The following is a 70563-nucleotide window of genomic DNA, read 5'->3' as shown; positions in this document are numbered from 1 at the left end:
GAGCTGCTTCCCACCCCGCCCATGTCGCCCTCAAGGACGCTGGATGGAGACTGGCTGCTGCCGCTACCGTGGGCGCCGCCAAAGGTTTTAACATCTGATGAGGCGTACGAGGGGCTGCACAATTTCGACCCACTGGACGTTTTTGGGAATTTGGGGTCTATCGTTATCAAAGACTGCATGTGGAGCGGCTTTTCCACGAGTCACCGGCTGGAAAAAGTGTCTCATGGCGAGCGAGCACCGGTGACTGCTCAGATTCAGACCTCGACCGCACAGAAAGCTGCTCGTTCCGCATCGGGCACGCCCGTGACTGGGACCCAGGAGGCACAGTGTGTGAACCCCGCCGCAGTCCTGGAACTCCCTGTCCCGCATAACAAGAAAGTGCCTGCAGGCTCTTCCGGTTCCGAGTGTCGGTCGGATTCGTCCGGTAAATGACTACATGTTATTACCTTCTAGCATTGATTGCATGAGTCGAGATGTACTTCAGAGTAATCCTGAGACAATTAGGTGATATTCTGCTATATAGGATGTTTTGAATATAATTGTTAACCAAGTAATTAATATCTAACTTGCGATACAGATCAAATTTGACAGCTGGTTAGTGTACATCTCCAAAGAAACTTATTCCACAAGAAGCCAAACCATCAGGCTTTGCCTGTGACCAAGCCACTTGCCGACTAAAAGCTGATGTGGAGTCTGATTTAGTGGAGCGGATTCCATTTTCCTCATCAAAATGCTGTATTCCCTTACATTTCCACTCCTAGTTTTTTCCTACTCCCATCACAGTAGTGAGAGCAAACTGTTCCTATCACCAGAGACACTTAACGTTTTGCTGCAGGCAAGGTCATGCAACATTTCCATTCAAAGAAAACTTTGCCTGACTTATTTTTAGTATTTATGAAACATTTCATTTTTTGAAATAATTTTTAGTTGGTTGCTAATTTAAGTTTATATTATATTTTTAACTATTTCAGTTACGAAAGCAATTTTTAATAGCTTTAGGTTACAACAACAGCACTGCCCACACATCCGATCTGGGACATTTTTCTTTATTATAAATGGGTTTGAAACTGAAGTAATTTGGTAGTTTTACATTTATTTGCCATTGAAATGAACGTAGAAGCTGACAATGTGTTAAAAACCAGCTCATGTAGCTGTAGAGATGGAGTGCAACTTCCTTGCCAAAAACTGTGAAACATTCAAAAGATTGACTTAATAGTGAGGTGACGTGTGTAAACGATCACACATTGGTTAATAGTTATACAGTGGATGCACCGATGGCTTTTGCTAAATGTGCCAAACCTTTTGTTGTCTTAGATGATGATGAGGATGATGATGAGATTGACGTGGTGACAGTGGACAACCGACCAAAGCGTGGCCGCCCTCCAAGTCGCCGTACGCCGGTAACCATTACAGTAAGCGCTGATCCATTTGGACCATGTCCCAAGCGCTTCCACGTGTCTTTGCATCGGCAGCAGCACAATTACGCTGCCCCCTCCCCTGACACAGATCCGGAGGATGACTTTGATGAGATAGAGTCTGTGAGCAAACGGCCACGTCTGGAGCCCTCATCCTCTCCCTCTTCTCCACTTTCTTCACCTGCCACATCGGACTCTGAGGACTCCAGCGAGCAGCGTCGGAACTTCTTGGAGAGAAAGAGGAGAGATGACCTTCGCTCGAGGTTCCAGGCGCTCCGGGAGGAGATTCCAGATCTGTCTGCATCCTCAAAGACCTCGAAGGTGGCGATTCTGACACAGGCAACGGAATATTTGCTGCAGCTGCATGCGTGCCAACGGCGTCAAGCTCAGGAGAAGAGAAAACTCAAAGCCAAACAGCAACAGCTTCTCCGCAGGATCAGCATATTACAGAACTCCTAATAAACGTCTGCTTTAACATGGCACAAAATTTTCCAAGCTCATTATGGACGAGAACTCATTGTCATTCGCTAAAATGACACTTAAAACACTGCAGGGAGATCTTTAAAGCCACATTGAATTATGCCCTCCTTGAAGGGATCTGTACATGTCTGTGCTCAGCGTTAGACTTTAACTGAGATGTGGAGAACTTTGTGTGAGCAGACAATGACAAATGTGCACATGCAATGCCTTTATAAACCTCAGCAGATGGAGATGCCAGAGGAAGTTATATTGGTGAAATTACCTCCATAGCAAGAAGGGTGGGTGGTGTTTGTATGCATGTGGGTGGTGTGTAGGGTATTATGTGAGGGGAGCATGGTGTTCAAACACGTTGTGTAGAAAATTTGAAGTGTCTTGTTCATAACTTGATCTGTACAAAATCTGCTGTAAATACTGTATTCAGAGGATGTTCTCCTCCTGTATCTACTCACAAAACTGCACAGAGATTCTATTTTGTTAAAGAATAAAGCATTTAAAATGACACATGGTCCCCCCCACCCTTTTTTATGAAATTTGGGCCTCTGAGCACATTTTCTCAAGTACACAATCTTTTCTGAAATGCCAGAGCTTGGGTCTAAAACTAGCACTTGCCAAATAACTGTAAATTGCTGACTTTCTCTTTCTAGTTCCTGATGTAACATAAGTGGCATAATTCCACTAAAACAATGTAGTAACAAAATCCAACTAAAAAAGTAGTTTAAGCTTATCAAGTTCTTAATTCACCTGATGAAAAGTAGATTTTTTTTTTTTTTGGGAATCCTTGCCAGAAATTAGATGTTTGTCTTAAACTATTTCTTCAGTCTTGTGCAGCGAAATAATTAAGGTTAAAGTAAAAGCTAAATTTTTCAGATCCTTCCCTCTATGTTCCTGCTGTTAAAGCAGAAAGAGGAAGTAGTTTGGACTGAAAAACAGGTAGTTTAAAATCACCTTTACCCCTTTTATCCTGAACAACAGGTTAAACTGTGACACGGTAGAGACGTGAAAACTGACTTGTGCTTATGGGAGTATCGTTTTACTTGCAATTTGAATAAAAACAAAATTTGTCAGTCACATACAGAAGCTTATTCATTCCCTCAAACACATTTTAAATGTAGTCACAAATGTCTCATTTGTTCATGAATTTTTTGAGCTGCAAAAGTGGGAGAAGTGCACTTTAGGATGCAGGAAGCCAAAAGAGGAAGTGATGCAAGCAGCCCAATGCCTTTTCCTGTATGTTTGAATTTCTTCACCACATTGGGATTAGTTTAGTGTATTGTAAGAAAAGTTTCAATTTAAAAAAAAATGCTGTTCTTTTGAACTTCGTATTCATCAAAACATCCAGGAAAAAGTATCACGATTGCCACAAAAGTATTAAGCAGCACAATTGTTTTCAACATTGATAAGAAACGTTTCTTGAACACCAAATCAGCAGAATGAAATCCAAAAAAGCCATTAAATTCCATGCACACCTAAAAGCAGTCATACTGAGACCCTCCACCACAAAGCCTTAAAAGAACTGAAACCAGAGAAAATCCCCCTCAGCCAGCTGGTCTCAGAAGTCAGAACTGACTTTACAATCCAAAACCCCAGCTAGACTAAATCAAATCATTAAAACACAGAGCGAGAAATCTCTGAAACACTGGACAGAAGCAACAGCTCAGCAAAGTAAATTAGAATGCTATCTGTCTCTAAACAGATTATAAATTGGCAGAATACCTAAACACAGTGGCAGACCCTAAAGTAAGAAAAGTCCTGACCATGTACAGACCCAGTGACCATAACCTCACTATAGAGACAGGCAGACACAGACAGACCTGGCTGCCAAAAGAAGACAGATTGTGTCCACACTGCACACATCATGAAGTGGAAACAGAACTGCACTTTTTAACAACATGCCCTAATTATACACAAATTAGGGAAACATTCTTCCCCCAATTCACAAACCAGCTCAAAGACTTCAACCAGATACAACAAAAGGATAAACTGCCGTACATTCTGGGAGAAACCTCAACAAGCTCTAACCTGGCTGCAAGATACGTCAAGTCCTGCCATGATAAAAGGACAAGCAGTAGAACAGAACCACAAGTCACAGCAGGAAGAAAACACTGTACAACACACATTAATGGCAATGTTAAGATACGTTTTTACCATGCCAATAAAGCTACTTGAATCTTGAATATATATGTGTGTGTGTGTGTGTGTGTGTGTGTGTGTGTGTGTGTGTGTGTGTGTGTGTGTGTGTGTGTGTGTGTGTGTGTGTGTGTGTGTTATTGGTGTTTGTGTGTAAAAAAAAAAAAAATTTTTTTGGTTAGTGTTAGATATGTCATATCAATCCCTTTTCCTAAGAATCCACACATAAACAGTGTCTCCCTGTTTCAGACATACAGCCAATACTGGCACCACCGCTGCCAACCACTGACCCAGATTCCATTCCCATAGAATCACAGGAAGTCAGACAGCTCCAAACAAACGGTGACCCACTGATCCTAATGAAGCTAATCTATGCTACACACACTCACTTATTTCATTCCCACTTCCTAATTGTGTCTGTGATTCTTTCTCTCTTCAATCTCTTTCATTTCTCTTTTTCTCTTCGTCAGAGAGTTATGTAACTGAGAACAAGTTAGAGAACAAGCAGTGTTTATGTCTCTCCCTCTCTCTCTCTCAGTCTGTCTCTCACCTCACTGTCTGTGAACGTCTTGGTCTGGGTGTGGCACAGAAGCAAGTTTATTGCATTTACTCGCTCTGAAACTCAGAATCTATTTGTTCACATTGTTTTTTTGTTTTGTTTTGTTTTTAAGTAAATCAGCAACAGCCTTTATTGGGTGTGCTTTTGGCTCAAATCCCAGATCTGAAATAAGCTTAATCTCATTGGTTTAAAAACTACAGACATCTGGTCGCAATACACACATCTTCACTTTGCCACCCAAATATAAAAACACACTATTAGGCACTGTGTAAGTCATCACAAAATCAAAATGGGACCCTGTGTATATTTTAATGCATGTTACTGGTCTTTTTGTGAATGATTCATCTATGCATTAATTTTTTAGAACATTTTTTTACATAATTTTTAATCAGAACTTGCTCTGTGATATGCTCACTTCTCTCTGCTGACACATACAAGGCGCAATACCTAATGCCTATATTTCAGTATGCAAAATTCAAGTTTCAGTTTTTTTTTTTTTGATAGCCATTTCATTTAGAAATGCATACAATATGATAGTAAAGTCATTCACACTTACATTTCATGCACTTTAAATGCATGCCAAAAAGATCTGTATAAGATAGTAACCTTTTTAATAATTATCAAAACTCTCACTGATCCTGAGTCATTGGGCCATCCTTATTGTTGAGTGTTGGAAGACTTTTAATTAAATCAAGATGATCTTGTATTACATCTAATTAACTACAACTAAATAAAAATGCTGTCTTAAATGCAGGAAATACATGCCTGTACTTGAAATTTTTTTTTTTTTTTTTTACTGCACATAAAGTTAAAAGTTAACAGAAAAAAACTATTTTCACAGAAATTGCTAGTAAATTTCAACACATTGAAGTAAACATTTTGAAGTAGAAAAACTAAGATAGTATTTTCTTGTAAAATATACTCCAATTTTTGTTTTATTTACAACTTCATTTGTAAGATTTTGTGTATGCGTGTGTATTAGATTCCTAAGTGGTTTTTACATAGGCTTTCAGGGGATTGTCTCTATATGTACATGTTGGTAAGAAATAGCTGATGCATCCTCTGGATGCACTCTCAGAAGAATAGAGAAAGCCTTCAACTTAACCTAGACCCAGTGGCATCATTTGAAACCGCCCCTCTGTACTTTGATTGGCTGAAGAGGTTGTATCTAGCATGGGGTGGGGGGGTGGGGGTATTGGCATTAGATTGGTGGGGGGTCTTTGTCTATTTGGGCTTTTGTCTTCCATGAGATTTTAGACTGCCAGCCATCAGACCAAAGCTTCAATTACCGGCAGCACCAGGACTGCACTATAATTTCAATGCATGATCACTAAAGCCGTTTACAGTTTGCCTGAATGCTATATTAAATTACAGGAATTCTGTGTGCAAGCTGGATATAATACATAAAGAGATGCATCATTTCTAAAAGGCAATACAACAATAATTCCTAAATATGTGAGGGTGTGAGACGGCTGGGCAAATAAAGAAAATGGAAAAAAGAGAGAAGGGTGCAACTAAATTAGTTATGGATCTGCATGAATTTTCTGTCTATATGAGGTCTATGCAGCATGTACAAAACCAATAATTGTACTTTTGCGGTGTACATTTACATTTTATTGTAATTTTGTACTATGCAAGCACTAGAAACTCAGACTCAATGCATATTTGTATTATAACTTAAATGAACAATAATAAATTTATAATAATGATAAGTACAGTCATGTGGAAAAGAAGAGCCCTGTAGCCTGTGAAACTGTGTTCTGTGATTAAGCATGTATGTTTAGTGTATATGACTTGACTGATGTAAGCTGAATAAAGGTCAGTAATGTGGGGAAGGGAGTGTACTAGCTGATCTCAGCACAAACATACTATTGTTATGTAACTCTCTTCTCTTCCCTGCCCTCCCTCATTCTCTCACTCTTCCTTTTTTATTTTAAGATTCATACTCATATTGTTCAAGCTTTTTGGTATGATAAAGTGAGCTTTAATCTGCAACGCTTTAATAAATATTTTATATACATACATGCATAGTCTATATATAAACATCCACATTAACATATAAACACGGTCTGTTTTATCTCACCAACCCATGGATGATCTCAAAAAGCCATGCAGTGTGGTATTAGTTGATCCGATGCTGCCCTCTTGTGGAAAAAGACGCATAAATTATTGTCTCGGTTGTAACCAGTCTATGGTTGTAACATGCAGTGTCACAGATCTCTTCATCGTTTTATTGTTTGTGCTGTTGTGAGCTGTTTTATCATTTTATTGCCTACAGATCACGTGTAATTATTTTTATTTCAATCCACAATAAGCATCTATTTTCAGCGATTTTCATTCATGGGATAGTTAATCCAAAAATGAAAATTCTGTCAGATACAATATATATAATGAAAGTAAATTGTGACATTGTAACATCTAAATAATAATAATAATAATTAATAAATAAATAAAAACTTTAACTCTACCAAATGTGTAGAGCGAAATACTCTATGACGAAAACAAAACAGACATTTATATTTAATATCGAAAATGCAAGAGCAATACTTGTTTACACGGACAAAATTATACTTATTTTACTCTACTGGTAAAAAGGTTAAACGAGGACATATTTATTTGTCTTCATATGTTGTCTGCGTCAGAGAGTTTTCTCCATTGGATGATTTCGATGTCAATCAAATGAACATCCGCTAGAACGACGCAGTTCGACGCGCATTGCTATTGGTCAATTCATATGATCGCCCCGCCTTACTTAATCTTGCGTTTAATTGGCTGAGACTGCGCCGTTTAAATTTGAACCGTTTCAAACAGGGAAAGTTATAAACGCACAGGAATCTGGCTGTGTGTCGCGCTGTCTTTTTCTGAGAAGAAAACGATTTATATGTTAGATTTGAGCAGTCTGAGTAAGGTACGTATTTCAGGAAACCGTGTACCCACTTTTAAGTGAGCAATACTGAACAGTGAAAGTAACGTTAGTTGCTATTGACTAATTTGCTAAGTTAGCTCTAGGTTACTAGGACGTTGATAACTGCGCATATGATGCTGTCATTTTTAAATAAATATAATGTATCTAACAGTTTTTTTAAATGCAGAGATGTTTGCCCTTACTGTGTTTTAAAAAGTAACTATTTAAATAATTGATTGTTTTATAAATGAATTGTTTGATAATTGTTAGAGACATTGTATTTCAAATTTCAAATTTAGTGTTTTGCCTGTCCTGAATTTTATGGTCGTTTCATGTTTTAGTTTTTAATCAGCCCTGTCATCCGTGTGGGCACATGTTAGTCTTAGGGTGACACTAGTTTGAAACTTCAAGAGAATTTAATTAGTAGAATATGAAATCGTTTCAGTTTCCCACTCAGTCCACTGGCTGTTCTTGTTTAGTTTCTTTATTTTCTTGCTTTCCTTTGCACTGGAGTGAGGGCTTTGTCTGAGATCTGACTGTGTCCAGGTTATAACTTGATCATCTCATTTATGATGGTGAGCTGTTTATCACCTGTCCAGGTAGGCTGTAGAGGAGAGAGGCTGTAGAGGAGAGAAGCTGTCAGAAGTGCCTGTCATTACAAAGCTGACAATCTTATTGACAGTCCTACATAGTTGAGCAGAATCCAGGGAAGGACAGATGAGGCCAAAATTGGTAACAATTCTTTGAAGATTTTATCAGTCTTTTCCTTGTTCCTCCTTATTCTCATTAAAAAAATGAATTAAAAAACAAAACAAAACATGCCGTCAAGGGATTGCCACAGTGTCTGGTGGACCATATGTCACCATTAGCCAAATCACAAGACCATATTGCTGCCATTAAAATGCTTAGTTATTTGTTGGTTGTCTGTTATAACCTTTGAACATCTCTCTAAGACATGATTCCTTCACAGATACAGAACCTCTTTGTTCCTTCAGCACATGGCTGAATTGCACCGGTTGATATCACGTGTTTGGGTTGTTAGTCACAGTGGGTTAGTCTGATCTCTGACTGATGCTCAAAAGAAACGCATCCGATTTGAAGGGTCTCTGGATGTTGGAAGAAGGTCGGATGCCAGCCTCCGGGTCTTATCAGTAAAACCAGCTGTGTGTGGTGCCCACTGGGCGTGGTTTTCCAAAAAACCCATGTTGTCGTATTCTATGTCTCTCTGTTTTGCAGTATGAGTTCTGAGGCACTAAAGGAGAATCAGGGAGATGTATGGATAAACAGCAGTTCTGAAGCTGCTTGTGACATTTTCACATTGGAACAGCCGACTGGCAGGCCCTCGATCTTACGGCAGTCACAGGCTGACAACATCAGCAAAGCTGTGCACAGAGGAGCAAAGGTGGGCTTTCTAGAGGTTTCCATGCAATTTTCAGTACAACTTTCAGTAGTAATAATTTATTTTCTATTTTAATAATTAAAAATGTAATTTATTCCTTTGGCAAAGATGACTTTTCAGCAGTCATTACTCATGATCCTTCAGAAATCATTGTTACATGCTGATTTGGTGCTCAAGAAATGCTTATCAATTTAAAAAACCAATGTGCTGATTAATTTGTAGAAATAGGGATATTCGAGATTCTTTGAGTTGAGTGGGGTTCAAAAAAGTAACATTTACCCTAAACTTTATGGTATAAAGCGTTTGTTTGCAGTGTTGTCAGGCTTGTCCTGGAGTTAAGATTTACATAGTTCTCTTTTTGATTTTGTATAGGTTTGTTTTCAAACTCCACGGCGAGACCCAGTCACAAAGAAGATCATGTCCCCGAGCCGCACCAGTAGGCCGTCCAGCCAGGAGGACAGTAATAAAGCACTGGAGACTCTCACGGCCTCTACTGACCAGTGAGCAAATTTCCTGAAGCTCAACTTGTTTAGGACTGTAGAAATAATATGCATACTATTTTAAGTATTTTCTTTAAATATCCTGTTTGTGCATATTCATACCCATTTTCAATAAAATGGTCATGGTTCTCATGCTGGTGCCTTTCCAATGGAACTGCTAACTTACCACATTTCCTCCCGACTTCCAGTGATATTGACATTACCTGGCCACAAACACTGTTTCTATTTATGAGCATGTTGAAATATTAATAATATATAAGTCATTTAATTAAGAATCTTTGTTCGGTCACAAGCAGTAACATTCAAAGTTTATGTATGAGTAACATTCATAGTAATCTATTTACACGAAAATGGCAAAATCCACTAACATGTAAAATTGAATTTGTGTTTTACAGGAGTTCACTGAGTAACACTTCCCCCACACTGATTGACATGCAGAGTACCAGCGTTGCCTTCCCTGATGATGATATGCCTGTTCAGAGCAGGGGTGCCTATACCCTCAATCTTGACAATCTAGATGCCATCAACCCTTTCATGGGGTCCAGTAAAATGCAGAATTCCCCTCCTAAATCTTCTGCTTTACCTGAGTCTTGGACATCGGAGCTTGTAGGGTCAGATACAACTGCAGCCCCTGTTTCTGTACCTCAAGCTGAGGTTCCAGAGGTGACCGACACTGCACTTGATGAGACTCTTCCCTTTGTTCCATCAGTGGAGAACTCCTTAGTAGATTGTTCTGCCAACTTATCTTCAGCAGAGGGAACCGTCATCATCAAGACTGACAACATTGAAAACAGTGCCACAGATGTGGAGGAGTCTGATATGACTGAACCAGCACCAGCGTCACAGCAGATTCCTGTTTTGGAAGATCAGCCTGAGGTCCAGGACTCGCCGCGACCCCCTGTGGGATCCTACAACTTGGATTTTGACAATCTCAATTTGCTCAACCCATTCCAAACTGGTGGCTCAAAGATCCCAAACTCTCCTCTGATTGGCAAGGCATCAGTAGTTTCCGATCCACCCCTGCCAAGCCAAGAAGCTAAACAGGAACCAGAACTTTCAGTCCAGACCCCAGATGTCCCAACATCTTCAGATGCCCCCATGCCACCTCAGGACAACAACACTGCCACGGAGGGCTCCTCATCTACAGTGCCCCCTAAAGAGAACCAGATGCTCCTAGAGTTTAATTTTGATGATGGCGCTGAAGTCAAGCGCAAACCTCCTCCGAAACGTCTTGGGGTCAAAAGACCTTCAGGTGCAAAACCTGTGACCAAAAAAACAGTTGCATCAGCCATGGAAAAGAAAGAACCAGAACCCAAGCAGTTGTCTCCTAAGAATCCAGAGGAGACAGAACCTGTGGATGTTCCTCCTAAAAGTTCTTACACATTTGATTTTGACAAGTTTGATGACCCAAACTTTAACCCCTTTGGCACAAAGGTTAAGATGGGTAACTCTCCACCACGTGGTGTCCAGACCAGCCCGGTTTTAATGAAAGAACCAGCTCCACTTCAGCAGCCTGAGGCTCCTGCACAGGATGACCAACCAGAGCACCGGTACAGAAACTAGAACTTGTACAGCATGCATAAACATAACGCATGTATAACACATTTTTTTTATTTGTATAGGCTAATTATGTTTTAGGTACAGGTACGCTTCTGATTCTGAAAGTTGAGGTCATGCGTTTGAATTCCAGGAAGTGGAACTAATTAAATATGTACCCTGAATGCAGTGAAGGTTTCTTTAGATAAAAGCATTTGCCAACTGCATAAATGTTAATAATCATTGAGCTCAGATTTTTATTTTTCTCTTCCAGGTCTCCCCCAGCAGTTTCTGAAACCATTGAAAATATGGCAGAAGCTGATCTTCCTGTCACTAAGCTGGTAAGAGTGTCTTAAAATGTAAAAATTCAATAGAAAATCTGTTTCCACAAATTCCGATCATGTTGACACCCGTTCTCTTACTAGCCGGCAGAAGATGCAGAGTCATTCACTGTGTCCAGCACTAACAAATCCCAGAGTCCAGAGCTCATGGCAACTCCAGAATCTAAAGTGGATCTACAGAACCAGACCTGTGATCTTGGTGTGGTGGCACCAATTGAGGATGAGTTTGTGCCGGGAGCATTGTGTGAGTAAACATCTTTGCACTTTGATCTACATCGACTCATCCGGCGCAAGCTTTTGACATTGTGTGCAATATTGTTGTTTGTCTCAGTCATGCCAGGGGGAGATTTGGATGGACAGATTGATTATCTAGAGCAGTTTGGATCAAGCACTGTGAGTTTGTTTCTGTTTATGAGCCTTTCCATAAAACCCAGGTAGTGTTTGAGTAATGCATTTTTTTTTTTTAAAGAATATTGCACAAAATATAGTAGAGTCTGTAGTTTATTAAGCAACATTTCACTTGTTCAGTGCTATATTAAAACACTTTTTATAGTTTAAGGAGTCGGCCTTGCGGAAGCAGTCACTGTATTTGAAGTTTGACCCACTCTTGAAGGAGAGTCCAAAGAAAACTGGAGTGGACAGTGGCAATTCTGGATTCAGCCTGCCACGGCCTTCTCTTGCCATCAGGTCAGTCGTCCTCACAAACATCCATATTAACAACATTTCATAATCTTCTACCATCCTTTGAAATTTTGCAGAAAGTATTACAAATAGGCTTTAAATTGAACTAAATGGCCCAATGCAATAGATCATATCTAAATTGCGAGCAAAATCCAGAGTGCACACATTACAATGATCATGCAAACGTTTTTTTGTGTGCCTGTTAGAATGATGGAGGCTGCAAAGTCTGAAGTAAAGCAGAAGTCTTACAGTGACAGTATGAAGCTGCTGGATTATCTGCCTCCACAAGTAAGATGATGACAAACTTTAATGCTTTTTGCATCTTTAATATTCTGACTATATTAGTAGGCACTAAAACATTCAGACTTCTGCACATTGGAGTCCAGTTTACAATGTCTGTTAATCTCTAGGCAGTGGAAACTGTGGCGCCAGATCCAGCTGTTCTGGACTTGCTGGTTCCCACTTTAAAACAGCCAGTGAAGACTGAGGACTCCATCATAGAGGTTCTGAAGTACAGTCAGAGAGACATGGATGCTGCATTACAGAAAGCAGAGAGACAGGTTACCTCCCATAGCCTCACGCAAGATGACTGGCACGTCTTATTGGTCTTTCTAACGTTTTAGTTTTCTTTTCTTAGGCAGAGGAACGGCAACATGAGCTTAAGACTCAGATTGAGAGGCTGGAACTGGAGAATCAGCACATGCTGTGAGTCTCTGATTAGACGAACACTTTCATATGATACCTGGAGAATGAATGAATTAGGGTTCCTAAAATTGGGTCGGTCATTGGGTTCTCTAGTGAATGATTGAAAGTTTTTTTTTCTAGTTAGTTGTGTGGGATCCCTGATGCATGACTGACATTTGAACAGCATGATGGTCTTAAACTCTTTTCATCTCTGCTCAGGTTTATAGTGTCAGAATTTGAAGCCACCATCACTCAAATCACAGGTATGACAGTTGTTTGATCAGATTCTGTACGTTATTTTGAAGGCAGTATGTCAGATATAAACACATCCCTGTGTGTTTACAGATGAGCATAAACAGAAGGAAGATTTGGCTAAAATTGAGTTGGAGCGAGTCCTTCAGGAAAAGGATCAGCTGTCCAAAGATTTGAATGAGTTGGAGGGATCCTTCTCCTCTGTTGTCAAACGCCTTGACAGATGCAAGGAAGTCATTGAGGGATTCAAAAAGGTATGCTTTGAGACTTCGGCAACAAGACCTGTAGACTTAATTTTAGTGTATATTAGTCATATTTTTTCCTCCCTTCTCTTATATAGAACGAGGAAACCCTGAAGCAGTATGCGCAGAACTGCATGGACAGACTCCAGAAAGAGGAAAAGCGTTATCAAGCTTTGAAGGCCCATGCTGAGGAGAAACTAGATCAGTATGTGCTTCTCAAACAGTCTGAAACATGTTCTCTCTTATGAATGTGATAATACAGTCTTGCATAATGAAAGATGATCAATAAATATGCCTGGAAGCATCACTAATGACACTGATGTTGTTTTAGTGCGAATAAGGCCATAGCTGAGGTTCGTACTAAACAGGGCGCAGAGGTGGCAGCACTGCAGGTCCAGCTCAAGAGAGAACAGCTGAAGGTTCAGTCCCTAGAAAAGGATCTGGAACAAAAGGTAAATGGGCACACACATGGGAAGTTACAGTGGTTTTCTTTTGAGTGTAGGTCTGAATTGCTTTTAAAATATGTAACATCTATAATGTAACTTTGTTTTCTCTTCTCAGGTTAAAGAAGTCAAAGATGTCACAGAACTGTGTGATGAGCTGCTGCTTAAAGTGCAAAAGCATGGTTTTTAGTGTATTTTGTGTTCTTTTATGTTCATTATTGGTGTTTGTTCGTTATTTGTATTTGTTCTAAGCAATTTTAATAAATAAATTAAAAAAAAAATTAAAGTATGAAAGCACAAACCTTTGTCTTGACGTAAGTTCCCATGAGGAAAGTCCTTATACTTCACTGTCTAAAATATACTACCCTATAAAATTACTACTTTTTAGTCATTTAAGTTCCTTCCAAGTTGCATTGGAAGGTTTTTTGGTGGCACAGATATTAATACTTTTATATTATTAAATGCTGCTTTTTATTTTTTACAGGATAACAGTATATATCATTACAATATAAAATCTGTCTTTTAATGTGATAAAATAATTTTTTTTTTATAAATATGTGCTAGGGAGGTTGTCAAATTTTCCTGCTTTTTTTTTTTTGTCTATATTTGATCACGAGTTGTTATTTAGAATATTTAAATGGATTAATAATAACTTTTCAACTTAAAAAAATAAATGATAAAAAATGTTTCCAAGACTATTGATCCAGTTATCTATGGAAATGACAACAACTGAAACAGATCATGACATTATGCCTTTTTACTGATAGACAAAAAAATGAAATATTCAATAACAAATGCATACATGATTCTGTGCTGCACTGATACAATGTCAAGACACAGTAGCTGATCAGAGACACATGCAGCAAAACACCAAGAGCAAATCAGCACAAAGAATCCAGCAGTGATGTCACAGAGCATTTCATTATTCACACACAAAAAAGTCACATCAGCACATTCGAATTCCCATGGCCTGAGCATATTCAGTATGTTTATTCATGTAAAAACGACACTCTGTAAATAATCTCTACAGTCAGACATAACAACTGTTAAAATGAGGCCTTAAAACATTCAGCTTTGATTCTATTTTGATAAACGTCATGACATTCTACTGCGGTGACAGTGATACAACACAATCTGCAGTAAAGTGTGATCTTCCAACAGGACCTTAAACAGTAGTCATCCGTCTGTGCCTACAACAGTCATTCTCATAAAACAAACACAAGCATTCTATTGTAAACAACACTTCAAGCATGTTTCAAAAATATAGTTTATTCTTTTATGTTTATTAAATAGCCAGAGAAATGTTCTGAATGCAAACAAGTTAAAGATCTGGTTGATCTAAGTTTTATACAGTCAATTAGTCGATAATACTGGACCTTTTTTGGTATGTAACGGCACTGCGCTGGATCTCAGTGGCTTAGAAGAAGGACACATGAAGCCAGCCATTATTCGAAATTAATTCAAAAATCCATGTAATCTGAGTTCCACCTACTCTGTCGAGCCACGCGTTTTAATATTTAGATCAAGGTAAAATATCACTTTCTAAAGTAAGAAAATGATATAGTATAACATGTTTTTCCTTTAAAACATTTAAAATATCCCTTCAGATAAATGTTAGATTATTTTAACTACAAATATCATCTAGAAGGTGTAATGACTCCCCTTCGAGCAGGCAATTTTTTTGTTTGTTTTTTTGTTTCTACACTGATTATGCTACATTATAGTCTTATTAGAGCAATACAGCTTCATGAGAGATAGTTTCTTTCACCACTAGTGGCAGATATCCGTTAAGTCTTACTCTAGTTAAGCTGTTTGTAAGCTCACAAAGTAGATCACACCAGAAATAAAACTTAACACATGATGTGCAACTACTATGTTTGATGACAGTTCTCCACTATATGTAAGTGAGCTCTCACAATGTTTATGAAGATCTGAGAATATGCTGGTCTTTATTCAAAGATTAGATCAGATCTCGTTTTTTTTATTTTTTTTTGAAAATTTGGACTATTAAAGAATATTCCATGTCCCATACCTAAAAAGTAAAGCTCAACTGGCAGCAATTGTGGCAAAAGTTTTTTAAATTAATATTTTAATATCTTTTTTATTTTAGTTTTTAATTTTATACATTTTCTAAGGATTTAAAAGTTCCACTCAAAAATGAAAAATCTGTCATCATTCATTTATTTTCTGTCACATAACAATATAGTCTCTGTTCCTATTGACTTCCATTGTATTTTTGTCCATAAAATGGAAGTCAGTGGGAACTGAAATTACCAACATTCTTCAAAATATCTTCTTTTGTGTTCCACAGATGGAATACAGATTGAGGGTGAGTAAATATATATTGTTTTCATTTAAATCATTTTAACACACACATACCATTTAGGTAATGCGTCTACCCTATTAGTACTAGTGTTTTAGAGTTGGCTGCATTCATGTCCACTGTAAGTGCCTCACTGAAACCCAGTATTTTTTTAAAGAAAGGGAGGGAGACACATTTTTGTGGTAATCAACATTATGCCACAAATGCTGTCAGCATTACTTCTACCATTTCCGCAATCTCAATTGGCAAGTACATACTAGAGTTTAGTGTAATTATGTATGCTTTTTAATGTAGTTTGCTGATTTAATGGGGCAGCCTAAGTGTGCTAATAATCATTTACAGATATTCAGCCAGTGAATGATTTTATCACGTCAAGGAACAGGAAGCCAGACTGGCACGGTTTTGTAGAGGGCTGTTAAATCTGACATATTCAAGTGATTTTTCACAACTCTGTATCCTACCAGTCACTTGCAAGACCCCTTGGCTAAAGATGTCTCCCTCGAATGAGAGTTATGTTGATGGAGGCTAAAACATCTACTTGATCATGGGGTCATCACCTCCTGGAGAGGTTAGGACAGGGAAGTCCACAAAGGGTTCGGTTTTGTCCTCTTGGGGCAAGTTGACGGTACCGTCTGGCATGGAGCTAAAGGCCAGATGGTCATGTTCCATGATGGTCAGACGGTCCTGGGGCTTCTCCTTCTTCAGATAAAACATCTTCCTCAGCTGCTTCAACTGCTGCAGCTCACAGAAGGTCTCCAACACCACCAGCATGGCAATCAGGCCAAGGAGGAGATACACTGTGGGACACGAAGGAGAGAGAGAAATGGAGAAATGAAGGAATGTAAACTTCTCACTGTGTTTATGGTAACTTTTGAGTTTAACAGTATGTTTGAGTACATTTCTCATTTTCATCCAGTTACTAATGGACACTAAAACATCTGTTAACCAATGAAATCATGCTTTGTTTTAAGGTCAACATTAATTTTGAAAAATTACATGTATATGTGACCCTGGACCACAAAACCAGTCTTAAGTTGCTGGGGTATAACTGTAACAGTCAAAAAAAAAAAAAAAAAAACATTGTATGGGTTAAATTTATTTTTTTTTAATGCCAAAAATCCTTAGGATATTAAGTAAAGATCATATTCCATGGAGATATTTTGTAAATTTCCTACTGTAAATGTATCAAAACTTAATTTTTGATTAGTAATATGCATTGCTAAAAACTTCATTTGGACAACTTTAAAAGTGATTTCCTCAGTATTTAGATTTTTTTGCACCCTCAAGATTTTCAAATAGTTGTATCTTAGCCAAATATTGTCTGACAAATTTTTTGACAAATTGACACTTAAGACTGGTTTTGTGGTCCAGGGTCACATATGTGCCTTAATAAATAGCAAAGCACATTTTCTTCAAAATCTAGTATGTCCGTTCATCTTATTGTGTACAATTCATCAGTGTATATTAGTTTTGTTGTTGTTTTTTCCACATGCCTTTGTAGTCTTTTATTAAGGCAACAAATTGCTCTGCTTCTGAAAATTGCCTTTGTTTTAATGTCAATATAAAATCTAAATAATAATTTCTTCATTTCTTGATTCATAAATCTGAATGTAATAAAAAATACATTAATGAATTAAAAAGGTCTTCATATTATTTTATCAATTGGCAATAAAATTGCTAAAATACCTTTTTATTCTTTTATTTATTTATTCCACTTCTAACCACCTGGGTCCAGTATGGCATAAGACACCCATTTTCACAATCCAATTCCTGATGGATAAAGTTACATCTAGCTCTACATTTCTTCATCAAAATACACATGATAAAATACAGCACAAAATAGGTTATGTTGCAACTGTTTTAACTTTACAGGAAATGTGTGTATATGAAAAATCACATGGTTAAACTCTCTTGGCCACCTCAAGGATCATGAATAAGATTATTTTAGCCTGCATCTTATCTTTCATCTCAGCAACATCATCATAAAATTAAGATAGAAAGAGTCTGAGCAAAAGCAATATGAGACTTCAAGATAACTCAGCATGCGTGGGCCTCACGTATACCACATCCTCCACATTTACACTGCACGTCTTTCTCACCGTCCCCCGCACACGGAACAGAAAGACGGCACCATCTGCATCACCTAAACCCACATAAGCACGAAAGCCATGTGGCATTTTCAGGCAACTTTTTGAAAATGAGAGCTGTACTGCTTCATAAGACAAACACTAGATGGAACCATAGAGCAGCAGTGAAAAAAGAACAGTTTATACCCTTGAATCACATGCACTTCCTTTTTTACCTTCAGGCCAGACTTACTGTACACATGAAGATGTTTCAATACATAACAACAAGTCACCTGAGTATTTTTAATTATATACTGGGCAGAATTTCACCTGTGAGGATAGGAAGTGAACTGACTAGGCATGCTTGCTTAATAAAATACTGAGAAATATTGGACCACAATGTTAACAACATTTTAGTAGCCAAACACTATTAAAGGTATTATCGATCCAAAAATAAAAATTCTGTCATCATTTACTCACCCTCAAGTCATTATTTCTTCTGTGAAACATGAATATTGGTAACCAACAATGCAAACTGAAACTGTTTGGTTACCAACATTCTTCAAAATATCTTATTTTATGTTCTAACAGAATTATCATTTTTGGGTGGACTATTTCTTTAAATCAGTTTACATGACAAAATATACCACAGGACATGTTTACTATTCAGCATTTCTGAGACTTTTGAGTATGTTTTTTTTAAATACACACTTGTAAATGTTCAAGGCTTTCTGTCAAGGTCAATTCTGTTTTGCATTTTGGAAAACAAAATCTACCCTTCAACTTCAAATGCCCTCTCAAGGACTATTAGGTGATACATTAAAACATACAAAATCAGATAATGTAATTTACTTAGTGCTATTCAGCTGTGCAAATCTGTGAATTTCTGTTTCTTCAAAAAATACATTAAATTTGGTAAAATCACATTCTTCCCTATAAAACTCTATATGTAAGTCCCAGCATTTTAAATAGATTCAATGCACACCAAAACAAAACATACTGAAACCACACCTACCAGTGATGCCCAGTTTGTAAAGCTCACGAAACCTCTGGTTAAAGGCCTCTCCGGGCACATAGTCACCAAGACCGATAGTGGAGAGTGAGATAAAGCAGAAGTAGAAGGACTCCAGAAAGTTCCAGTTCTTTTCTAGGGCAGAGAAGATGGCAGCAGGGATGAGGAAGAAACAGGACACAGCCACGAAGGCCAGCAGGGTTGCGTGAACGACGGCCACCAGGGGTTTAGATAGACCCCAATGTGTATGAATGTACATAATGGGCCGCCATGTGCTATAGACCATGATCCTTTGCACCACAGCCGTGAGGAATAGGAGGGTGAAGGGGATGCCAATCACAGAGTAAATGATACAGAAAGCCTTTCCACCATCAGACAGAGGGGCGGTGTGACCATATCCTGTGAATTATAAGAGTGGAAAATTACTCATTAAACACATTTACTTCATGAAAACATTCTCCTCCAGTTTTTTCATAGATGAGCACATTGAATAAGAGGTGGTGTTTCTGTATGGCAGTCATTCTGGACTCTGTAATTTCATTTCTGTTTGTGTATCCCTGATATAAACAGATTATTTTGCTCTAATTTCTGCTCTCAGCAGTGTGATGCCTCCCTAGAGCTCACATCTAATGGATGATCTCACATTATGCACATGAACAATCAGGTTTCAGTTTGCAGGGTCTCTCTGACACAATCTTGCTAGACGGATTTGCATCAAGGAGAAAAGTCTAGGACACATGTCACTTTTAACAGGAAATGGCCAAAGAAAAACTCTTTCTAGTGATAACTTTAAGCTCATGCCAAAATGCTTTGGTTTGTTTTAAAAGCTACGTTACCATTCACAAGTTTTGGGGTCAGTAAAGAAATTTACTTTTATTCAGTAAGAACACATGAAATAGAACAAAGTGACAGTATGAAGACATTTATAATGTTACAAAATATTCCTACTTCAAATAAATGCTGAACATTATATTCATCAAAGAATCCTGAAAATATATAAAGCAGTACAACTCTTTCTAATACTGATAATAATAAGCAATGTTGCTTGAGCGCCAGATCATCATATTACCTTGTGACGCTTAATACTGGAGAGTAATGCTTGCTGAAAATTCAGCTTTGTCATCACAGGAATAAATTACATTTTAAATATATCTATTAAAATAGATCTTTATTTTAAATTGTAATAATATTTCACAATATTACAGTTTATATTGTAGTTTTGATCAAATAAATGCAGCCTTGGTGAGTATAAGAGACTTCTTTCAAAGTCATTCAACAATTTACTGGCCCCAATTTAATAGTTGGATAGCCAACTTGTATCCCAGTCTGACCAGCTGAAATGTGCCACATAAGATCAGCAAAACCAGCTTTTTTCAGGAGATTCTAGAATCTAGACTCTTGTGACTTGGACTAGTAACTACCTTTATCACCCAAAACACCCTAACAACAATCCAGAACACCTTAGCAACCACTTTGTAAAGTGTTAACAACCATTCAGAACACCTTAGCATGCACAGATTGCGGTAATCAGCTTTCCAAACAATGCAGTTTTTGTAGTTTGTCCCATTTTAATAGTGCCAACAGTCTACATTGCTATAACAATCAATAAACAATCGCCAATCAAAATTCATAGCTGTAAGAGGAACCAAAAAAAAAAAAAAAAAAACCCTGCGGAATCTAATGGTTCCATTTATGTGAAACACATATTAACATTGTTATTTTCATTGTCTAAAAGTAGAGCCAAAGTAGTTCTCTATTGGTATTCCTTCACGTTCACTAAAATGAGGAACATCATGCCTGTGATGTGTAGCCAACCTGTGCTAAGGCTTAATTCCACTTTCTATCAGTCTACCTTGCCCAAAGTTCCTTTTGTAGATAAAAAAGAAGATTTGAAAATATCTTTTGCAGAACATGCATAAACGCAAAGAGGAACTAGATACGTCTGTCGTAATGATAAGACGGTTGCAAATCATTCTTCTCTGGTAAATCATGACAGCGCTTTTACTCATATAGGCTGGCTCACACTTCCTCAAAAAATGCAAACAAGCACCAAATTCCAGTGGTATCCATGTGTTAACCTGGTGGTGTTTGCTAGGGCAGTGTGAACCAATTGTAATTAATCCTAAAATGCCCTATAAATACATATTTTTCATATATACATTTCTAAGGCCTCTAAATTACCAACATGATCACAAATTTGCTAAGAAACCTGTTGTTAACAATCTGCTACATGCCTTCTGTTGTCTGACTGATAGTAACACATTAATAAATAAAAGTCATTTTTTGTATAATTGTAAAAATATCCATCTTTTAATGATTTTACATAAATTAATCTTAAGGATACTATAACTTATTGTTAAATTTCAAAATCAACTCAAAATGATTGAAGCAACTTAGGTTTACTTGATTATCCATAGATCTTTTTTTTTAAATCAGGTTAAAATATGAAGTATCAACTCTCTCAGTCATCATTAAATTGTGCTGCATTATAAGCAATCATTTTAAGATACACTGCAAGCTCAGAATTTCTTAATACTTTTTGGCCACATAAGTTAACATTACATTACATTACATATTTTCGGTCAGTTTGGGCGTCTGAATAAAATGTAGGTGTTTCTTTTCTTCTCGAGTATGAACTCCACAATCTCATTATATAACAAACATGCAAACACTAAATTATTTACTAAATTATTCCATTAACAAAACGAATTTATTACATTTAAAAAAATAGATTATTTCTTATGTCAGGCTTCACAGAGTTAAAGACGCTGGGTTGTCTTTCATTTAATACTGGTTTGGATGCAGTGGTGCATGCTAGGGCTTGTGAATGGAGAGTTTCATATTGAAAGACAAAAGCGTGGTTTCATTTGAAGTTTTCTTATGTCTGGGAAATACTGGTATACTTTAAAGGGGTCATGAACCGCTTATTTATTATTTTGTACTGTTCTCTGAAGTCCACTTATAATGTTATTAAGATTTTTACATCAAAACATAATTTAGAAGTAATAGGCTATTTTCTGTCCTGTTTTGATTGTGAAACGTCCACTGCTATGATTGGCTAACAGCTGTGTATGTTGACAGCCTACAGCCTTCACAGATGGACACTGATCTGATTTAGCATAAAAACTCATAAATACTTAGTACATATCAAACGATCTGTAATAGTGCAATAGTATAACAGATCTGCAATTGTGACCACATAATAAAAACAGTTACTCTCACTTGTATATTCACAATATATTCGGCCCAACATCATCTTTTAGTTTCAATCTTTCTGAAAATCCTGCATCGAATTGTGCCTTGTTTGTAAATGAATCCGCTGTAAAATTAAGTGAACAAAGGCCAAGTTCTTACTGATCCACTCTTTCTTAAGGTTGGGATCAGAAGGAAGGCAATGCAAAGACTGTGTTTTTCCACAGCTTGGCACTGTACAGTGTCTTGTTGTCTTCGGAGCATCTTTATCGTTTGATTTCTGCATAGAGCTGCATTTGCCTCTCATTATTTACACTTCATGCGTGAATCGGTGGGCGGGGCTAAACAGACACTGATGTAGAAGTAGGTGTTGATCTTCTTCTGCGGAGGCGGGGTTTAGTCACACTAGTATGTCATAAAGTGGCACATTCCACAACCTGTCGTTTTGGCAGATTGGCTTCAATATTACACTTTTGTTTTTATACTAACAAAAGAATTTTGAGTTTTTACAGTACAATGACCTCTTATATGTCAAAAGATCAAGGGAATTTTAATGACCATTTTAATAAAACTGAAACTGAAAGTGATATCTATGTCTGCACTTCTTCCTGTATGTGAAAATAGAGGCTTATATCTGCAAATAATTCACAGACTGAATAAAACGGACTTGTAGAGATCTTCTTTAAAGTTGTTTGTTTTATGTCTGTTTGAGAACTGGATACCTGTCTTAAGGTAACATTGCGGTGTTAAGGCAGGTGTTAAATGACTGGCAAGACAGCTTCCCAGGAACAAAGAAAACGAGAAAAACAAGAACAAAAGGAGAAGAACTTATCTATTATTAGCAGTGGTGCATTAAGCCTTTTTTAAAGGCAAATGAGATGTATGGTTTGTTGTTATTATTATTGATGCCTTACTGAAGCGTTAAAAAATATGGGTCACCGGCCGCAAATATCCAGACCCATCAAATGGTGCACTATCCACATGTCGCCACAGAGACGCCACGTTGGCCATCAAATGTCATGCGGTATAAGTTTATGACATATCCGCATTGTTCAGCGACTCACCTGTGGTTGATAAAACAGTGCTTGCAAAAAACAAAGACGAAGTGAAGTCCCAGTTCCAGCTTGCCGACGCGTTGTTGAGAATAGACACCCCATAGTTGCTGGCCTCCAGCGCTTTGGATAGAAAGCGCTCCAGCCTTTCCTCGGACAGACATTCGTGTTCCTGAAGGAACTGCCGTTTGATTCCTCTGAGCTGCTGGCGCAGGAGGTCTTCATACGGCAGCTCCACCGAAGAGAAAACCACCGCTCCGAATATGAGATACAGAATATAGCCGAGCACGAGAAACAGAAAATACCATGCCGATTTGTTGCTCTGTATCAAGCGCACGCACGAATTACCGGTGAGGGACTGAAGCATCTTCAGCTTTAATATCAGATCCGATTATGATGATGATGTGGTTTAGATGCGTTTTAATGTTCTTGCTTGTACAGGCTGCTCCGAATGCAGCGCAGAGGAGATGGAGCTCAGCTCGGGGACGTGACGTCACTGGCTCTCGCCCACCAGGTAACATCAAGAGAGGAAAGATCATCGAATGACCGTCTGTGCCGAGTTTAACATCCTCCTACTTGAATCATGATTGCAACCTCAGACAGAGGAGGGGATATAAAATGTACTTTGTAGCCTAATTGTGGTAGCGATGGGTATCGATTCTGGTTACATTTCTGTAAAATCCTTTCATTGTTTCAAGGGAGAATTATTGCTTTTAACAGTCTGTCGCCAGTGATTGAGTCATTTTATAATAAATGTAATTTTTTTGTTTGTTTTTTTTTGGTCAAATGTGTGTTTAGCACAGATTATGTTTTTTTTTTTTTTTTTTTTTTTTTTGAGGCAGCATAAATTATGTCCGATAACTGTTCCTAAGCTGTACCTATTAAATAAAAATACTCGAAACAAATAAAGTGGTAACAATTTATTTATTCATTTTCGCTGCATGTTTTTGATTCACCAAAAATAACCGGTTCATGAGAGTCATTCTTTCGAGAACCGGACTAGCCTACTTCCGTGACGCTTTATGTGTTTGATTCACTAAAATGAACAGACTCATAAGAGTCGTTCTTTGGAGAATCGGACTACGCTGGTGATATGTATGTTTTTGACTAAAATGGTAGTCTCTCTTTTCTTTTCCTTAATTTTCCCCCCTAAACATCACACGCACATGCCAAATGTATGAAAAAACCTCCCATATAGCACATGGGATATCATTTCATCATTCAGACTTTAACCTTATGTGGTAATAAAGATATATAGCTAAACTTACTGATAAGCACAAACTAATTGTCACATATTTCAGAACTATGGCCCTGTCTTCTATACACAGTGACAGTTTCATTCTTTCAGATGGCCTTGTGTTTCTTGAAGATGATGCAGACGACTGTTTCCAAGGTAACAGTCTTTGCAAAGTTGGTGAGGTGGTGGAATCTGGGTTCTGATAGGACAGCTGGGGAAAAGGTTCATTCACCAGCGTTTCTGCTCGGAGGGGTGGACAAAATAACATACAAACATGTCCCCTTTTGTCATGGGAAAATGCCTTGGAAAAAAGTAATGACAAAAAGTGTCAAACACAGATTGAGTGCATTAATACAGTGACTAGAAATTGCAATATGGCACAAAGTGCAGCCACAAAATAACCCCAGGACAGAATGAGCTTCTCTTTGACTCATTCTTAACAAAAACATGATTATGTGTTGAAATCTCTGGCAAGGGTGTTATTTAAAAAATTTGTATAAAAGCGATAACTTGGTGTAGTGCAAAACCTGTGCAATGGGAAAAAGTGATTTGACATCAAGATGTCTAGCCTTATTAGAGAAACCAATTTATACCAAAACATTAAATTCCGACCAATATCAAGCAAAGCCTTCTGTGACTTTTATATGACTTTTTTATGCTCTGCTTTACCAGGCAGTACAGACACTAAAAATAGAGTCTGTTCTGTGATAGTGTGTTATTTCAGGTTTCTACTGGGAATTTAAACCTCTGAGCAGTAAGATGTTAGGCAGGAGGTGGATTGCAAAAGGGTTTTTTTTTTTTTTTTTTTTTACTGCTCGTACAATGCATAGATGATCTATTTGCTCAAAGCAGGGAAAATGTGTGTGTGTGTTGGACCTTAATTAGACTTTGACTATAGATAAATCTCTCTAGCATTCAGATTAGAAATCAGTCAGTATGGATTTTGCAGTGAAATTAAACTTCTACAGTAAACTGCAGCAGTGTTTCTTGTCAATAAAGTAGCCGTACATTGTCTCCCTAAATAATACACAGGCCTACACTAACACAGCGTTCTCCATCCTAGAATCCGTAACGTCAAGTCATTATGAATTCCATAATAAATTTAATGATTTAGAGTTATTTAAGAGTTAATGAAGCATTCTTATCATAATTTGTTGTTGACAGGTTCTCAGGACAAATAAAGATTTATATTTTATCAAGAATAAAGACTTAAAGTTTAACATTATTAACAACAGCAAGTAAATTTTAATGCTGCTTGGATGTTGAAAATCCCCAGACTGCACTCGTCACAAGCTCTAAATGCAGGCGATTTCAAGGACTTTAAACGAGTCTAACCATGGCTGGCTCCAGACCGTTATTTTGCACCTTTTGACCTTAAAGGAAAATATTTTTATTTAAAAAGGGTCAACCTGGAAGGGTCAACATGGAAATCAAGAAATATAAACAGATAATCACAATATTGTAAATTAGACAGTTTGTCTTACCTGTGCAACATTGGGATCCTTATGAATGGCACACAGGGTCCCAAATCCACCCTTTTTGCAGTTGGCCCTTCACAGTGATTATGTATTTCAGGCCAGAGATAACCTAGAGTGTCAACCAGAAACATGTTCAGACATAGTTGGGCCAACCCTGAGTTGAAAAAAAAAAAAGTCTGGCACCCAAAATTCTTAAAAGAAATAATTTGTTTAAGTTAGGGGCAGCCACCACTGTTACAAATGCTGGAGAAAGCTCTTTCTCTTTCCAAGTTTCAATATTTATTGAACATGTCTAACAAATCACACCTGAACAATCCTTTACCCTTAATCCTTTACTCTTTACCTTATATAAGATAATTATTTTCTTATGTAGTGTATGTAATATAAATAACTTTCAAGTTGAGGCAAACAGTTCTGTTGTTCTCTTTGTACAACTGGGAACAATTTTACGGTTCTGAGATTTCACACAATTCTGAACAAATCTTTACATGCCATCATTATTCAGTCATCATGACAGCTTTCTTCTAGGTCTACCTCCTCAAGCAACGTTTTTGTAACCGTGTAAGATATCAGCACAGCAAAATGGCGCCACTTAGTGGGAAAACTTGATAGCAAAAAGACAAAAATTATTCATTTGTGAATAAGAGGGCTACAAGTGATAACCCAGCTCTCAAATTATCTATGTTAGGCCATATAAGACTTTCTAAAAAGAAAAATAATATGTTGTATTTACACTAATTTTTTTTTTTTTTTACATTTAAATACACAGCTGTCTCTATTACTAGACACACACTTAGCCTGTCATGACATCTAAATCAGCACTGAAGGAATTCACTGTGGTTCAGCCATTTTTCCAAAAACGACCTGTAAACTGTAATCATCATCTTAAACTGCTTAACATATTCTTTTCATTCAATCTGCTTTGTAGACTTAACAGCCCTGCAATAACCTCCTAAAGAAGAATTCTTACATATAGATCCATGTGAACATGGAAACCCAAGAAGGAAACAGTGATTTGACCCAGTTTTTCATGTGTGGTTAATGATAGGTATTTCTTTTAGTAACATTTTGAAAATGCAAGCAATATCTGCCTACATGAGACTTGAGATCTAATTTACTTGATGTAAACATGATTTCTGTTGAAAAAAAATCATATTGTGAATCATTCAAAACTGACATGTTTTGTTTGGAATCAGATACATGTAAGCGTAATTAAAACATTTTATTTAAAATCACCTCAGCATTTTTTGGAATAATTTAAAAATTTAAATTCAAATCAAAGCAACATGTAATTGACTTTGATGTGGTGTGATAATTAAGCAGGAATTGCTGCTCAGCTAGACTGAACTTGTTTGAAAGCGAGCATATTTTACTTGAATGTGCATGCTTTGAAAAGTCAATGTAATTAACTAAGGCAGCAATTATTAGAGAATTATCCACATAAGTGACAAAAGAGAAAACAATAGTGCATTGAAAACGTACTTTAATTAAAAAATTGATTTCATAATTTATAAGTCCACATATGCCTTTAATGTTTATTTTTGGCATAAAAAAACATCAGTGTGGCCTGTCTACTTGTGCCTTAATGTGACACCCTCCTGATCAATCTCTATCCTGGTTCAGTGAGTTTCTTGAGTATTGTGTAGCTTTAAATGCATTAACACCTTATCTTCTAAAAGATTCAGTAAAACTTAAGGCGAATGACTATCAAAATTAAAAACACATAGTTTACATAAGATATTTTTTATGGGACCGTACATGCAGTATCCAGAAAAGTGACAAATTTTAGGCCTAATGCTTAACATAAATGTATATTTAGTCATATGAAAATATATGCATCAAAGTTAAATGGTATTTCTGTAACTATTTTGTGCTTTTACACTGAGAAATCAACTAGTAAGATTAGTCATTTTTATTTTTTTTAACAGTTGCAAAACTAAGAAAATGTTTTCTTCCTATTTATTTAAGTATTATTCAAAGTTGCAAGTAAATTTTCATTTTACATAAACATGATTTAAGTAAACCTAACTTGATATTCCACAAGAAAATAAGTTATGCATATATATAGACTATTTTTACAATTTCTAAAGGCCTATAACATTAAAATGTATGATTAAATACAATTTGATTATTGAACATTTCATTAAAAGCTTTGAATAAAATAAATAAATCCAACTTTTTAAAAGAGTGGCTATAAAAAGTCTACGCTTGTTTTTTTTTTTTTTATGAAAAAGAATGAGTCCAAGAAAAATCGTGTCAGATATTTTTCCACCTCTAATGTGATATTGAAACCAGCAGAATTCATATAATAACAAACAAACAAACAAACAAACAGAACCTTAGAAAATAATAAAAATATGAAATTAGTTAACGTAAAAATGCTTTTACTATAAAATATTAGAATTATAATAATTATTACAAGTAAAAACATAACATAGTTGTTACTATTATTAGATGTTTTCCAACATGTGTACAGAAGAGCGACAGTTAAGAAAGAAACATGCCCTTTATGAAATTGCATTATTATTTTAAGTGATGTGCAGAAAGCATTCGTGCGTCCCTATGTCCGAAAAACGCACGTCAAATCTGGCAGATGGATCTTTTGTAAGGTCTTTTTTTTCTGCAGTTCCTGGCTGCGTCTGACGGGGCGGCCGTGATCCGGTCTGTACTGCACGAGCTGCCGTAGAGTGTGTGTCACTCCCTCATCAGCGGCTCGCTGGAAATATGGCGTCAGTGCACACACGGGCGAGCCTCAACTCTGCAGACGGATAGAGATAGAAAGTGTGCACCGGGACTCGTATCACACACCAGTCTTTGCAAAGTCGACCCCTCTTTTCCTGGACATGTTTTGATTCATGCACGGGTGAACGGAGAGCCATCCCGTCGATTCGGTCCCGGTTATGGAGCCTCCGGATGAGACCAGGTAAAGGAAGCGCATCAGAACCAATGCGTGTGTATTTGAGTCTGTGTGTCTGTATGCATATGTGTGTGTGAGATCACGCAACTACACAGCCGGGATTCAGGACACGCTGCCAAATAATGCACCCATTGAGACCGTATTGGGCGCGACTAGAGCGCACGCGCGCTTCAGCTTCAACCCGCTTGTGTTGGGAAGTCCGAGTCATTTCCGCGAATCGTTCGCTTCAACAGAATTTAGATTCAGCAGTCTTTTATGGCATTGTATATTTCGTGGTTTAGAAATACCAGTTTATTACGCTTATTTATTTAGTTTTATTAATAAGGGTGTCTATTTATTTATAATTTAATATCTGTTCAGTTTGTTGCAGCCATGATTTAGCTCATTAAAAACTAAAATTTAAACTGATAAACTTCTTCAAATTTTAATAAAATGCTATTTATTTAAACTTTTTATGTGCGTTGATAGAACTAGAAAAAAAATGATTAACATTTCTGCTATTAAACTTACTTTTATTTTGCCACATCCTTGGTTCATTCAAATTGGTTAAATCAGAGTCTTTAGATAAAGGGACTTTGGTTGAATGCATTTCATTATGAATCATCTCACTTGTTATTTCTTGATTCCTTACGAATAAAAAGGCAACTATCTTCAGTTCAAGTAATTAGTTCACCCTAAAATTTTGTCATCATTTTAGTGCTGTCAATTTAGTGCTGTCATTTTATCGCTTCCAAAATAAAAGTTTTTCTTTACCTTATATATGTATGTGTACTGTTTATTTATTATGTATATATAAATACACACACATACATCATATATTTTGAAAATATTTATGTTTATACATTTATATATTAATATTCTTATATTTTATATCATATATAAATATATTTAATATATGTATATATTTTTTTTTTTTATATATTTATATTCGTGTGTTTTTTTTTATATATAAATTTTAAATATACACAGTAGTCACACATATATTATGTAAACAAAAACTTTTATTTTGGATGCGATTAATCGTTTGACAGCACTACATAATTTATTCACCCTTAAGTTGTTTGAAACCTGCATGAGTTTATTTGTTTAGTGGAACACAAAAATATTTTGAAACTGTTGGTGCCCAACATAGTATGAAAAAAGTCAATGGGGACCAGAATTGTTTGGTTACCAACATTCTTCAGAATATCTTCTTTTGTGTTCAGCAGAAGAAATTAATTCATACAGGTCTGGAAGAACATGAAGGATAATAAATGATGACAGAATTTCCATTTTTGGGTTGATGTCCCTTTTAATGAGTTGACTTGAATCGCTCTGCCCGATTCAGTAAGACCCTACTCAGTTTATGTTTTGCAAGGTTCCCCTTTCTGTAAAACATATTTTATTGGACTGTCTAGCTTTTAATGTACAGAGAAAAATATGAACTCACTTAAAGTAAAAGTTATTTAGTAAAATTTTGCCATGAAAAGTTTTAGAGTTTTTATCACATTAATGTAAAAAATCCTGTGTGATATAACTTGTTTGTTTGCTGGTATTTATTGTATTTGTATTTTTTTTATTGTTTTTGCCATGAAAATAGCCTTCGATGCTGACATGGCATTAAATAAATATATACTAATACTATACTCTGGCCGATTCAGTCCAGTTCAACCAGTTCTTTGAAAACAACCGACTCACTAGAATGATTCATTCACGAATCAGGCATCGCCGCAACTCGCTTCCTGCCACAAAGTGATCCCGCTTTGCAGCGCAACACTAAGCAGAATTTCACATCAAAGTTGCAAACTTTTTGTACAAGAACTAAAAACAGCTACCTCAAAGCAAGCGTATGCACGATTACACCCGTTTCTGTGAGGAAAACTCAGTGTTGATGGAATCAAGCCGACCTGCTGTGGGAAAGGTAAAGAGATCGTGCCTCTATGTGCAAGATCATTGTACCCAGCTAGCGCGCGAGTTATGTGTGGTGTCCCTCTCTCTTTCACTTTCTGCATTGTTCCTTTTAAAGTTTCAGGAATGTGTACCATTTCAGTTTATAGTTGCATGGACAGATTTATATCCGGTTTCGATCTCAGCGTTTGATTGTAAATTTTGAGGTTGTCGGTTCAGTGTTCAAGTTTGTTTGCATCATTTCTCGAGTGCAACTTGAGTTGCAGAGAACCCTAAAAAACAACACACACTACGAGTAAAGTTGGACAATTATCCGATAGCCGGTGTGAAACAACAGTCGTGATTGAATATATAATATCCAGCCGGTCCACCAAGAGTCGTGTGATATGAGTCAGATTGACACACACTCCCTCAGCGAGTTGAGGAAATGTTTGATTTGCTATTCCCAGAATCACCAGGCTGCGCTCGAGCTGAGCAGGAATTCTTGGATTTGACGTGCAACATCTAGTTTCTGAGTGTTGTAATAGGGGAATTTAGTTGTTTTTATTTATTCACTGATGTTTGGAGTTATTTTGAGACCTATAAAATTTTAAGACTGTTCAGCTTGTTCTGGCATTTTATTTTCCCCCATATCTCTTCTTGTTGGCCTGAGGCCACATGCCTTTTTTGCAGTGCATTACTTTCTGTCATAAATGGTGTGTCCTCCTGCATTTGAGTCTTTCTATTTAAGATCAGGTTCAGAAAGTGTTGTTTGCTCACTGCCATGTGCGCAAGGTTTTAGCTGATAAGCCCAGTGGAATGTTTTGTTTTCTTAGTTTTGTCTCTTATGACCCCACGCAACGTCACCAAAAGAGTTTGCCCTGAATGCCTGGCAACAGCTTCTCAAGAATGCCTTGTTTTGTCTCTTTTCCTGCTATCCCCACCCTTCCTAGCAAATCTTCTTGATAAACCTCTTTCATTGGTAAGTGTTAAAGATAGAGATAACTTGGAATGCAATATCAGTGATTTGTTGTGCACTTTAATTTCTTTTTTATTGTGCAGTTCATGTAAACTGCATGGGGCACTATGAGGTGAACTATAAAATAAGCTTGCATAGCATTTATTGGTTGAAAATTGCTTAGTGTGTCAAGAATGCATTTCTTGGCCTTGTGTGGTGACTTAAGGTCAAGTCGAACACTTTGGAGTCTTTAGTACATATGTTATTCAGTAATGTTATTGATTATTCTGCAGCTATCAATCAAGCAATTCTTCCGTATAGTTGTTTAACTTGCAGAACTGATGTTTTGAGGGTTTATGTCATTGTGTAGCATGCTGTAAATCCCCATCCCTGTTCATTTATGAGCACAAGCATGCCTCAATTCCAGGATGTGGTGCACTAAAAGAATGTTGACCTCGCGTCCTGGAGACACCCATGGCTGGATCTCATTAATTTATTTCTTTGCACAGTCCATGGTGCCGTGCTTCAGATTGTTTTCAGTCTCATGTCTTATCTGACTTTATGAGAGGCATCGCTTATCCCTTACAGCTTTTGTTACCAAGTAAATTAATTGTTTAAAGCATGTAAAACAAATGTTTTGGTCTGATTAATTGTTTGTCATGAGACAATGGTTTTTATCAGGAAAAACTTTGCAGGACATGGTTTATAAGATGGGCCCAAGAAAAACTTAATCTTTTATGGAGTATTTTGTATACAAAATATAAATAAGTTGAATATTATAAAATGTCTGTGTTTGTTTTGTTTGTATTTATGGAATTCTGAATCTTATCTGCCAAGCTTATCCGCTTGTGAAACTGATGTGGTATTAAACGTAAATACAATAATGAAATATAATCAAGGCATGCTTTTCACACTTTTTCACTAAACATATGCATAATTTTCATTCATATCTGCAAAAATAACATAAAGCAATATTAAATAAACAGCAGTATACCTTATTTATTAAATATGAAAGCATGCAAAATCACATGCAGTTATTTCAGTAAACATTTTTGCATGAATGATGTAAACAAGTAGTTGTTTTGAATTGAATAATTTGAATGAAAAGCTGATTCAGGAAAATTAATTGAATTAAAATTTAGAAAAGAGATGATATTGAATATATAGATGATGATATTTTTTAAATTAATTTACTTTAATATTTTTATATTTTTTTTTTAATTAATTTGACATTTGTGACATAAGGAAGGAGTTTGCACAAAATTGACCTACTAGCCAAATAAAAATTGTTTGATTTTTTTTTTGTCACTGCCAAAATAATATTGATAATGTATTAAATATTGGATATTCCAGACAGCCCTAGTAGTTCACACAGCTGTGCTCTGAAGCCACACATGATGCTTTTGTGGTTTATATGCATGTCTCTGATATTTCTTTCCTCTATGCGGTATTTTGGTTGCAAGGTTAGTATTTTTGGTTTGTATCTTGGCCAAGCACCTGCATCTCTCTGTACAGCAGAGCCTCAGCCCACAGTGTCCTCTTTTTGACTTGTCTTCAGGAAGGAAGGACTGAGATGTAACACAGATCATCCCAAAGTGATCACTTGTCTAGCTAAACTCCCAAAACAGACTTTAGTTTCTCATGTAATACCTTCCATTATGCTTTCAATTGTCCGAAGAGGGTGTGCACTAGGGGTGGAGGTTAGAATAGCTGCTCATGTTGAGACTTCAATGCAGAGGTATCGGCTAGACAAGATTGGTGGATTTTCATTGGTCCCCCATGCAACATTCACTCCATTTTGCTCCGCATGCTCATGTCTTAATGTCACCCACCCACACACAAACACATAAGTCATTCTGCCTTGCGGCCTCAAATGGTCATTATGTGGACACAGGAAATGATATTGTACAAGTCTGTGGCATAGTGATGGGAAATAGAGCAGAGGAAGTAGCTTGTTTTAAAATTAGAGGAAGTCTGCTTTAGCATTCCTGGAACTCACTTTTCTTAATGTGACTTTGTGCTATTATCCATTTCATTCATCCACGGCCAACAGCAGTCACTCCATGCATAAAATGTATAGTCTACAATTATAGCAATGAATCATAGATCTAATTTGTGCCTATAGTGGTCTTATTTAAGAGGCCAGCCTTTAACTTAACAAGCACAAGCGCCATTACTTTTATCCAGTTTGAGTCATGCAATTATAGGAAATGTGTTTTCTTGCAGAATGCAAATACATTCTTAGCATGGAAGTGTGTGTACGTTGTGATATGGAAGATGCAAATCAATAAGACCAAAACTTTGAAGTGCTGCACTTTTGCTGCTTTCACAATAAGGAAAATGTGCAGGAATGAAAGAGTCATTCTTGATCTTGATAGGCTTGTTAATACCGTTAAGTAATGGCCTGAGTGCAATGCTTTTGACTGTGCAGTAGGGCTTAATTCTGGCAGGCCATGGAAACCAGTTTACATTTGCACATTTCTAGATACTTTTATCCAAAGAAACTTACAGTGAATTCAGTTAACATTTATGAATGTTCACACAATAACTATTTTGAAAGTGTTATAAAGCTCTAGTGTGTAAATTAGGAATAAAACACCAGCATCAAACAGAACTGCAAATAAGGTTGATTTTAAACAGAGTTTTCTTCTCTTTAAGGCTGCTCAAACAAATGGCTCGCAATTTTCTTTGGTGCTCCTTACGATGCAGAAGTTCCACACCTGACCTTTTAGTTTTCTTTGTAGGCTCAGATTCAGAACCACTTATGCAAAAATCCAAACCAGAATCATTACCATTCCTTAAACCTTCATGTCTATGAGGAAATATTGAGTATCAATTGCATGACAACATGAGCTCAGAGAAAAACACTCAAGGGAACATCACAGGCCAGAGGAGTTTTTGTTTCCAGTGCTTCTGGGAAAAGGTCATTTGGATGTAAGTTTGGTGCTTGGGCTGCAGCTAAATGTTTTGATAATCAATTAATCTGTTCGATTTTTTTTTTATGTAATTAATTGCTATTATGATTTATTTATTTATTTTTTGGTAATTGCATTTTGTAAATACACACTGCGATTTAAAGGTTTTCAGTCGGTGAGCTTTTTAAAAAAATTATTAATTAATGCATAATGTAGTCAGTAAAGACATAATGTTACAAAAGATTTGTTTTTTTTTTTAAATAAATGCTGTGTTCGGTCACCTGTGTGTCAGTGGTGACTGATAGTGCCCAATCAGGTCTTCATGTGACTTGCAGGGCCTCAATCAATCAGCCAGTGTCCCAGAAGGGATGCTGTCCGCCTATTAGAGAAGGAAGTGTGTGAATGTGTGTGTGCACTTAACAAAAACATTAACAAAACAAGGCCTTATGTCAAAGTTACGTGGTTCAAAGATTGCAGCTGGCTTACTATTTTTGTTTTGTCTGTGACATGATGTTCTTTTAGGTTTTGGCCACGACCATGAACATCCTTTGGAAAACGATTCCATTTATTTTCATTTTCTCCCTATATTCATTACAAGTCCATGTTTCTTCTAAAAAAAATAAAAAAGCTACATTGGATTTTTATTTTTTCAACTAAAGGGAAAAATAGCAAATACATTTCCTCCTTATCAGTTTGTCAACCTCCTTATTTGCCAGGGTGAATCTCAAGAAAACTGTCAAGAAAAATCCAAGTCATATTTTGCCCTAAAATCAAAAGAAAGAAAATGTTTTGTGTTTGAATATTTTTTAAAATGCAGTAATACAAAACAAAAAAAGCAGTTGTGTCGCAAATCTTATGATGCTGGTATTGACCTGCAGTGTTAACATGTCACATTTTAGTTATGGTTGGACCAAATACAATTTTTTTGAGCTTCGAAGCTTTGGTAGTAATCAACACCGAATATTCGAAGCTTTGGAGGGAGGGGGCTGAACATATTCTTCTCTCAACTCTGTGTCTACACCGGGTGGCGCGCTGCGACAAAATACAATAGAACCTATGATGCTGTCTACACTGGATGCGGCGTGGCGTGGGGGGATAAATTCCCGACAGTAAACTGGTGCTGTGTTCAGTTTCTATTATTTTTTATAGGTTGGTTTGTCACGTCCAGTGCAGACAGACTTTAGCTGTTGCGGTGCAGCGCAACATGACAACTGTCTCGTCCGGTGTAGATACGGTGTAATAAAAGATCATTTTTGAAGTTGTGTTTGTCTTAAGAACAATACTTTTAATATAGATAAATTATTATTATGCGGGGCTACTTTACGTTTATTATGGCTGCTGTATTCGCAAGTATTTTCCAAGCAAATTAACTGCACGTTTTTATCATGTGTAAAATTACAGATTAACATGGCGGATAAAAGCAGCTTTTTTTTACACCAATATACTATAGGCATACTACTTAAAGAAATTAGGTGATTTTTCAAACTTTGTGGTAGGCCAGTTTCAAATCGCATATTTAGCACACTGACTTTCTTGTCCTCCCTCAATTTTAAAGTGCTCCCACACAGCTGAGGTCTTCGGCACGTTTGACTTCTCTTCCAGATGAAATGTATCATGACGTTCACTTATGGGCGATTCATATTCAAGCGAATGAGAACCGTTTTGCTGGGGATGCCAGGGTAAAAAAAAAAAAAAAAATAATTGAATCTCAAAATTGAAAATCGAATGCCAACCCACCAAATGAATATTCGAATAATCGAATATTCTGGTCCAGCCCTAATTTTAGTATCGGTGGGTGGGTACTTTTAGTATTGGAGGTGTTACTATTTAAGTGACCTGTACCATGCAGTGAAAAATTGCCAGAAAGTGAGCCGTGCCATTCTGTGCAGTGGAAAAGTGCCAAAGCAGGCTATACCGTGCCGTACTATGCAGTGGAAAAACGCCATAATATCCCCCCCTCCCTGCAAATCACTCTCCAAAGCTACGCCGCCTTCAAAACACATGAACACGCACAGGCAGACCAGAGGCTAACAAGCAACATGATAAGTGATGGCGTTGGTGGAGGGTTGAATGCAATGCTGTCATATTACATCATGTCTCATTTACCAGTGAGAAAACCTTACAGTACAATGCGCATAATATTACAATAATAACACCTTCCATTCTCCCCAATTTTTTTATTATACAGACAAAGTGATAAACAATCATAAAAGAGAAAACATTGTCTGCACTTTTTTCCTTTTTTTACACATTTCTTTCCCACATATAACTAAATGAGGAAAGAGACAAGGAAAATAATAAAAATAAATAAATAGACGTAGCCACCCCCCACCCTAAGAACCCCCCAGGAGGATTAGAAAATATCAACAGTCTTTGCATACAATTGTGGAGAAAGGGGCAGGCTGTCCCTTCGTTTAAATCAAACTTAATTTGATCAACCAAATTTGTGAAGTTATTCTTAAACAGAGAACTGAAAGGGTATGAAATGTTTACGGCTAAATATCGAAAACCCTGTAGGGGAGAAATGAAAGGGTAGGGCGCTTTTAGAAATTTTCTTAGCCATATCATTTATGGGGAAACATTCGCTTTTTGTAAAGTTTAATTTGTAACCTGAAAAAGAGCCAAAGGTGTCAAGCAAGTGCATAATCTCATTCACACAGCCAACTGGATCTTGAACATACAACAAGTCATCACCATATAGAGAAACCCGATGTTCTGTGCCATCCCTATGAATCCCACATATAGACGGAGATGTTTTTAAGGCGATAGAAAGAGGCTCGATGGCTAAAGCAAAGAGCAGAGGAGACAGAGGGCAACCCTGCCGTGTCCCGCGGAAGAGGGGAAAGAATGATGAACTATCAGCATTAGTTTTAACACTTGCAGAGGGAGCAGTGTATAAGAGGCGAATCCATGAAATAATATTGTTCCCAAAGCCAAACACCATCTCGCTTGGTCTGCAATGGTGTAATGGAATGCACTGATGACGTATCATATCTGCGCGAAAAGTGTGCTCGGAAGTATGCAAATGCATATGTTGACAGGCAAGTAGGACAGCCTATCATAGCCCTCAGACCGAGGGATATGATCAGACGAACATTTTATGGTCCTACGCCTTCCACAGATGATATAAATAGTGATACAGATGATTTGAATGGTGAAATAATAACTTAGTGATTGCTGTAAGGTTTTGAAGAGACTTTCAACCAGCATAACAAAAAATTCACCTACCCAGCCTTTAATATTTTTGTGGAAACAGTGATAAAAATGTTTTTCCAGCATTCTTTGATCAATAGGAAGTTTAAAAGAATAAAATGTATTTTAAACTTAGAATTTGTTTTTGATCAATTTAAAGCATACTTGCGGAATTGATTTTGGGGAGAAAATGTTTAACATTGCAAACTGAACTGCAAAGCCCTTATAAAGAGTTGTACCCTTTTTTTTTGCCTTTGATCGTGTTCATTTAGTGGGAAACTTTATGGGGCTGGGGACCATTTTTTTGAGTGCCCTCCGCCACATCCAGTGAGCATGTTATAATATAGAGGATCTTAGTGGGCCCGATTCTGTCCTTATTCTCATTTTTGAATAAATACTTAAAAATTTCTCTCTAGCATATTGAGTATTGTCAGAAGTATTAAAAACATTTATAATTTCAGCAATATCATTCATTCCTATCTTATCACTTTCTGCAGCCAGCCATTAGATGCTGAGAACATTTGGTCCACGTGTCGCTCGCACACAATGAAGCGGTGCAGGCTACAACAATGACTCCAGTGGGGATGGGGTCAGAGTTCACTGGCCTCTCTTGACTGCAGCAAGGCAGATGTGGTCAGCTCTGTTTATGGCCCTCATGAAAGGCTGTAACATTCCTCTGCTGTCTAGTTTGTTCATGATATCCTTAGATGAGCTATTCAGTAGAACTGAGCTGCATATGCAGCCATAAATCAACAACTTCTGTTGCTTTTGTGCATTATGGAGTTGCACTCAGTGCTGCCTTAGTGTTCCTGCAGGTTGGATGTCTTTCAGTGGGGTGATAGTACAGAGGCGGAATTCTTTAGACCTTTCCGCTCTAGTGCTCAAGCAGCATTCAATGGAGATACGTCATGACAACCAAACAAACAGCCAGAGCCTGGGTGATTTCACCATTTCCTGTGTCATTCCTGAAGGGTTTGGTCACTGTTAGACTCTGCCCAGGGCTGCACCTTTAAACACAATCACTCTGTAACTCTCCCAGCAGTGCATATTTGCTCACAGAGAGAAAAAAGTAGAAGTTATGGAATCCTTCTTACTGCTTGTGTGGTCAAGTGTTTAGAATTCATGTCATTGCTGTGCTCATAATTGAAAAAGACAGATCAGTTTGCATGCAGTGTGTTAAAGTGTAGGGCTGCACGATTGATCAAAGTAGCTGAAAGCGTGATATGGCTTAGAGCGATTATCAGATCACAAAATCTGCAGTTTAATTAAATAAATGTACGTGCTGCATGGCAATGTGAAGAATGGCAATGTGGTGTTTTAAACACTAGCTGCTCATTATTTGGTGTTTTTTTTTGTGTGTGTGTTTCAGTATGGCTTGGTTTGCAGAAAATGCTGCTCCTCATGAAGTCATCTCTGCATGTACTGTGAGTTTGGGTCATTTATAATGTGCATTTGGGAATGCGAAATGTGCCAACTATCTTCCCAAACTTATAATAAGAAGCACTAATAAACCAACTGTTGTCAACAAAAGAGAAGCTTTAAGGGCTAATTTTTTTCAACAAAAGAGGTGGTTTTTGGGTTTTTTGCTGTTTTAATTGTGGTGATTTAGTAGATGGTGCCAAAATGTTGCTTTTTTAAGTGATGTGAGTCAGCTAAATGTATATGATGGGTCTTGGGGTGGTATCCATATGTTAAGTGACGCAGCGGTGGGGTGCAGGGTGTCGGGTGGGCTGTGTCTGAATGTTCTGGCACGAGGACCACAATACACTGCAGCAGGTGTCTGGGGGGGACTTTTGGGCTGGCTGGTGACTCCCTAGGGGATTGTGGGTGAATTTTTGTATGTGAGGGGCAGATGGATGATTCTGGCTTTACTCTTATTGGTCTTTGTGAGTGGAAACACAGATTAACTCTGACCCCACAGTAAAAGTGATCACTTCCTCCATTGCCTGACAGTGGCCCTGTATCAATATCATTTTCCTCCCAAACACAAAGACATGCACATGTCCAAGTACACGTAAATACACAGTTTGTCTCCACATGATCGTGAGTTTTGCCTCAGTTAGCAGATCAGTCCTTTTTTGGTTTGTTTCATTGTCTAAGGGATGAATGAACTCTTCCAATTTATAATCCATAATATTTTGGATTGTTGTGATTTCTGTTCAGGCTCAAGGACTCGTCCAAAGATGTGCCCAAGCAGAACACTGAGGTGGATGAGTCTTGGGACGAGCCCAGCCAGGAAGAGGAGACTCTCTACAGCACCTCCCCTCCCCGCACTCCTCGGCAGATGAAACGTATGTCCAACAAACACCAGAGAAACAGCCAGGGGTCAAAGGGCAAAGGTGAGAGCCCTTAACTTTGCAAATTTCTGAAACATATGGTGTAAGGGCCCCAGTGATGCCACAGCCATCATTCTGGAGTGACATTCAAGCACTAAAGATCATGTTGAATGAAAATAAAGAAAACTGTAGTACCTCTAGCTCTGTGGACTGATATTTAATTAAGGGGAAAAAACAATGATTAAAAGAAGATTTCATTAAAGAGTAATAACTAGGGCTGCCACAGCTATGCAAAATTAATAAAAAATAGTTGTTTAGAACTATTTTTGTTTGTGAAATTGAGCAGAACCTGACAATATTTACAATGTTGTGTCTAAAATGTAACACAATATTAACTTCTTTTTTATTTAAGTGTTGTATAAAATCAATATCACATTTGCAGTTCTTCTTCTGCTTGTGTGATATTGCTAATTCATGTCATATGATGTAATGTGAGACAAAAACCCATCCATGGGCATTTTTTGCCCTCATATCTTGAATTTTAGGGGGATATAATTGCATTCTAATAGGTTACATCACACAGTCAGTTGTCGCCCTGCATATTTGTCAGCAACCAAATGCAATGTAAGGTCTGGGCCAGGTACATTAAATGTGTTGTTAATTTTAACACGTTATTTTTATTAATGTTCTATTATATTGCTTGTATTTAATGCGAGAAGTACAGTAAAGAAAAAAACAGACTTAGTATATATAGAATTATATTTAAGTACATCACAGGATAATTTTTTGTAACCTCATTGGAATACATGGTTTAGGTCATCTGTCACCAACCTTCATCTCTTTGATCAACAGAGAAGCCGTGTTCCTCCAGCCCGTTGTCTCAACGAGAACGTGAGGGAGCCAGATCAGTCGAACCTTCTGAAGAGCACAGCTACAAGCAGGAAAAGAAGCAGCGCTTCAACCAGCGCTCCAACCAACGGGACAGCAAGAAGACATTCGAGGGCTCCTTCATGCTGGATCCGGTGACCAAGACCAGTGCCATCGGCTCCAGAAACATGGATCCCCGCAAGCCCTACCTGAGCCTGGGCATGTTACCCGTTCGCACCCACCGGCAGACCTCGCGCACAGACTGTCCGGCAGACCGTCTCAAATTCTTTGAGACACTGCGGCTGCTGCTTAAGCTCACCTCCATGTCATCCAAGAAGAAGGAGAAGGAGCAGCGAGGCCTGGAGAACACGGCCTTTATGGTCCAGAACAATGAGGTCATCTGGTTGGAGTTGCAGGCTTGGCACGCGCGCCGTAGCGTTGCGGAGCAGGACCTGTACCTGTACACCGCCCGCCAAGCCATACCTGACATTATCAATGAGGTTCTGCACTTCAAAGTGGACTATAGCAGCCTGGCCGGGCTTGAGAGCAATGCCTCAGTTGAGGAGAGCAACTCCTGCCGTGGCGAAACCAACTGCAGGAATGATTCATTTAGCTTTAGCACCTGCTCCACATCCTGGGGAGAGATCGACGCCGCTGCTCCTTTTTCTTCAGCGCTGGAGTGCCGGGATCACCTGCAAAGGCAGCGGGTAGCTTTCGATCAGGTCAAGCGGGTCATGTCGCTGTTAGAGTCGGTGGAAGCTCTGTACCCATCTCTGCAAACCTTGCAGAAGGACTATGAAAAATATGCGGCTCGAGACTTCCAGGGCAGGGTGCAGGCGCTCTGCTTATGGCTCAACATCACTCAGGACCTGAACCAGAAGCTGCGTGTGATGGGCACCGTGCTGGGCCTCAGGGACCTTTCCCGCATCGGCTGGCCCATCTTCGAGATCCCCTCACCTCGCTGCTCCCGTGGCAATGATGAGGATGAGGTGGACGAGGATGAGACAGAGTCTACTGCTACCTTCACTGCTGACAACGATGGGGAGGAAAGGACCTTGAGTGAGGCGACCAGCGACGGGGAGCAGTCACCTTGCCCCACGCCAAAGTTTTCACGCCTCCTGTCAGAGGAGGAGTTCCTCCCTATGGACAACGATACCTGCTACTTTCCCACTGCCATATACAGGCCGTTTGTGGATAAGGCACTTAAACAGATGGGACTGCGTAAACTGATCCTCAGACTGCACAAGCTGATGGACCGTTCACTGCAGAGGTCCAGAACTGCTCTGTTGAGTCACGTGCCGGCTCAAGAGGTGAGAGCAACTGTGGAGCTTCTGAATGTTGGCAGGATATTAGTTTTGTTGTGGAGTATCGGAGAAAATGGGAAAACATTCCTTTTGGCTTCATGGCAACTTGGAAAGAATGAGAAGCTGAGAAGGATTAGTTAACCCCAAAATGAGAATACTTTCATCATTACCTCACCTTTATTTTGTTCCAGAACTAAGAATTTTCTGCTTCTGTTGAGCACAAAAGGGGAACTGTACTGGTTGCTCTTCCATGCAGTTGCTATGAATGGGATCTAAATCTTAACGCTCCAAAAGAGTCAAATATGCAAATGATTCTCTTTACGTCTAGTAAGCTGCAAATGGGTCATTGAGTCAGTGAATTTGAGAACTAGATCAGTTAGATCATCAATCATTCCACCAGTTTCGTGAACTGCATCAGCAGATTTGTAAAAAAAATTCTGAAATTTTGGGCACAAATTAATCTACATCACTACGAGCTGAGTGACATAAAGTTGCAATGTGACAGAAATGACAGATCTTTCCTTTTTTATAGTAACATATTCAGAGTGAAACAAAAAACGGAGAGTAAGATGGAGACTTGATTCAATTAATCAGTAGCTGATTGGATTAAAGCAAATCTAAATGTGAGCTTGCGGTCGATTGTAAGAAATGGGCGGGGTTTATGCAAACTAAATGTTTTGAGAAGTCCAGCATGCATCACCAGAGAAAAGTCTGTCCTTTCATCAGAAGATTGAGATTAATGAAAAACATTTTAATTAAATGTTTTGAGGTCGAAAAATAAAACCTATGCATGGATGAATCATTTACAAAAAGACCAAAACACATTTAGAAATTAGGGTGAATTTTTATTTTTTTGGCAACTTTACATTTAGGTATGTTAGGTGTGTTTATATAGCACAGGGGCCATGTAGACCACTTTTATGGTGCTGTTTTTGAATTGGAGCTTGACAGTCCCATTATTCATTTAGTTTGAGAAGCTCATCTGTGTTCTGCCAAAAGAAAGTCTTATAATTTTGGGACAACACGAGGGTGAAAAAAATGATGACCGATACAACACTTTTTTTTTTTTTTTAAGGGATTGGTGTCAGTGTACTGTCTTTCATTCTTACTTACCAGTATTTCTGTAATATTTTGTGGTCAGTGTCTTCTGTTTTATGTTCATAACCAGAATCAAATACTGAATTTCAACGTCCATGTTCTCATTGCTCTGTTCCTGTTAGTTGTCAGCGGTCCCGGGTTATTCTTTGCAGCACTGTGACTACCTTCCAGAGCTATCTCGTCACGTGTCTGGTCAGGTGGAGGAAGAGGCGGAGTCGGGACGAGTATCGTGGAAAGAGCTAGTGGACATGGATCTGCCCTCATTCCGGCCGGCCTTCTTGGTGCTTTGCCGTGTGCTGCTAAATGTAATTCACGAGTGCCTCAAACTGCGCCTTGAGCAAAGGCCTGCAGGGGAACCGTCCCTGCTCAGCATCAAGCAGGTCATTACTTGCATAAACCTACATGTTGAATATACACTGCTGTTCAAACTTTTGGGGGTTAAATATTTCTTGTGCACCAAATCAGCATGTTAGAATAATTTCTGAAGGATCATGTGACACTTAAAACTGGAGTAATGGCTGCTGAAAATTCAGCTTTGCCATCACAGGAATAAATTCCAATAATAAAAAAAAATATTAAAACAGAAAAGATTTATTCTAAATCGCAATAATATTTCACAATATTACACCTTTTATCTGTATTTTTTTTTTTTTTTTTCATAGATGTATTTATAAATTGATATTTATTTTTATTTATTATTCATTGATGAAGCCAACATAAGAGCCTATCTTTAAAATTTCATCTTTATATTTGTGCATTGCTTTGTTGATTTCTTAGTTTAGAGACTAACTGGTAGTGTTTTTTATACATTTTATTTTACTGGTTATTATGACTTAAGGCTGTTTTGAAATGTGATGCCTTATGGGGACATCGTGTTTGACTCTCTTCAAGTCTCATAGATCCCATGAAATGATTCCTAGAAACATCAAAAATGGCTGATTTGTGTATTTTGTGTGTGTATTGTAGTTGGTGCGTGAGTGTAAAGAGGTTCTTAAAGGAGGACTCTTGATGAAACAGTACTACCAGTTCATGCTGCAAGGCGTTGTCACTGACCCCCAGGGTCTGCAGACTAACGCCAACATTGACGAGTTTGAGGAGGATCTGCACAAAATGCTAGAGGTGGGATTAGGACTGACTGGTGTCGTATTTCAAGTAATGGTACAATTATTTAGTTGTGACTCAATGGGAGTGGTTTTCTGTGGTGGCTGCTAATCAGTAGCAGGGATTTTTGCCCAATTCTGTGTTTTTATTGCTTTATTTTTTGCAGGTGTACTTTGACTACATGCGCAGCTGGATCCAGATGTTGCAGCAGTTGCCTCAAGCCTCCCACAGTCTGAAGAACCTGCTGGAGGAGGAATGGAATTTCACCAAAGTCATCACTCCATACATCCGGGGTGGAGAGGCCCAGTCTGGGAAACTCTTTTGGTTAGTCTTATACTCTGTGGACTAGCTGTACGTACTGAATGTTTTCCATGTATCATAGAAAAGCATTCTATGGTATTACCACATCGATCCTTAAGCTGGAATTCAGATCAACATCCATATCAAAGTAAAGTGCACAAAAAGCATCACTGCTTGTTTGTCTATTCCAGTGATATTGCTGGCATGCTGCTAAAATCCACTGGAGACTTTCTGGACGCCGGCCTTCAGAAGAGTGGCAATGAGTTCTGGGAGTGTGCGGATGACAGCACTGCCTCGGATGAAATCAGGTGTGTCTGAGACAACACGCAATGAGTAATAAACAGTGCTAGACTTATCAAAGCCTGTTGAACATGTGTTCAGTCAGTTCTGTCTTATTCATTCTAACAAAAATGCTTTCTCATTAAAATCTGTAGAAAGTTTTGGGTTATAGGGAGATAGAATAGTGAATACATGGAATGAGATTAGAATCCAATTCTGTTTGGTGCTGTAAGTGTCAGACACAAATGTAGGCTTAATATCTATCTGAAAATAATAGTTTTATTCAGCAAGGACACATTAAATTGATCAAAAGTGACAGTAAAGACATTTATATTGTTCCAAAAGATCTGTTTAAAATAAATGCTGGTTTTTTTTTACTTTCCATTCATCAAAGAATCCTAAAAAAGTATCTTGAATTCCACAATTTTAAGCAAAATAACTGTTTCAACATTGATAATAACAATACATTTTTTCTTGAGCACCAACTTGCATATTAGAATGATTTCTGAACGATTATGTGACACTGAAAACTGGAATAATGGCTGCTAAAAAATTAACAGGAATAAATTGTATTTTAAAATGTATTAATTGTTATTTTACATTGTATTAACTTTTCACAATATTACTATTTACTATTCTATTTTTAAGCATAAGAGACATCCTAAAAAAATCTTTGTGTAAGTGTATATATATTTTTTTATTTTCTCATGATAATACATTTTCATACTTTATTTTATTCCTATTTTTTCTCTCGCTGCAGACGTTCAGTGATTGAGACAAGTCGCTCACTCAAAGAGCTCTTCCACGAAGCCAGGGAGAGAGCATCTAAAGCATTGGGCTTTGCCAAGATGCTGCGCAAGGTGAGTTTACTTGAGTGGTACAGTATGTCACTGTGATGGACAGTTTTAACATTCTTCTTTCTTCTACTCAGGATCTTGAGATTGCTGCAGAATTCAGGCCAACCACTGGAGTTCCCTCTCTCCTCCAAGCACTGAAGGCCAAAAATTATGTCAAAGTAATAAGACATTCTTTGATATTAGGGATAGTCTGCTATAGACCGATGCTATACATGTACTTAATAACTGTCATTGTATGTCCCTTTTCTTAGGTCCAAATCCCAGGACTGGAGGAGCTCCAGGTGTTCGTCCCTTGTGATCTGATGGAGCAGCGGCTGGTTATCTTGCAGCTGTTAAATGCAGCAGCTGGAAAGGACTGTTCGAAAGAGCCAGACGAAATCCCAGAAGATGAGGCCTATCTGCTGATGAGCAAGCATGGAGTCGGAGACTTGACCACCGCTGATGCCTGGACTGAGTGGGACGGCACTGTGCTCAAACTAGTGCCTCAGATGGAGACTGTGGACACATTACGGTCCATGAAGGTATGAAGTTACACACATGATGATCTCAGTTTAACCGTTCAGTGGTTTCAGTGGACAGAAGTCGAGGGTTTAATATCTACTGTTGCTTCCACAATAAAGTAGTTATTCACTACAGGTTAAAAGTTTGGAGTAATTAAGATTAAGGTTTTTGAAAGATGTCTTGTATTCTAACCAAGGCTGTATTTATTTGATTGAAAATACAGAAAAACAGTGATATTGTGAAATATTATTACAATTTAAAATAAGTTTGTTTATATATACATATATCTATATCTATATCTATATCTAATAAACATATATATATATATATATATATATATATATATATATATATATATATATATATATATATATATATATATATATATATATATATATATATATATATACATATACATATTGAAATATTTATTTCACTAACTTCCAAAAGCTTGGAATAAGATTTAAAAAAAAAAAAATTATACTTTTATTTAGAAAGGAAGCATAAACTTAATTAAAAATGACAGTGAAGACTGAAATATAAAGCAGCAAAAACTGTTTACATCAATGATAAAAATAACAACCATTATTAGTAATTGAGCACCAGTAATGATTGAAAATAATTGAGAACCAAGTCAGCATTTTAGAAAGATTTCTAAAGGTTCACGTGACACTGAAGACTGGATTAATGACTGCTGAATATTCAGCTTTGCCATCACATTAATTAAATACATTTTAAAAAATATAGAGTGTATTTTATGTAAATGGCCTATATTAATGTATTATTTTTTCTCTGAAAAAAAAAAGGTGTTTTGCAATTTCTAGGTCTGGAATAAATCTTTGTCTTTGGAAAAAAATATCAAATAAAAATACATTTTCTATATAATCATTACAGCTTCTAATATGTCATATATGATTCCTAGGTGGACAATCTGTTGCTGGTTGTGATGCAGTCGGCCCACCTGGTGACACAACGCAAAGCCTTCCAGCAGTCCATGGAAGAACTTCTCACCCTCAGCCGAGAGCAGACATCCAGCCAGCCGCTTATTGTCTCTGCCCTGGAACAGCTCAAGGTGATGCAGACCAAACCCAGAAAAACAAACTAAATTTTATGCTCCCAATTTCTGTTTTCTGACATATCAGCTGATGTGTACTTGCTGACTGTCACAGTTTTTGGAGACCCACTTTCATATCACATCAAGCAGGGCTTTCAATCTGTGTCACTTAATACTGATGTAGTAAACAAATGGAGTACATGCACTTACATATAAATACACATGGCTTAAGGAGCCAAGAGACTTTCGGTTTTGCTCCATACACATGAGTTACATTATGTGATGATATGAAAACCCATAACAGTGCATCAGCAAACAGGATGTTTGCAAAGCAATTTTGGTTTGAGTTGCTCTTTTAAAGAACATCTTCTGTCCTTTCAGAATGAGGCTCTCCAGCTGTGCATCAAGATCAACACTGCGATCGACCGTGTGGATTACATGTTCACATCAGAGTTTGAGGCTGAGGTGGAGGAGACAGAGAAAGCCACACTGCAGCAGTATTACAGAGAGGCCATGATCCAGGGCTACAACTTTGCTTTTGAGGTCCGAGCCTATTGGGATTCTGTGTATATGATTGCTGCACAGCACCTTAAAGTCAACATAAAATGAGCAATTAGCAACAATCCAACTGATCCAATCAGTTCCCTATGGACACATCAAGTTCCATTGTATATTTTTTGGCCATTTCTTTATATACTTCACAATAGGAAAGAAAAGACGATCGCAATTTCTGTTTGGTGCCAACTTCATGTAGCTTAATAATCTATTAGACATAAAGGAGTGTGATTTTTTTTTTTTTTTTTTTTTTTGTCCCAGGACTATCAAAAATGTGTCACTGTTTCCTTTCCCTTCTTATTAAGGCTGTTAAAAAGAGCTAGTAATGACTGAGGTGGTGTAATCTAGTGGTTAAACGTCTAGATGGGTTTCATGCTCCCTAGAATTTAATGAGACTAATTAGTAGTTGGCTAATAAGGCAAATTTTCTTCAGTGCTGTTTTTATATCAGTGTTTACATTAATTAGACATGTGAGCTAACAGCACAGAAGAGAGGGAAATATGCACGTTCAAAACATCTCCAACAGGTGCAGGACTAACGGGGAAGTAAATGAGGAAAATCCTCACACTTTTGAGCTATTTCCGTTAGTTTCAAAATGAAACGGTAACGTTTCGATCAGTGCTCTTTATCAGGATATTTTTGGGTTTTTTTTGTTTTTTTTAAAGTTAAAAGGTAAGGTTTGGATATGTGGTATTTTTCATTTGTTTTTGCTCTCCTGCAGTACCATAAAGAGGTTGTGCGGCTGATGTCTGGAGAGTTCAGGCGGCGGATAGGGGAGCGCTACATCGCTTTTGCCCGCAAGTGGATGAACTTTGTCCTCACAAAGTGTGAAAGTGGAAGAGGCACTCGTCCACGGTAAGTAGGCTCTGTTATAATAGGGTCTTATGCAGTGTACTTCCTACATAGGCAGCTGCCTTCTAAGGCATCTTAACTTCAAAACATCTAAAGTCAGTGATTTGGAATGTGCCACATAGATGGCCACTCATACTCATGTACTTCTGGCATAAAAGTAGCATTATCCCCTCTCAGTTAAATAAAATAGTTTGTTCTGATACAGAACAATGTTGTAATAAGCATAGAAAACATAGCACATACGTTTTGAGTTAAATTTTCAGTAGTCTCATTTTTTTTAATTGATGCTATGTCTTCATCTTAGATTTTTTGCAATGCATTATGGGATTGCATTTTATGTAAAGGATACATGCAGTGCTAAAAAAGTTTTCGGAGGACCCTGCATTATCATGCTTCCTACATTTTGGAGCTGCCTTCACTTTGGGAGTGTGTCTGTGTTGCCTTAACATGCTGTCTCTGTAGGAAGCTCACTAGGTTTTCGAGCAGAGCCAGTGCTTCATCCCACAGAGATGCTAATGTTCAAAGAACATCCAGCTTCTTTATCAATAAATGATATTGCCACCTTGTTCTTTTAACATGCTTATGAATGGTATTTGAGGTTACGTTTTTATTTGATCTCTAGGTGGGCGACACAAGGCTTTGATTTTCTCCAAGCAATTGAGGCTGCGTTTATATCAGCCTTGCCAGAAGATGACTTTCTGGTGAGATATCCCATACCCTGTTGTTTTAATATCTGTTTTGGATTGCAGTTGAGTTTATAGTTGTTAATCTTGCGTCTTGTAGAGTCTGCAAGCTCTGATGAATGAATGTATTGGGCATGTTATCGGCAAACCACACAGTCCAGTCAGTAGTATGTACTTTGGTAAGTGTTCTCTTCCTCTGTGGATCATTGTTTGTGCTCTTAGTTTATGTAATTTCCATAGTTTTAAACATTTTAATTTTATTTTTTAATTTTTTGCATTTATTCACAAAAAAAGCTTACTTTTTAGCTGTAAATTGATAATGCCATCTGATCTTCCATTAGGCACACGAAACAGCCCTCGACCTGTCAAAGTCCCCCGTTGCCACAGCGACCCTGCAAACCCATACCTCTTCATCCCTCCATCTCATGCTGATGCATTCAGGTAGGTCATGTCCTGGGTCTTCACCAGTAGCATCTAGAGGCATTAATAATGATGCGTGTGTATATGTACCTCCTATGCATGCCCCTGTGTTCTGTTTAAACTGGAGGAGGGTTTAGGAGGGTTTAATTAAATGAGTCACGCTGCTTTTAATGCTGTAGTTTATTAACCACTTTAACCACTATCTGTGCTGCAACATAGAGCTTCATATGGGTGTGTGTTGTGTTTTGTGTTTGAATGCTGACATATGAACGTGTGTTAAGCTCTGCCTTATTTAATATTAAACACTTTCACACATGTACACATCATCCAAAGCAGAGGCCATCAGTCTGTTTTTCCACCACAGCTCTCGGAGTCTCCCGTGTGATCTGCGTACCCAGTTGTGTCCCCCAGGTCCCCGCCCCACCCCTCCATTACCCCCAGGAGAGCACGGCCACGCCACCAAATCCTCCGGCGGTGTGCCCAATGACACCAGGTAGTCAGGACCGCCTGTTTTCAACCCCAGACAGAGCTCTGCAACATTCTCAACATCCTAAGCATTGCATCCTTATTAAAACAGCATCTCTCGTGGATTTTGGGGTTCATGAGTGAATTGGCAAAAATCTGAAAAAATTTATTATGAATGTTTTATGCCAACAACAGGATTATGGGTACCACGAGAAGTCCACGAGAAAAGCATGCATTTTCTCAGTAATGCTGTTTTTACACAGGATGTTGTGAAATGAAAGGGGTCATATTATCAGGAATCAAATTTCCTTGAACTTCTGAGAGGCACTATGAAAACATGCTGTCACAACCTTTATAACAACAGCTCAGTATAAAAATAGACTGCCAAGTGAAATACACTGTCAAGGTCCAGATAAGTATGAAATTCATCATCAGAATAGTCCATCTGCCATCAGTGGTTCAACCGTAACGTTATGAAGCGACGAGAATACTTTTTGTACGCGAATAAAACAAAAATATGACTTTATTCAACAATTTGTCTCATCTGTGTCACTCCACATCAGCGTAGCGCCATTTTGGCGAATCTGAGCTTTACGCAGGCAGCGTACGCTCTTCTGTGTCAGCCGCACCACAAGGATATGTTTTCTACGTATATTTACGCTTTTATTTGAAAGAAAACAGTGCATCCTGTGTCGGGGCTGACACCGAAGATCATAAGCTGTCCCGGTTGAGATAGGATTATAAGAGTTTGCGCTACACTGATGTGGAGTGACACAGAGGAGACAAATTCTTGAATAAAGTTGTTATTTTTGTTTTATTCGCATACAAAAAGTATTGTCGTCGCTTCATAACGTTACAGTTGAATCACTGATGGCAGATGTACTGTTCTGACGGTGCTTTTCATTCCTTTCTGGACCTTGATATTGTTATATACTTGGCAGTCTATGGGACAGTCACAAGCCTCCCTGTTTTCATCCAAAATATCTTAAATTGTGTTCTGAAGATGAACGAAGCTTTTACGGGTTTGGAACGAATTCAGGGTAAGTGTTTAATGACCAAATTTTCATTCTGGGGTGGAGTATCCCTTTAACTTGAACTAAAACTACAAAAAAAAATATAAAAACTACAGACATCGAAAAACTACTAAAAATAACAAAAACTACAAATTGACAAACTTTAACTAAAATGAAAACAGAAAATATAAAAATAAAAACCCAGATATTCAAAATATTAATAAAACGTATAATGGTATATCAGGATATAATAGGATCCCAGTATTAAAAATAAAGTTTACTTTAGTATGTAATTGTTTGTGATTATTTCTCAATGTAAAGAAGGCTTTGCATTATTGCTGGAGAGTGAAACCGCAGCTAATGTGTACATGCAGAACAATTAGTTTGCACTGTATTTCATTTTACATGGAAATGGGGCATTAAAGGCATGGTAGTAAATGATCTGTTTTAATCAGAGAGAGAGAGTAAAAATAGTTATTAAAGACTGAATTATTACATAACATAAGTGGACTTAAAAATTTTTTTTTTAAATAATAATGAAAAATGTATGATATGACCTCTTTAAGTATAACACATTTGTCCTGTACATGAAAGTGATGTAGTGCTCCTTCTCAAAATCCCTGCCAGCTAGTTTGGATATATAATCAGCCCACAATAATTGTCTTGGTCCCACATTGCTGTGCACTTCAATACTGTATGAGTCCTTAGCAGATGATTTGCCTGAATGATAAATGTGTTTGGTGAACTGTGATCTTTGCAACTTTCCCAGTTTCCAGTGCTTCTGTATTAATAGCCTCTGTTGAGGCATGCATTAGCACGCATCATTGGCTTAAACACCCTGTCCCGCTGCCACCTGGGAAATCCCTGAAACAAAATTACACATTGATCCATGTCCATAAAGATCGCAAAGTGCTGTTTAAGGATCAGCTCACCTCTAGCTCTGCCAGTAGTTGTTCATTAGTATATGAAAGGTGAAAATATATGATCCTAATCAGTACTCTGATATATTTTAAACATTTTGTCCAACTCTCAAAACCCATTGTCCTGTGTAAAAATAATCAGAATAAACAATTCATATATAGGCTGTCAAGCAACATTAATAGCTTGAAGAGTAGTTGACATAACTTTCATGAACTTTTATGTTGAAATCTGAAGCAGAGGTTGTTGTATATGGTTTGAAAGAGCTTAATGCTGTTTATTGTGACTCTTAACACTGCTGCGCTTAAACAGAGCTGGCTTTCCCATCTGCGTTATGTGGTGCTATAAGACTTAAGCATGCTCGTCATATCTAACGCTTTATTTTACTTATTGCATGCAATGTGTCTCAACTTGTTTCTGTCTGAAGGAAGATGGTGACCTTATATAACTTTAGACTCTTTTCTGCCACACAGGGTCTCTAGTGTACATGAGAACGACCGTCTGTCATCTGTGGCGGCGGAGCTACAGTTTAAATCCCTCAGTCGCCACTCCAGCCCGACAGAAGACAGAGAGGGTATGGTAGGTTTTTGTTTTTTTTTTTGGTGTGTGATTTTTCTTTTTTATTTTATATATTTTTTATGTTTTCTCTTGTATTTCCAGAGCCCTCGTATCCTAAAGCAGACCCCAGCAGTACCGCCCGTCGCAGCTGGGAGCTCCGCAACTTCATCAGCCAGTCAAAAGGTAGAACAAAGAAAAGAAATGATGATGATGAGTTCATGCGATGCAAGATGACGGATGAAAGTACAGCTGTGCAAAATAGACTAAAAACACATCTATATTTTTCACAGTTATATATACAGTATTTGTTCTTTATTCATGTGCTGTATTTGCTCTGAAATGGCTTAAAGTGGAATGTTTTCTGAGATTTTTTTTAAAATTGTGATTTAAATGATGTGTTAATAAACAAAAATATACACCTAAATATTTACCTACTGTACACACTACTGTGTTCAGGGGTCAGTAAGATTTTTGGGGTTAAGTTTTTTTTTTTTTTTTTGCAAAGAATTAATTTTATTTTTGTTGTTTTTGTTATTTTGGTAAGGATTGATTGTAATGATTTTAGGTGGGATTAAAGAATGTTATAATGCTACAAAGGATTTCAAATGTATCACAGTATTGATAAGAAGAAGAAATGTTTCTTGAGAATCAAATCAGCATATTAGAATTTCTGAAATATCATGTGACATTACAGACTGGAGTAGTGGCTTCTAAAAATTCAGCTTTGCCATCATGGGAAGAAATTCCATTTTAAAATATTAAAATATATTTTAAATTGTAATAATAAAAAAAAAATTATTATTGCAAATATAATGTATATATCAACCCCTGTGCTGATTGTCCTGCAGACACTGCAGCGCGTCAGAGCCCTATGGAGGCTGTCCGGCGCTCTATACGCATCTTTGATGACAAGCACTATGTGCTCATGAGACAGCGAAACATCATCGGACAGGTGTGCAACACCCCCAAGTCCTACGACAACGTCATGCACGTGGGTCTGCGCAAGGTCACATTCAAATGGCAGAGAGGCAACAAGATAGGTCAGTGGTCAAAGTATGCTTACTTTAAATAGCAGAGACCTTTCTTGTTACATTTTCAGTTTTTCTCTTCGTTGACAGGTGAAGGGCAGTATGGAAAGGTTTACACATGCATCAATGTGGACACTGGTGAACTGATGGCCATGAAGGAGGTATGTGCCTGAGACGGTTATTAATTTCTTTTTTATTAATATTTATTTTTTAAGTATTAATATATTAATTAATTGATACATATATAAGAACTTTTTATTAACTGTAACTGAATTTGCTCCCAGATTCGCTTTCAGCCCAATGACCACAAAACCATAAAGGAAACGGCCGATGAGCTGAAGATCTTTGAAGGAATCAAACATCCCAATCTTGTCCGCTACTTTGGTGTGGAGTTGCACAGGGTACAAAAGTGTTTGTGTTATGTCAAGGTCTGCTGAAGTCTTCTGTCCTTTTATTCCTCATTGTTTCTCGTTGGCTCTTGCAGGAAGAGATGTATATCTTTATGGAGTACTGTGATGAAGGGACCCTGGAGGAAGTGTCTAGACTGGGTCTACAGGAACACGTCATCCGCCTCTACAGCAAGCAGATCACGACGGCAATCAATGTGCTCCATGAACACGGCATTGTCCACCGTGACATTAAAGGTGTTCATTTCTTGCTTCGCTTGCACCAAGATTTCCTTTCCTCATTTCCTTTTTTTCTTCATCAAAATTATAGATGCCATTCTGGGATACATATGTACTAGTTAATGGAACGTCTAGCTAATAATTATTTTGTTGCATCACTATTTATTGTTGTTCTTTTACTTCCCAGGAGCCAATATCTTCCTCACGTCGTCGGGCTTGATAAAGCTAGGGGACTTCGGCTGCTCAGTGAAGCTGAAGAACAATGCTCAGACGATGCCTGGAGAGGTGAACAGCACACTGGGAACAGCAGGTGAGAGACTCAATGTTGTAGTTCCCAGGTTTAGACACCAGAGGGCATGTCAAACTGTTTGAATGGGATGGTGATGTGTCCTAAAGAGACAACTGGCATAAAGAAATATTTGGTTTTCAAAGTTTTCTTATCTCCGGTGCGGTTAAAAATTAAACACATGAAAACTACATTTATATTTACATTTATTCATTTGGCAGATGCTTTTATCCAAAGTGACTTTTGAGGAATACAACAAACATAGGATGGCAATAAACACGAGAAGTGCCAGTTACACAAGATCTGTCATCATTCAGAATAGTAAAAGCTAGGACAGGAAGTGAATAAGGGATACTGAGAGCAAAGAGAAAAAAAAAATTTTAATCACCAGTTGTATTGATAAATATCAAAAATGTTTAACAAATGGTAGCATTCGTTTGAAATATATACCTTTTATATATATTCAAATATATAAGGAAATTAGTGTTAAATATAGCTTCTAGCATCTGTTATTATTAGCTAAAACTATTAAAAATATTTTTTAAGTGAAATTAAGCTGAAAAATAAAATATTAATATTAGATGATAAACCTAAAGGCAAACAACGACAACTAGAAATACCTTGGCAACTAACTGAAATTAAAGTATAAGTATTAAAATTACAAAATGCACATAAATTGACTACAACGTAAACTAAAATTAAAAGGGAAACTGTAAAAAAGTAAAATACCATAATAGTGTATAAGAAAAAAAAAACTATGTGGTACCTATAACATTGTGACGATTATCACAAAAAGCATTGTTTTCTTTCTCTTTTCTAGCATACATGGCTCCTGAGGTCATCACTAGAGCAAAGGGTGAAGGTCATGGTCGTGCTGCTGATATCTGGAGCCTTGGTTGTGTTCTCATAGAAATGGTCACTGGAAAGGTAAGACTTGGTCTATGTGCATTGATTATGCCTGAGTTTGGTCTAATTCTTTAATTACCCATGTGCCAGCTTTTCTCCAAACTGGTTTGAAGATAGCGTACTGTTGTGAAAACATATCCGCACTGTGTTCACTCAACACCGATTGAAAAGGAATTTTCTGGGCTTGTCTACACATGCCTAAACAACCAAAATGGAACTGCTGGATAGGGCTTCCTGAAACATAAATAATCAAATTTCCACCAATTACAACAAGACAATTCGGATATTCACCAGTTTTAAAGTTTATTCGTCTTGTAGTACCATCATTTAGTGACAGTGTTTTTAGTGTGTGGACTGTATAAAAAAAAAATATATATATATATATATTTTACAAACATCATGCTACTGCAAGTAACTTGTGTTCCATAATGTTTGCTTAATTCAGAGACCTTGGCACGAATATGAGCATAACTTCCAGATCATGTATAAAGTGGGAATGGGCCACAAACCACCCATTCCTGAAAAGCTGAGCACAGAGGGGAAGGACTTCCTGGTTCACTGCCTGGAGAGTGAACCGAAGCGGCGCTGGACCGCCAGCGCTCTGTTGGACCACACTTTTGTCAAGGTATGAACTCCCTCTCATCCACACAGCTAGTTATTTCCTTCAGCTGATTCGTATGGTCACACATACGATGGAGATGAGGAGCTGGTTATTCTGCCAAATTTCCAATCTGTTACCCAAATTAGATCCAACCAGCATTTGTAGTACATCCACCAACATGTTACACACTTGAAAACACATGAAACAGACCCTTACACAAATAAATTCTCACTTTGAGCAATACAGCAACAACCAATGACTTATTTTAGTGATGCACCGAAATTTACCAAAAATGAATTTTGGAAGGCCTAAATAGTTGAGAAACTGTGTGGACAGTACGGCTGGGTTGACAATATTGATTTCACATTTTTAACAGACATTCATTTTAACAATCTTATAGTTGATACATGAACAAAATTTCACAAAAGCATTATTTGTAGCTTGCCTACCATCCAATAATAACAGTAAGCTTTGTGCTCGGATACTTTGAAGTAGAAACAATTATATCATTTAAAAAGCTGATATTTAGCATTTGCTTTAGTTATAATTGTACTTGTGAGTTTATCATCAAATAACTATGTGCTCAAATTGATTTAAATAAACTGTAATTTTGGTTTTTGGGATAAATGGAAACTTTAATTTCGGTTTAGGGAAAAAAAAATAATTACAGTGCATCACTAATTTAATTACAGAGTGGTGAGGTAGACCATCACATGCTGTCACCTGATTGGCTGATGGAAATGGCACTAACACGTCAATCTCATGTCTTTTCAATTGCAGGTCTGCACAGATGAAGAGTGACGGGGAAAGACGTGTATTCTCTTAATGTTTACATAAATGCTAGCACTACTTCAGACGGCATGAGGGAGGACGAAGGAAAAACAGACACGCTCTGTTAGATACGAGCCCCTCGTCACGTTAAAAGCGAGGACAGTCTTATATGTACAGTAACATGAGCAAATGGGATGGAAATGTTTAGACAAGTGTGTTATGTACATACTGTAAGAATAGGGTTAGGGGTTTTCTGTGTACAAAGCATATTGTAAAGCTGAAGTTTAATAGCCACTTTGTTGGTGATCGAGTCACAGGGAATACATGTTAGGAGACAGTACATTCATTCAAGGGATGTTCTCTGCACAAAGCATAAGAGAATGGGAGATGGAGGGAGTTTGACATTGACTGACTGTATGTACGATTTCAATGAGTGTTCACTGAAGAAAGCATACAAACCTGGGGCTGAAAGTCACAGTAGAGAAGGTTTTAATATTTTTTTTTTTTTGTTAAAATTGTATTTTTGTTTGCCTTGCTGCAGAGCCCACTGTTAACAAGTCATATTTAAGCCTATAAGTAGTTGTGCTGCGTTGGATCAGCCTTGTGCTGGCCAATGGCGTGCCTTTACCATCTGGGTGTATAAAAGCATAATCAACCAATGAGAGGGAAGAGGCCAGTCTGACTCTGCCTTTTTGCTGCTGCACTCGGACGGGTGGACAAACATGCTCTTACACAGGCATCAACTGCTGGTTCTCTGCTCCTCCAACAGTGTTTGCAATATTTAAAAAAATATTAATAAACAGACAGTTTTTTTTAAATGGCCTACTTGTCTCTTTAAAAAAAAAAACCTAAACATGATGTAAATCAAAACAGAGAAGCATTTTAAATTATTCAAACAACTCTTGCTGAAACCGTCATGTGGCGACATCCTCAAATTTCACTTACGAAGGTGGTTGGACTTGGCTAATGCCAGTTCCTGTTGTGAAAATGCCCTCATGACTGTAAAGTTGCATGATCTTTTTGCCCTGGTGGATGTCTTAGTTATTGTTTATGTGCATCTCTTTATTCCCGTAGTTCGAACTCTTTTCAATCTCCGTCTGTCCAATCATCCAGCGGATACCAACTGACACTGAAAATAAAACAAAAATTTGTCAGTCACAGTGCAACAGCCAGTCACATTAGCATGCCTCATAACTAAACTAGGGCTACAAGCACTCAGATTCATATTATCATTCATTAGATCAGTGGTTCTCATGAAGGGGAGTTGACTGGGCGGGTGAGAGCAGAAGATTTCATTATAAAAAACATGGTTATTATTAAAAGAGATAAAATTCTCTAAGTTAAAATTCTTAAAAGCACAAATATGTAAACTCAAATTATAAAATTTCATTTCCCCCCTCAATAACTATTGTTTTTAAGAACATACATACAGTTCCTGAAACTTAAATCATACAGTATGTAAACAGGATCTGTCATAATTACAGGAGAAATACTGAAAATATTCTATATATTGTGTTGGACAATGGGAGTCAAAAAGGCTGAGAACCACTGCATTAGATCATAATACAAACAGGATTCCCACGGACACAGAAAACCTAGAAATATTTTAAACTTTTGAAGCTTGGAAAAGTCATGGAAATTTGTGAATGCTAGGACACTACAGATATAGCTATGCTTGGCCATCTTCTACTAGATATTACTCTATAAATTCATTTTTAAAAATAGTTCTCCGCAGTAATCATTGAAATTCCTTGGTCAACAGGTGTGGGAACCCTGTACTAAGTAAAGAGAAAATAAAAGACCGCAACGAAAGATTTATTTAAACAATATCTAGCAGATGCATGATGTCTTGTAGTATATCTGAATCATGTAGTTCAAGGTTTGTTTTGTGTGCATTTAGTGTTTAGATGAAACTTTTACATCTGAAATGAATCTTTAAGCCTGTTCTCACATGCTATGATATTTAAGGGCACTTTCAATGCATTCAAATGTCATTCATTCATTCATGCGCTTATGAATCGACCAGCATGCAGTAAATCCAGATAGAAGTGGTTGATATACTTACAGCTATAGCACCTAATTGGCCTCCTTTATATTTTTTTGAAAAAAAAAACAGATTGGGGAAAATAGCAGCAGTATATAATTCCTTTGTTGCTTGACGACAAAAAAAAGATTGACTTAAAATCATCTGCTGCAATCTTATTATTTTGCTATTTGTTACACCAGCTTACATTATAATCGATAAGAAATAACAACCCCATGCCCTTGTCCTTATCCCAAGTACCTGCTAGACAGAAGACACATGTACAGAAGACTGTGAAGGTGGATCCTGATAGCAGCATTTGGAGCAGTAACATGCAGAGAGGGTAGACCAGCAAACAGACCCAGAAGAGCCAGTTCAGCAGGGCCCAAGGTCGGCGCGGAGGGCTAGTAATGGGACCCGGAAAACGTCCTGTCTGTCTGTAATGCTCTTGGAATTCATCCTGTGTGAGTTGGCACAACAAAATTTCTTAATGCCCATGTTTGTCCACTATTAAAATGCTAATACCAGCACCAGTGTTGTTCTTGTTAACTACAATTAAATATATTAAAATGTTTTCATCAACTGAAATACAGCTGACATAAAATACAAATGTTAGATGAAAAAAAAAAAAAAAAAACATTTCAGTTTGTTGCCAATTAATTTTCATTAAAGTACTAAAACTGAAATAAAAATAAAGCTAAATCAAAATACTACAAAAGTAATAAGATGACCAGATCATGTAACAAAATAAAAAAACAATAACCAATTCAAAATATTAATGCATGCTATAATATTATACTAAAATGACACTGACCAGCACAAAAACACCCCCATTTAATGCAGGTAGTGCACTTACTTTTTCCTGATAGAGTTTGTGAAGCCAGGCCGCGCATTCAGACTCGTCCTCTGGGATTGTCTCCAGAGGAATCCGCCTAACAAACACAAGGAAATCCATAAAGGTTTATCTTAACCTTGCAGCTGAAAATGCATTCATATAGGAAGCCATTGAACTAAAACATGACGGAGACTGCCTGTTGAACTTTTTATAGCAGGAGACATTATCACAGATCATTTAATATACAACAGGCTGTTAAATATTGCCAAAGGGCAAGTGAAGAAGTTTTTTCTTTCAATCCTACCTCACATATAAATCAGCATGGTATTTTTTCCCGTTAAGCACTCCTAGTAAAGTTGGCATTTCGTTGTTTCTGAAATTAAGTGTAGAATCGTACACAGCAGTAACTACAGAGGAGACACAAACCAAGTCAGCGAACCAAATTCTTAGAGGCTACATTAGCCAAAAATACATAATCTTTCACTTAAAGCATTCAATCTGAAAGACATCAACAGAGCGATTTGCCTTAACCCACTGGAAGATCAATGAAAGCATTGTCACTATGGGTTCATCATTACTTAAAGGCCAAGAAGCTCTCACCCTTTCCCCTGAGGTTCTGGGCCGTGACACAAAAGCCCTTGGTCCGAGGTAGAAGGTGGTACTTGAGTTTGGGTAGACCTTTCTTCTCTGCCACCTCCATACTAATCTTGTGCTTCTTTTCTGTGAAACGTGTGCCCTCACAGTGCAACAGGAACTACAGACACATCATAAAAAATTAACATCAACCACACCAGAGGACAGAAAAGCTTAGTAAAATACGGGATATGGTGTATTTGTTAAGGGAACAGTTTACCCAAAAATGGATTTATTAATTGTCAGATGGATTACATTCATAGTTCTCATTTGGAGCAATGACAAACTGTCATAACATGGAAATTCTCCTATTATGTTCCACAGAAAATATAAACAGCATTTGGGCTTTTTTTGGTGAACAGGTTAACTATTCCTTTAAGTGATTGTGTGTCTAAGATAAAAGGAAAAGAGAATTCTGAAATCAAGTAAAATCACCAGAGTACAATGTGCAATGAGATTTCATAAATATACCCAAAAGTTTTCTGGGTAATCCTGAAGGTTGCGCAGGCTTTGCACTACTGTCTTGCGATCCTCTTCCCATTTCCTTTTGCAGAAGACAATTTCCAGGAAGTACCACATCCAGCCAATCACAGGAACATAGGAAAGTTCCTTTTTTGCCAACACCTTTGAGCTCTGAAAGCAAGATATGATGAAAACAATTGCGTGACAGCACAACAAAAAAATCTGCATCATGACACTGAGTCTTAAAAAATAATTTAGAATCACACACTTGTTAAGGTGTGGGAAAGTTACGTTTTTGTATGAAACTTTATTTTTGTCTTACCCCCAAAACCCCAAATCTTTCACAGAAGGTCCAGCCGGTCATAAAATCTATCTCAAAGTTATGATTGAGGACAACAATGGCGTTTTCTTTGCCATATAAAGGATAGCTTTCTGGATCTGTGTAAAGTGTGCATTCTGTCCCGGACCACCACTCCAACAATGCCACCAATTCTGAACAAAACAACAACAACAAAAATACATACTGAATTATGATGTACTGTATATAATGCAGAATGCGTGAGTAGTCCATCAACTTTGTATGTAAATAGAGCCATTTGCAATATTCAAAATATCAACTTCCTGTTTTGTTACCCTCACAGCAACACTGAGGTTTTCAAACAGGAAATAATGGTTTTAAGTTCTGTGTATCCTACAATACAACCATGGTACAAAGCAACAGGTGAGACATGATAATCATGATATCATGATCTCCATGACTGATAAATATTATTGACCACTTTTTACTTTGTTACTATTTTTATGTGATTTTGTCACTTCGAGCTGTACTTCTTTGTCAGTGCAGACAAAGCAAGCACTGGAAGCTTGTTGCATCATGGCTGGTTATGATAGTATCTTTCTTTGGAAGATGTGAGCCCACATGTGACAGTTTGCGGGACTTACGGCTAGAAATGGAATAACCCAATCTGCAGTTGATCTTGCGGGCGAGTTGCTTGTTAATGGGCCACAGTGGTAGAGTACAAAGCTGGAGCAGGTTGATAATAAACCCACTGACTAGGAACACATAACAGATAATGAGATGACACAGCAGCTGGGTTTTCAATACTTGAAGGATTCCCATCTTTATCATGTAGTCTTGACGTCTCCACTAAATCCTCTGCAGAGAGAGAGAGAGAGAGAGAGAGAGATAAATATAAATAATTTCATATTAACCAGAAGACCGTTGTTATAAATAAAGATGCAAAGCACCTCCCAAGACATGTTGCACATGTAAAAAACTGTATTTGAAATATGAAAATCTACCCGAGCCAATATTCAAATAGCATGGTTACAACAAAGAGGATTAAAGTTCAGGTTTTTTTTTTTGTTTTCATTCCTCTTTTCCACATCAACCCACTTGAATGTTGTGGAAATGGTTAATAGTTATACTTTATACACTGTGGTTTTACAAACTTGTGCATTTTCCAAAGGCTCTTTGTGTGATCCTGAATAGCTTACCCAAAAATTTAAATTGTGCCATTATTCTCCTTGATTTTATTCCAAACCAATATGCTGTTATTTTAAGTGGAACAAAAATAGGAGAGATTCTGAAGAGTTTCCAGGTTCATAGTGACCACAAAACACCAAAACAAACAAGAAAGCATCATAAAAGTTGTCCATTCTGACTCAAGAACCTGTGTGACTGGATCATTAAGCCGATAAGTCCAACCCTTCTTCTTTTTTTTTTACAAACCAATCCTCCAGAAACGTGTTTTTTGTGTGTGTGTGTGTGTGTGTGTGTGTTTAAGTGAGTTGTTAAAATCTTGAATGGTATTGTTTTTATCAAGAGCTAGACAACCCAGCCACTTCAGGTCAGGTGAGGAATGAGCTCTTTTAGTGCTGTGTGGGATGCACCATTTTCAAGAGTAAATAGTTCATTTAAAAGCAGTGTTTGTGAGAGAAATGAGAAGACCATTAGCTAGCACAGAGCAAGATGAGACCTGTCCCTATCATCACTGTCAGCTCTTACACGAGAAAGTCTCTCAGGACACAGGGCAAAGGCTGAAACAGAAATGTCACAGTGTTACTTGTGTGGATGTGTCTCTACTGTGTGTTTTGGCATAAGCACATTCAGTTTGAGAGTGCAATGTTGTTGCAGAAAAAAGTGTGAACTTTGTTATAAATCAAATAGTGTAAAACAAATATTTGCAGTCATACGTGTAGAAATGAACCAGATTACTTCTAGGTTGATAAAATGTAAAATCTGCAGTAGTCGAGGAGATTTTGATTCATTTCAGTTACTCAAATCTTTTGCATCAGTTCACTTGACAACAGAGTCGTCCAACTATTTGCTATCGGTCTCGAAAGCTATTGATTCGTGTTACAGACAGTCCACGAATTTTCCAGAACAGTCACAGGCTTCAAAAGCGAGAGAACTAAAAATATGAGACTGTCTGTAGAAATAATCAAAAACGATTCGTTCACTTAAAAACACACACATTCATAAACATGGAGAGAAACGGCTATTTTGTACTTAGGTTAACACTACAGGGTGCGCCTTGTTTGGACTATCAGTTTAACCTTCACACTCACCGGCAGGTAACTTACGGCTGTAAATAAGCCAACAAAAATGACGCTTCGTTCTTTTTAAGTACATATTCGGTTAGTTCACAGTATATTTGCTACAGTAGCAGATAAATCTGTCTCTTCTGGTTAATTGTATTTCACTTAAATGTTTTGTTTTGTTAGCCTTGGTAACATAAGCATCAAGAGTGAACAGCCAACGAGCAAAACTCGTGCACATGTTAAATCGCATACAAAAAACAGCACTTTATCTTTCATCGGAAGACAGAAATACCTTTTTCCCTTTTGCGGTTAATAGTAGTAGTAGTACAGCATCCGTCTCATCATATGGAGCTGATTAGAGAGCGCATGAGAGATATGAATCTGAAGGATGTCTTAAGTTGGGCAGGACAGGCTGAGAGAGATTCCAGCGTTGGGTGTAGGGATATGAGACCACACCCGGCAAAAAGACGCTGCGCGAAGAGCACTGGAGCGTGGGCAGGGACTTCAGAGGGTCATTATGTAATTTCCTCTGTTCAGAGCCAACGCTGCTTCGGTGTCTTTACACAGGCTGCCTCACTCTGTTCACTTCGACCGGCAGATGAACGTAACTGCAAAGCACGCTAGCAACTGTAGGACATCCCCTTAAACGTGGGGCGCACAAACCCAAATATCAGAACGATTGCGCCTTCTACCGGATGAGAAGAGCTTGGCTGGGCTTTATTTCAGAGACCGAAGAATACATTGTTGAGAAGAAGCTCATTGTTTTTCTATGAGAGAAATAGAAAGGCATGTTTTCTTGGGGAGAGAAACGTTTGATAGGATATTAATAGATATACATTTTGCATGACTTTTGTTTTGTTTGCATTAGAGAAAGAATTGACATGCTTTTTTGTTCCTAACAAAAAGCCTCACGTGACAGCTGTGAGAATTTGTATTGACTTAATTATTAGTACAGAGACGCAACCCTGAGAAATACATCATAGTTGTCAGGATCCGGCAACATTTTTGTCTCTTGAATAAATGACTAAATGGGATGGTTCACCTAGAAATGTAAATTCTGCCATAATTTTCTCCCCCTCATGTCGTTCCAAACCTGTATGACTTTCTGTCTTCTGTAGAACACAAAAGAAGATAATATCAAAATATTATTTTGTAAAAAGTCTCTTCTTTAATCCATACAGTAAAAGTCAGTGGGGTCCAATGTTGTTTTGGACACTACTGACTTTCATTCCATTGGCAAAACCCTGAAACAATAATATATTTTAATGTAAATGATCAGAAATTTTAAACCATCAATTTGGACATTTATTTGATACCATACAGTTAATCTATCTTTGCAAATGTTTCTGAAACAATGATTCAACCATCAAGATCATCAAATTATAATACAAAGGACCAGATTCTGCCCTCCACTGATTGAACTATGATTGAGGTCCACTTTAGTGACATTAAGAGAGGCTCTTCACCAGCATCAAAAGACCTGCTATGACATGAAAATACTTCATTTATTCAGTGATTCACAAACCATGTGAAAAGGCCATTCAAATATGAAACTCAAAATAGTAACCTCTTCACTAGAAGGGAAATGAAATCTCTTTTTGCCTGGCATTATTCTGGATAATAGACTATTCAGATTAAATTGGCTGCTTATGAAAATAGCACAAGCTATTAAATTCACAATACCCTTCACATGTTGCATCCAAATTAAAAACATATATAGTAGATGGAAACGCTTAAGGACTCATGCACTGAAAACCCAGGGGGTGAAAAAGGGACTCAAAATGCTCGTCTCTGCCAGCTTTGAGAGCAATTTGTGGTTAACAGTTTTAAATGAAGACACTGGAGAAATATGATGGTTACCAAGGATGCCCTGCCTGATGTAAGTAGTTACTGAGGTTATCTAAAGCCTGATGGGACAGATCCACTCAGCTGTGGAAAGCTGAAGATCAGGGAATAGTCTAATGAGAAGATTGAAATGTAGTGCATATTAAAAAGCTCGAAATTGTCGAAGGATGTGATTACACTAACATTTATGTCTCTGTATGTAGCAAGGCATTTTTTTTTTTTGCAAAATCTTTTACATTGTTTTTTTTTTATTATTTATTTTTTTATACAATATACAAACATTCAACATTATTAAAAAATAAAATCAATATTTTGAAGAAAAAAAATTATTGTATGCCTATTATTTGAGCCCTAATGTATTGGAAATTAACAGTAAATCGTTTTTCTGAGATATGTTGTAAAGTATTATAATGTGATGATTTTTTTTTTTTTTTTTTTTTTTTTTTTTTTTGCCCATTGTGCCATTCAATTATTGGAGAAAAATGCTTTGATAGAAATTATTTAAAAAAATAAATTAATAAAAATAAACCTGTGTATAAACAAGATGACAAACGTAAAGTAAATTATTGGAGAAAAATACTTTAATAAATGTTTTAAATAAAATTACATTTATAAACCTGTATATAAACAAGACAACGTTTTTGCTTATGAATGCAGTTGTGCATTTTCTTAAAATACTATTAAATAGACAAATGGAACTTTTTTTTTTTTTTTTTAATTTTAGTTTAAAAAATATTTTCTTAATAGCCAAAAATATAAATATTAATCTGATGTCACAGCGAATGTTATGACAGTAGCAGCAGGCCAGAGCACGCCAGCGGCTGGAGACCGCTTTGGGCCAATCGGAGGCTCCCAAGGCAGCTGACAACAACTGGACTGAGAATGGACAGGGGTTTGCAGAGGGAAGTGACGGATCAGGAAATGAATTAGGAGAGATGGGAGTATGTGCAGTTTATAAGAGGCCCTGCGTCTCAATGTTCATACTATCCATCCTAAATAGTATGTGAGATTAGAATAAATGTGTCCCAAAGCATAGTATGTTGAAAAGAGTATGCCAAAAGTCCCCGTATGGTCTACTATTTCAGGTCGATTTTTGAAGTGTGGATCCATGCACACTCTAATGGCTAAAATTGCCCACAATCCATTGCGCTTCGGCGAAGGATTCCCAAGCGTGTACGTCTGCAGACTGCAAGACAGGGGCGTAACTTGAAAGAGGCGTAACTTGAAGTAGGAGGCGTAACTTGAAGTTGTCGAAATCTCACAGAATCACGCGAGATGTCAAAACGATAAGTTGTTGATTACGTTTTTTTAAGGGAAGCAGAGGTTTTAGGCAGGATTTGATGCATAAGGTGTGTGTAGATATTAATGTTAGGGGAGAATGTGAGTGATGTGTACATTTAGTAGGAAAACCTATTATCTGATCCACACTCCGGGACAGAAGAGGGCGGTATTGCACCAATAAGCTGGATGCCAACCGCCGTTAAACTGGAAAGAAGTTACAATGAGTTACAATGGTGAGAATATATTTTTTCACTAAATAATTATTTAAATTTAAGAGTACAAGTTATTTTCATACAGTGGTATTGATTTTGGAGTTAATAATCTATTAAAACTAAGTTGTAAAGTCAGCAACATAAGCAAAAGGTGTAAAGACGCTATCCTCCGGTTTCACAGACAAGACTAATTGAGCTATGGCCTGATCCTGGCTTAATCTAAACCCTGTTTGTGACTTACATAATATAGCATATTTGTGATTGTGCTGTAAAAACACGTTTTATAATGAATAACTAACAGGGGAGCTCCATTAAGTACACTTCTTTTAAAGTGGATTTACATAAACCATATATACATCTTGAAGACTATTACTAAATGTCTATTTATCATCTGACAGGATAGTCTTTGATAAGTATTGCAGATAAGCACATTTAACAGACATGAAACAGGCATCTGAGTGATGTGTGTGTGCTATTATGTAGAATTCACTGTCAACACTGCTTTAGATGAGTGTAAGTCATGTAAACAAACAAATCTACATACAGTAACTAAACACTAGTTATCTATTTTATTTGTTCATTTGCAATATTGATAATTTTAGGAACATTTGTGTTGGTTAAAAAGTGAGTTACATCAGTTACTAACTCAACATGCAGATGCAGTATATCACAGATAAATCACAGAGGTTACTTGACTCTTGTCTGGATGTTACAGGAACAGATTATGTTTATCTGCTGTAGAGTGACTGAAGAAGGAATGCTGCCATCAAAGGATTTGTGTAATTATTGTACACTAGATAAATAATAAAAAAAAAATTTAATTAGTGTAATTTCAAACAGTTATTTATTACAGCACTTTTCTTATTGTTGATTTCTGTGCATTTGCTGCAGATCTTTTGTGGTGGAGCAGGACCTGCAAGGAAAGGGGAAAAAAAGGAAAAACCTGAAACAAAAGAATAAAGTAATGACTTTTTGTATTGTGTGTGTGTATTTCTGTAGGTTATGAAAATGTCTGCAGACTGGTGTATGTACTGAGGATGGAGAAGTCCACTGCAGCATCTGGAAATGGTCCAGAGACATGGATGCGACGCTCCATCTCTCCAGCTCTTACTGTCTCATCAGGACCAGATGCTGCTGTGGTCTCTTCATCATCAGTGACCCCAGAGCAGCGAGAGCATCTAGAGAAAGACCAAAAGACACTGAGGATTTGATTTTGGTAAAGTTTGTTCTGCTGGTTTCTGTTTATATGATGAAGGCTGACTTTCAAAAGCATCATCAAAAAATGTGATGGAGCTTTTATCTGAAGTGATTGACAATGCTCTTATTACAGGGGCCTACAATCCTCTGATCAGGCTGGAGAAAAGAGCCGTGCTCAAGCACAGTTTTGAACCAGTTCAGTGGTTTAGCACACTACAAAAGTAATAAATCAATGCATGTACTTGTAAACTCTGTGTAAATGGTTTTACAGGTAGTGGTGCTCATGGAGAGCAGCACACGATTGTTTGGAGCAGACACAGCAGCAGTCAGATTGTCCTGCATGTGTTCTTCTGCTCTCGCTTCAAGGTTGTGTGGTGAGAGCCGACATCATGGTCTTCCTTACCTGTTGCTCAACGACATCCCCGTTGAGAAGAGTGAGATTGTGAAGCACAGCGCAGCAGCAGAACTGTCTCAGCTGTGTTGAGATGATAGTAAGATGTGGGGTTCACCGTCTGTAAATACATGATTGTTAGAACAGTTAGTTTGAAAGAAGCTTTGTTTCATGTGTTGTTGACTTGTACGTATGCATTTATTGTGATGCTAACATTTATACATTCTTTTAATCATTTAGACATGTTTCTTGTTGTCAGTAAATAAAATATAAATATTTGATCTATTCATGTATTAATTGCTTGACTGAAAACTGATATATTCATATCAACTGCATTAGTGTATATTCATGTATAGCTATGTCACGACAGAAAATACATTTTGCTTCTTTTACTAAAATGTAATTTTAAGGAAAAAAATGTATATAAATATTGGTTGGCATTTATCATTATTATTGCATGTAAGTGTTGGGGTGTGCAAAAGATGCGATTCATTATGGGGTAATGTTAATTTTTTGAGTAGTTATACTTACATTTTTAGAGTATAAAATCAACAATCTTCTCCAAAGGTGAGATCTTCGAGCAGCTGTTCGACGTTTCGTTTGTGCAGATATTGTCGCTGAGAGAAACTGTACTGGACTGTTGAGTTAGTGATGCTGTGAGGTGGTAGTGCACCTGTACCTCTTTTTTATTATTATTGCCAAACTTTTTACATAAAAGATCATGGTAAGACGGTTGTATCTAACAATAACAATCATAACGCCATAAAACAGTAAATAAAAATTTAACGTGTTCATCATAGTATGAGATATACAAGAAAAAAAAATTCACATAAAATAATTGAAAAAATATTCTTAAAAATATAAAGAACTTAAATTAACAGTATTGGCTATGCTACAATCTTCATTATCAAGATACAAATACATTTATTAAACCTGTCACTCATATCTTTTAAGTGTTTTACGCTCATTTTAACTTTGTAGGTCACATGATCAACATAGCGGATGATGATATCCGCATTAATGCTTCATACACAAATCATTCAGGCTGTAGAGTATGTACTCTTTTATCGCTCGTTAAATTAGTTCTTATTGAAATTAAGTGCCTAATTAAAGGGTATGCGGTTTCGAACGCAGCCGGACAAAATCTCGTTTTGACATCTTGCGTGGTTCTGTGTGATTTGGACAACTTCAAGTTACGCCTCTTTCGTCAAGTTACGCCCACTTCAAGTTACGCCCCTGTCTTGCAGTCTGCAGACAGACCCTTCTCAAGGATTCAGGCCAGAACTACAAACACGAATAAAAACGTGTTAGAAAAACTACAAATGTGGCGGAAGGCGGGTTTGAGTTACTAATAATCAACATTTAACCTTGTAAAAAAAAAAAAAAAAAAAATATCCGTGTTATATTTCATCTGCAACAGCAATGTGAACTTTTATAAACATCCATTTGGTCGTTAACTTTTAAATGCATTATTATGCAAAAAATATGAGCAGAGTTCTCAGCATGAAAGACCCGCAACTGGCAGATCAACGAGTTACTTCTTTTCTCTCCAGTACTGTAGGAAGTTAAATTAAATGAAATGAAATGTGAAAGATGTTAACTGTTACAAGATGATTGACAGGCCAGTTTACAGTGACAGGGTGCGTGTAACAGGTACGACAGAGCGCTCCTTTAAAGACGCAGTTGTGTGACGTGATAGTATGTCCCAAAGCTTGCCTACTCTTCTACTACACACTCAAAAGTGTGTACTTTTTTTTTCACCAAAAGAGTACATACTTCAAGGGCGTAGTATAAGAAGGCACATTGAGACCAAAGAGTATAGAAGCCCAAGAGGCGAAACTCTGTTGTGTTATGGGTAACAGTCTGTAGATGGCGCTGCGGAGGCGCGGCCGCCATTATGGACTAAAAGCTGCTTAGCGCCAGTTTGCGCGCCACACAACCAAACTGTGAAGAAGATGAGCAAGTGGTCAAAACGCAAGCAATGTCCTCCATCTCACATCCACCACTACCAGCCTAGGTCGTCTAGGAGCACTTCAATCAGTTAAATCA

General features: G+C 37.5%; 5 protein-coding genes across 12 annotated transcripts in view; 3 read left to right on the top strand and 2 right to left on the bottom strand.

The window, feature by feature from the left end:
• Positions 1-2394, top strand: part of LOC109052886 (protein L-Myc-1a-like) — a 3469-nt gene extending 1075 nt beyond the window's left edge. Inside the window, exons 2-3 of the mRNA XM_019070311.2 lie at positions 1-424; positions 1315-2394. The exon at positions 1-424 is cut by the window's left edge and continues 151 nt beyond it. Of these exons, the coding sequence (XP_018925856.1) occupies positions 1-424; positions 1315-1874 (984 nt within the window). The 3' untranslated portion in view covers positions 1875-2394. The remainder of the gene's footprint in view (positions 425-1314) is intronic.
• Positions 2395-7347: 4953 nt separating this feature from the next.
• LOC109052884 (transforming acidic coiled-coil-containing protein 3-like) lies at positions 7348-13865 on the top strand. 4 transcript variants are annotated; one of them, XM_042769277.1, is made up of 17 exons: positions 7352-7489; positions 8086-8218; positions 8723-8888; positions 9258-9385; positions 9781-10935; positions 11196-11262; positions 11347-11506; positions 11594-11655; positions 11816-11949; positions 12150-12231; positions 12354-12503; positions 12581-12648; positions 12847-12890; positions 12973-13133; positions 13220-13326; positions 13453-13573; positions 13683-13865. In XM_042769277.1, the coding sequence occupies exons 3-17, from the start codon at positions 8724-8726 to the stop codon at positions 13752-13754; spliced, it is 2676 nt and encodes an 891-aa protein (XP_042625211.1). In that variant the 5' UTR covers positions 7352-7489; positions 8086-8218; position 8723; the 3' UTR covers positions 13755-13865. The 4 variants fall into 4 exon arrangements, with proteins under 4 accessions (XP_042625209.1, XP_042625211.1, XP_042625210.1 ...); XM_042769276.1 differs by having other exon boundaries at positions 7364-7493; positions 8106-8218; XM_042769278.1 differs by having other exon boundaries at positions 7383-7489; positions 8106-8218.
• Positions 13866-14306: 441 nt separating this feature from the next.
• LOC109052887 (potassium channel subfamily K member 1-like) lies at positions 14307-23655 on the bottom strand. Its single transcript, XM_042769273.1, has 3 exons — positions 23222-23655; positions 18969-19364; positions 14307-16684 (listed from the first exon to the last, which is right to left on the bottom strand). The coding sequence occupies exons 1-3, from the start codon at positions 23574-23576 to the stop codon at positions 16422-16424; spliced, it is 1014 nt and encodes a 337-aa protein (XP_042625207.1). The 5' UTR covers positions 23577-23655; the 3' UTR covers positions 14307-16421.
• Positions 23656-28543: 4888 nt separating this feature from the next.
• Positions 28544-57909, top strand: LOC109052888 (mitogen-activated protein kinase kinase kinase 4-like). 3 transcript variants are annotated; one of them, XM_042769269.1, is made up of 27 exons: positions 28544-28847; positions 39936-40111; positions 40901-42225; positions 43440-43697; positions 44284-44436; positions 44585-44742; positions 44910-45026; positions 45758-45857; positions 45929-46012; positions 46106-46375; positions 47278-47427; positions 47791-47952; positions 48686-48819; positions 49439-49517; positions 49600-49678; positions 49841-49940; positions 50284-50412; positions 52789-52889; positions 52976-53056; positions 53722-53913; positions 53992-54062; positions 54186-54302; positions 54386-54545; positions 54715-54837; positions 55634-55740; positions 56165-56344; positions 57101-57909. In XM_042769269.1, the coding sequence occupies exons 1-27, from the start codon at positions 28825-28827 to the stop codon at positions 57119-57121; spliced, it is 4650 nt and encodes a 1549-aa protein (XP_042625203.1). In that variant the 5' UTR covers positions 28544-28824; the 3' UTR covers positions 57122-57909. The 3 variants fall into 3 exon arrangements, with proteins under 3 accessions (XP_042625203.1, XP_018925858.2, XP_042625204.1); XM_042769270.1 differs by lacking the exon at positions 28544-28847 and adding an exon at positions 30464-30741; XM_019070313.2 differs by lacking the exon at positions 50284-50412.
• On the bottom strand, positions 55998-64260 carry LOC109052885 (1-acyl-sn-glycerol-3-phosphate acyltransferase delta-like). 3 transcript variants are annotated; one of them, XM_042769272.1, is made up of 10 exons: positions 63881-64260; positions 61987-62200; positions 61367-61536; positions 61054-61215; positions 60550-60703; positions 60254-60356; positions 59971-60046; positions 59376-59574; positions 59157-59179; positions 55998-58220 (listed from the first exon to the last, which is right to left on the bottom strand). In XM_042769272.1, the coding sequence occupies exons 2-10, from the start codon at positions 62171-62173 to the stop codon at positions 58197-58199; spliced, it is 1098 nt and encodes a 365-aa protein (XP_042625206.1). In that variant the 5' UTR covers positions 62174-62200; positions 63881-64260; the 3' UTR covers positions 55998-58196. The 3 variants fall into 3 exon arrangements, with proteins under 3 accessions (XP_042625206.1, XP_042625205.1, XP_018925855.1); XM_042769271.1 differs by lacking the exon at positions 59157-59179 and adding an exon at positions 63053-63084 and having other exon boundaries at positions 63881-64257; XM_019070310.2 differs by lacking the exon at positions 59157-59179 and having other exon boundaries at positions 63881-64256.
• Positions 64261-70563: the final 6303 nt, after the last annotated feature.

The sequence above is a fragment of the Cyprinus carpio genome, chromosome A13 (genome assembly GCF_018340385.1).
Source record: "Cyprinus carpio isolate SPL01 chromosome A13, ASM1834038v1, whole genome shotgun sequence".
NCBI classification, from domain to species: domain Eukaryota; kingdom Metazoa; phylum Chordata; class Actinopteri; order Cypriniformes; family Cyprinidae; genus Cyprinus; species Cyprinus carpio.
Note: the sequence above shows the minus strand (reverse complement) of the source record. Positions and strands in the feature narration are given on the sequence as shown.

What these genes read in the sequence shown, in the direction of transcription:
- LOC109052884 (XM_042769275.1), top strand. Translation starts at nt 8,724, where the DNA reads ATGAGTTCTGAGGCACTAAAGGAGAATCAGGGAGATGTATGGATAAAC. An exon ending in CACCATCACTCAAATCACAG is followed by an intron (nt 12,891 to 12,972) that starts GTATGACAGTTG and finishes GTGTGTTTACAG; the next exon opens with ATGAGCATAAACAGAAGGAA. An exon ending in AAAAGGATCTGGAACAAAAG is followed by an intron (nt 13,574 to 13,682) that starts GTAAATGGGCAC and finishes TTCTCTTCTCAG; the next exon opens with GTTAAAGAAGTCAAAGATGT.
- LOC109052887 (XM_042769273.1), bottom strand. Translation starts at nt 23,576, where the DNA reads ATGCTTCAGTCCCTCACCGGTAATTCGTGCGTGCGCTTGATACAGAGC. An exon ending in CACTGTTTTATCAACCACAG is followed by an intron (nt 19,365 to 23,221) that starts GTGAGTCGCTGA and finishes TATAATTCACAG; the next exon opens with GATATGGTCACACCGCCCCT. An exon ending in TTACAAACTGGGCATCACTG is followed by an intron (nt 16,685 to 18,968) that starts GTAGGTGTGGTT and finishes CGTGTCCCACAG; the next exon opens with TGTATCTCCTCCTTGGCCTG.
- LOC109052888 (XM_042769269.1), top strand. Translation starts at nt 28,825, where the DNA reads ATGGAGCCTCCGGATGAGACCAG. An exon ending in CCCTGCTCAGCATCAAGCAG is followed by an intron (nt 43,698 to 44,283) that starts GTCATTACTTGC and finishes TGTGTATTGTAG; the next exon opens with TTGGTGCGTGAGTGTAAAGA. An exon ending in CTTCATCAGCCAGTCAAAAG is followed by an intron (nt 53,057 to 53,721) that starts GTAGAACAAAGA and finishes ATTGTCCTGCAG; the next exon opens with ACACTGCAGCGCGTCAGAGC.
- LOC109052885 (XM_042769271.1), bottom strand. Translation starts at nt 62,173, where the DNA reads ATGATAAAGATGGGAATCCTTCAAGTATTGAAAACCCAGCTGCTGTGT. An exon ending in CCAGAACCTCAGGGGAAAGG is followed by an intron (nt 60,357 to 60,549) that starts GTGAGAGCTTCT and finishes TCTCCTCTGTAG; the next exon opens with TTACTGCTGTGTACGATTCT. An exon ending in ATGTGTCTTCTGTCTAGCAG is followed by an intron (nt 58,221 to 59,375) that starts GTACTTGGGATA and finishes TTTTATTTTCAG; the next exon opens with TGTCAGTTGGTATCCGCTGG.